General features: G+C 40.7%; 1 pseudogene; it reads right to left on the bottom strand.

Annotated features, from left to right (window-relative positions):
* Positions 1–20,612: 20,612 nt before the first annotated feature.
* On the bottom strand, positions 20,613–71,599 carry LOC138818846 (tubulin beta-2 chain-like; annotated as a pseudogene).
* Between the last annotated feature and the right edge of the window lie 490 nt (positions 71,600–72,089).

The following is a 72,089-nucleotide window of genomic DNA, read 5'->3' as shown; positions in this document are numbered from 1 at the left end:
TTGAGACAAACTTCTGAGAAAGAAAAACTAGCCTCATGTTCATTTCCACAAATGGATGTTTTGTTTCTCATATTCCCTTGTAAGACAATAATTATTGGTCTGGAAAGTCAGGAAATAGAAATAGATTAAAACTTTTAACAAGACATATTTATTTGTGAAGTTAGTAGGCTTTGGATTTTTAGTCTAAACTGTGTGTGACTAGTATTCAGTCTGGTCCACTCAGATGACAAACTTTTGGAGGTTTTGCTTTATTTTCTTGGCAAACCATTAAACATTTCTTCAGAGAACATAAAAATCAGACTTTCTTCTCTTCAAAGAGTCCATTATGCTTCAGATAATTCATCTGTAATCCTCAGCCAAAATCCAGTGCATTTGCTTTTGATTTATTGGAGCAGTCTAACTGCCAAAAATAAGGGAAACCATGCAGCCTGTCTTCTCTGAGTCTGGATTACTTCCCACAATATAATGTTTTCCCTGTCTTTCTACATTGTTACAAATGGTATTCAATCATGCTCTCTGATGGATGAGTGGGGTTTGTGTGTGTGTGTGTATACACACACATATACATATGTGTGTGTGTGTGTGTGTGTGTGTGTGTGTGTGTGTGTGTAACCTCATATATATATGCCACATTTTATTGATCCATTCATGATTTAAGGTTTTTCTAGTTATTGGAAAGTGAGAGACATGAACCTTATCACCCGGTTTGTGGGCAGAGACATGAGCTCTTGGAGCAACAGTCCTGACCCTTGTTACTCTTTTTTATGGTCTGAAGTGGCAACAGCTGATCAAATATTAATTTGTTCATTTTTGAAAATTCTGGGACCTGAATTCAGTGCCCGTGCACTGTCCCTAAGCTTTTTTGCTTAAGTCTAACACAAAAACACTTGAGCCACAGCAACACTTCTGCTTTTTCTGGATATGTGGTTACTGAGGAATCAAACCAGGGCTTCATGCATGCTAGACAAGCACTTTATCACTGAGCCAGCTTCCCTGTCCAAGATTTTATTTTTTAAAACTAACATGTAATAGAACAAACTACATGAACAACTATATTACAGCAGGCAAACTCCTTGATTAGAACCATGACATCCCTGGCCAGAAACCTGGGACACCAGGTCTTTGCCATATATCTCCTATGCAATGAGCTTTTATCCACTGATCAACATTTCATTGGCCTGAAAGGAAGCAGAGTGATGTGTTGTGAAACATGATCCAAGGAGACAGAGGGGGCCTCATTCCTCAATGTCAACACTGAGGATGAGTATTCACTAATCCTAGACCCTCGGGGAGGGGTTGTACTAGTGGACACCAAGTATAAATTGTGTGGGGTCATAATCCAATGGGAAGATAAGCTAGGCGATTAAGAGATATAACCTTATTGAGAATCACATGGACTCCAAAACTGTGAACTAAAAAAGATCTCTTTGGTTTGATGTTCTTGTTCTAACTTCCTTTTTCTGTACTCTGGCTTCTAAAGCCAGCTCTCATGTGTGAACTCTTCATATGCAATAAAATAAGCCATAAATAAGGCCAAATAATTGGTAATCTTATGGAAGTGAGCCAGGCATAGAATGGCTGTCTGGAGTTTCTTTTCCTATATGAGTTATGAAAATTGACTTATTCCTGAGATACAGAGAACATGATCTATGGCTGAGGGTATTGCTGCTGGATATCACCTTAGAGATCACATTTCAACACGTGGATATAACTATAAGAGAAAAAGTGACCAAGACTTTCATGTTCCCAAAATTATTGCCATAATGAGTGAGTCTGACACATGACATCCCATGACTGTATGGAGCAAGTGAACATTCTTTTGTTTTTAAAACATGTAGTATATACATATATACATGCTTATACACATTACACTGACGTTAACTTTGTCCAAAGTTTTCATTTTGGTTTCAGACGAAAGTGTTTGGATTTCACCATTCCAGAAACAGTCTCTCTCTGGGTGAGGATGTGAGAATGGGTCGAAATGATGACTTCCTTCTGTGTTTCTCTGGCAGTGCTGAAAACCAGACCAAGAGCTTCTGGTCTTCAGGTAAACAAATTGTTGATAGAGACTCCCTTCTCAAGAGATGCAATCGTCATGAATAGTGCTCACTGTACACTACAGTTTTACTTCCACAAGTGCCCAGAGCACACGAGCGAATGCTGGAGGGCACAGATGTGGGTGATTCTCCTTTAAGAGGGGCAGAAGGGATGAACACAGTGGCAGGAAACCTGTTCCTCAGCAGAAAGCCTTGCAAAATCTGAACATGACCCTATGTGAGGCTGGCTATTTGAGCACAGTCTTGGACAGGTCATGAGCATCTGAAGAGTGTGGAATGTTCTGCTAAGCCAAAGGTTGACTAGCAGCCTCTCCTTGGGGGAAAAGGATGGTCTAAAAGTAAACACTTATTAGAAATCTCACTAAACCTTGTTTTTTATATTAAGTCAGTTCTTCAAGGCAGAGAAGTGAGAATGGATAAAGGAGAAGGGTCCTAGGACCACTGAATTTTCCCATCTTAGAGCATCATTTTCTTTCTCAAAATACACTAGAGAAACCACAGCTTAATCCCCCAGTCAAGCAGGAACTATATTTTCAAAACAGTATATGCCAACATGTTCAGGTTCAGAGAACCCAGTGATAGTGGTTCCATTATATTCTCCACAGTAACTTTTCTCTTTTGTGAGATCGGGTCTAAGTAGGCCTTTGTGCTAAGCTACATGTGTATGCAGATCAGAGGCATATACCAGCATGCCTAGCTTCGTTACTACTTTTTATGTTTTCTGCCTTTTCAAGGTCAGTCAATAGCTCTAACATGGCTCTCTCCCATTTGTCTTCTATTCATGCCCTTACATGGTTCTCTTCGTCTGGTCTAACTGGAGCCATCTGTCTCTAGCCATCATACTGTTATGGTGGCCCATCTTGCTTCTTTCAAGCTAGCTCCATACACATCTGATTGTTACTAGGGAGTCTTTCCTGACTTGTGCTTTTCTCTTTTCAAAATGCCTGATTGTGCAGGACATTGAAAGGAATTCCTGAATTTTCTCAAGAGTGTAAATGACTAATTCAAGGCTGTTAACAGTTTCCCACTTAAACACACAAGTAGTAGGCCAGGATTGGTGGCTCACATCTGTAATCTTCGATACTTAAATCTGGAGGATGGTGGTTCCAAGTCCAACCTAAGCAGAAAAGTCTTGAGATCCCACCTTCAAAATAATCACAAAAGAAGGGCTGTATGTATAGCTTAAAGTGACTCTACAATCTGAGCAATAACTGTCATAGTATAGGTCACTTTGTGCTTCTTGTACCACAGGGTCTTTAGTCCCAGGTTTGTACTAATAGCAACTCTTTAATTCCAACTTTGCGTATGTGAGTGTATGTGTACAACTTTACACACTCATGCACTTTTTGTGTACATTGAGTATTAATTAAGGTGCAGGTGCTTATGTTGCAGAGACTTCAAACAAATTTGAATCTTTCCAAATACAATGAACCATCAAGAATTCTACCACTGTCATTATTCAGTACAAAGTTTCCATTTCCAAAATGCCATTTCGCTAGATGGTGTTTATCTATCCAAATTTACTTAGTCTTTCCTCTAGTTGACCCTCATCCTTCCATACCATTGTACATCCATACACTCCCCAGATTATTGCTTATAATGATCATACCATGTTCCTGAAATAAGGATTCTTTAGTGAAAGAATTAGCATTTAATTGTTAGCAAGTCACCTTCTTCAGTAATAACTCACAACGAGCTTAAAGTTCTACCCTTAATTTGGTCGGGCTAGGTGGACACAGCATAATAAAATGGACAAAACATCATTTCAATGTCAGGTAGAGCACTATGGGACCTGACCTCATACCAATTTGTGCTAAACATGGCCCTCACAGGTGAGGGCAGAATACCTTTTTGTCCTTGTGGGACTCCTGAATTTCAGGGAAGCAGGACGCTGAGACTGAGCCCAACCCTTACACTTCTCAGATTGCTGGCCAAGTTTCAGAAAAACTCAATAATCTGCTCAAGGAAGGTATGCCAAGGTACAGGTGAAGAAAAGACAGGAGCTAAAAATTTGGCATGGGATTTCTGAGAAGACACCTTTATACTTACTAAGAACTTAGGGCTTTTATAAATGGCTCAGGATTGGTTGTGGTCAGACAGTGTGGGTATGCAAGCCAATGAGGGGACTGGCAATTTCAATACAGTGTCATACAATAGTGACAAAAAGAGAATAACCCCAAATGGGGCTTCACTAATCATCTACCTGATATCAAAGTATTGTGTCTGACCAGTACTGAGTGTGAACCTGGACTGCTGGGCATAGGACATAGGATGTGAATTGAGTTATAAATGGAGGGATGGGTTGATGAAAATAATTGTCAAAAGCAACAGTACACTCACATCTACCGGGGATCAGTCATAAAGGGACAGTGCACTCAACCATATGAACCCATTAGCACTGCTCATTCTTGGTTGCTGGCCAATCACTTCCTGGCTTATCAAACAGCATGCCATGTGGCAATGGTTTGGTGGACACAGAGGGCTAGCATATAAATATCAGTGAATACCTGGCATGGTAGTGGAGAGAACCAAGTCTTGGCCACCCTGCACTGCTCATTCCCAAGGTTCTCAGCCTGTTAGCTCCTTGTGGCAAACTCACTTCTCCGATGGGAACAGGTGCTGCCTGCAGGCCTCCCTGTTTTGCGCTCCAGGTCTCAAAAGTCCCCCAAAGGCTGGTCTAAAAGTGTGGGATCCTAATGCAGGCAAAGCCCAAGTGTTGGAAGTTCCAATTCATAGCAGTGACAGGGTGCTGCAGAGCTCTGTAATGTGTTGTACCTCCAAGGGAAGGAGGCACTGACTGTTGGTACATGAATGCAACAGGGTTTCCTGATCCTCCCTGCCCAACAGCAGCTGTTCTGGCTTGAGCAGTACAAAGGAATGAGGCATGAGACACCTTGGGGACAAGCACCCACCAGTAGAAGGGTGGCTAGGGCAGGTACATCTACAAAGAAGAGTGCCAGTACTGGGGGCTGTGCTCTTTTATCAACTTCTCCACATTTCACTTTTCAAAAACATCTTAGACTTTAGAGTAAGTTTCAACCTATGGACAATTTACATTAGTGTTTCTCTGGACTGTCCCAGCTCTCCCTCAATGCACATGTCATAAAACATATGAATCAAAGCCAGAACATTTCGACTGAAGTCAGATTAGTCACTAAACACAAACCCTATGCCAACCTCACCATTGCCTACTTCTGCCCACCCTTCTCTCACTCAGGAGTCTATCTGGCCCTGCAGATTCCTGCTCTCTTTCCCTTTGAGGAACAAAAGTGCCCACCATACCTCCATGGTTAGACATCGTGAAGGGTTCCACTCAGCATTTGCTGTCTTTGTAGGCATAGATTGTCGAATGTCAACAGACTCTTCCTCTTTGCCAGCAGTCCACAGAGCAACATATGCTACAGTCATCTCAGCGAATCTCACTGGGACACGAGTTCACCAAGCTTACACTTGTTCATGGTACTCGTGTTAGAAGTCAGAGTCTTGTACTTAATAGGTAGGTGACCTATACTCCAATTTTGTGCTGGTCATTTTTAAGTTGTGATCTTGCTTCCTATCCAGGTAGATGCCAGGGCCTGGACTCACCTATTTTAAGCTTCCTATTTTAATGAAGTTGATATGCATCCCTAGCTTAAGAGGAGATGTCACCCACTTTTTGGCTTGGGTTGGCCCTGAATAATGATCATCCACATCTCAGCATCCTAAATAGTTAGGATTACACAGGCGACTCACAGCTCCAATGTGCCTTCCTTCTCAACACTACCCACTCAGCAATGACTGACAGTTTTCTCTCCTGTTACTCTTACCCTCTGGAATTTCAGAGAAGAGACACACATTTTCTTCTTCATTGTACTCTAATTGCTCCCAAGATTGCCTGAAATTGTACTGTCTATCTCCCCTCATTGTAGGCTCCATAAGGAAATGATACCCCCAGATCCTGGATGTTTATGCATGAGGAGGTAGGTCCCAGTGACACAGAGGTAAACTTAGTTATGAACCCCAAAGGGAAGTCCTGCTACTCCAGCTGTGGGCTGTCAGTTCCTTCTGCAACTCCCTCAGCTACTCCCTCAGCTACAGTCATCCTCCATGCACTCACCACACTGATGGGTATGAAGACAGCATCATGCCAATTGGCCAGGTCAAACTCCGGGCACCCAGTGATGGAGCTGGAGGAGTTGCACTTTTCCCCCTATCCAACCTGACATCCAGTCCCTCCCTTCAACAGGGTTCAATCTCTGTGGATGCTCCTCTCTACAAACTCTCTCAGTCTCTCTCTAGAAGTAAGGAACAGGTATATGTAATTGAGAAAAAGCAAACACAATCTCTCATCATGAATGGGCTAATTTAAATAGTGAAAAAACCCACAAATTTATACTGAACCCCTCTCCCCACTTCTTTTATTTATGTACAAATCTCGAGGCTCCTCATGGGAGGAATGGCCTCCTGGGAAGGATCACAGCACTACCTGAACCAAATAGATTTGATGAAATGTCCCCAGAGAACACACTGGATACTCTGAGTAGAACAACACACAAACCACAGATTTTAAAGAAATTGTCTAAAATAATTTTTTAACCAAGGTACTCACAGATGCCCCTCCCATAATCTTGGGAAAGATAACAGTAGAGCAGCCATCTGGATCCTGTCCGAAGTGGTTATAGGGTGTTTGGAACCAAGCGATTTCCTTGGCCCAATCCACATCACAAAGAGGCAATATGGATGCTCCTACTCCAATGGCTGGGCCCTTTACTGCTACAATATTAGGCTTCTTAAACTGAATGAAAGTATTCACTAAATTTCTAAATAAAAAAAATATAAATGGGGAACAAGTAATAACATTGCATGTGTGAGCAGATGACAAAAATCTATTCTAGATTGCAAGTTGCCAAACAGAAAACGTGCAAATCATAAAAGCTAAGATTTGTTAAAAAGCCTTCTCCCAGAAAAGGTAGACTGTGGATCTACTGGTTGCATGCCTGGATATCACGCAAAGGTGGCTGCTCCCACCGGTTGTAGATGACATAGCCAGAAGTGCTTTGGGTATTTACAGTGGCTCTTGGCCACTCTGACCATTATATGTAGCATTTCCAACTTTCTCTTTGAATACCCAAGGATCATACTGACTTTAGGGCGTTCTTGTGTTGAAGAAAGAAAATTCAGAGTGAACTTGGCACCAAGATTGTCTGGTAGTGACTAAATGGTATTGACTAAGGGTAATAACCTGCCCCTGCTAGGAGACTTTACACATTGAATCTGGAAACAACGGGTATTTTCTAAGGTCTTATAAACTGAACTAAATTAACTTAGGGATATGGAGCTAGGCTAATTTAAGACATGAGGTTGGAAAGAAACATCATCAAACATCCCAATGCCTGTATCCCATTATGTGTTGGTGGATGCTACTGGCACAGGACATTGGAGAGCAAAGCAGGCTTGGGGGAAGGTGGCCTTTGCAGGGGACAAGAAATTGCCACAAAGCACAGCCAATGCTTTGTTGGAGTTTGTTTTTACAAGCTTTGTAGTTCCAGGGAGGTTGATGCTATACTATATAGGGAATCTGCTTCTTCCTCCCCTGCCATATAGCTGATTCTGTTTTCAGAGGTGGTTTCTTGTTCTGATTTCACACAGTAGAGGAAAGCATGAACTTATACCTACATATATACAAAGTGATTCTTTTTATGTAGTTTGAGTCTGACCATTGAAGAACAACTACAAGTTTTCATATACAGAGTTCTAAGTCAGGGCTTTACTGAAAACAGCCATTGAGACACTTCCTACTAATTCCCCATCCTCTGAACACTATCAAGATGGAATATAGTCCTGCATCTCCCCTTGCCCCCATGTACCTCCCCACCACAAGTCCTGAGGGTTGAACTCAAGATCTGTTTAGTTGGCTGGCATTTGACTATTTGAATCACACTTCGAGTCCTATCTTCACTAAGCACTTGGAGGCTCAATTTTTACAGAGATTTCTTTTTTGGGGGAGAGGGTCTGGTCGTAGGACTTGAACTCTGGGCCTGGGCACTGTCCCTAGCTCTTCAGCACAAGGCTAGCGTTCTACCACTTAGGCCACAGCGCCATTTCTGGCTTTTTTTCTTTTTGCGTATGTGGTTCTAAGGCATCAAACCGAGGACCTCAGGCATGCCAGGCAAGTGCTCTACCACAGAGCCACCATCCCAGCCTTTAACAGACTTTTCAAATTGAGCTTGCCAAGATCGTCTGGATGGATTTTAGACATTTGAGTAGCTAGGATTACAGATGTGAACCACCTGTATCCCTCTAGATTATATTGTAAGGAGGGAGGTTGGGAGGTTTATAAAGAACACAGGAGTACAGGGCTTGCAGAAGAAGATTCCAGCAACTGGTGTGAGGTGTAGTCCATTAGGTGAGGCCGACCTCATCTCAACTTTGCCATTTTCCCCCAAGGTTAGTACTGTTTTTACAGTGCAAGAATTAATTATTTTAAATTAGCAAGCTACACTAATATCTGAGTATTCCAAATGAGATGGCACAGGCCTTGTTAGAAAGTTCACACTGCGGTTTAATGATAAATCTGTGGTGCATAAAGACATAAGAATCAAAAACTGTCCACTATTCCATGCTTTTCCCATGATATATTTGTACATATATAAAAAATTCTGGTCTCAAAGTCTATGATGAAAATCAATACCAGGATTGATACAGGGTTGATACATTGTTTTATAACTGCAATTTCTATTTTTGCCTGGTGTGATAATAATGTCAAATGAAGTTATGTCTCTGTTTTAGAGATCCATGCTAAATTTACCATCAGCCCTCCTCAGAGGAAGAGTGCTATGATGATGTGTGAATTCATTTGTAAATATGAGTTGAACAGAAACTCAATTTGTTAAAACACAGCGACCCATCAAAGCTCTGTAGAAATGACCTGTCAGGAGAGACCTCCCCAGGCCACAAAGCTGTAGTTTCATGAATTACAAAAATCCAGCTGCAGTATATCTAGCGGTAAGAGATCATGATGGACCTAAAGAGGAAAATGTGTACAACTTTGTTAAGTATATATAGGGTTTTGTTTGCTATCCATGGGTCTTGAACATAGGGCCTGGCGACTGTCTCTGAGCTTCTTTTTTATTGTGAAAATACCATACAGAGGGGTTACAATTACATGGGCAAGATAATGAGTACATTTCTTATCAAGCATTGTTGCCTCCTCCTTTGTTTCCCCATACTATCCCTTCCCTTCTCTACCCCACACACCCTCCTACCACCACCACCCCACCCACCCCAGTCCCTCACCCGACCAAAGTTGTAAAGTTTGTTTTTCAACATAACGTCTTGTACATCTCATTGTTGTAATGAGTCCAACTCTAACCCAATTTAAACGATTTGTTTTTTTTCCCTTCCCCTCCACAAATTATATAAACATCAAATGCAGTGAAAGCAGGGCTTATACCATGGTGGAGGTACATACAAAGCAATAAAGAAATCATCTTTTTTTTTTTTTTTTTTTTTTTTTTTTTGTCGGCCGTGGGGCTTGAACTCTGGGCCTGGGCGCTGTCCCTCAGCTCTTCAGCTCAAGGCGAGCGCTCTACCACTTGAGCTACAGCGCCACTTCCGGTTTACTGGTGGTTTATTGGAGATAGGAGTCTCACAGTCTCTCCTGCCCGGGCTGGCTTTGAACCGCGATCCTCAGATCTCAGCCTCCTGAGTAGCTAGGATTACAGGCGTGAGCCACCAGCGCCCGGCAAGAAATCATCTTTTAAGTATGTTGGAAACAATCACAAGAAAGAAAAAAAGACATTTGAATCCTTATCTTGGAGTTCATTTGAACTAACATCAACTTGTCTGACAGTTTCTGTTTGTCTTAGACATATACTAGTTATTGCAAATAAGGGAAACTATGGGACCTATATTTCTTTGGGCTTGCCTTACTTCACTTAATATAATTTTTTCCAAGTCTTTCAATTTCCTAACACATGGGACAATGTCATTCTTTCTGATGGAGAAATAGAATTCCAAGGCTAGTCTTCTACCGAGTTCCAACAACACTTCCAGTTTTTCTGAGTAGTTTATTGGAGATAAGAGTCTTATAGACTTTTTTTTTCTGGGCTGGCTTCAAACTGCAATCCTCAGATTTCAGCCCCCTGAGTAGCTATGATTACAGGCATGAACTAACAGGCTCCTGGTTTATATATCTATATCTATATCTATATCTATATCTATATCTATATCTATATCTATATCTATATCTATATCTATATCTATATATATCTTTAAGAACTTACAATTAAAGCCCACAAAGATTAAAAGGTGCACAATGCAGCATACTCAATTTTTATTTTTTCCCACTGGTTCATCGGTTAACTGAGTTAAAGATTTGCCGCAAAATTAGTTTATGAAGACAGAATTCCTTCTGCAAAGACCCTTGACATGGTTAGATAATAAGTCAGACCCTCATAGAAGGGAGTAGGAATTGTCTCGGAAAACCAGGCAACAAGATCTGAATTAGGAAGTAGTGTGCTGCCTTCCTCAGCTTACTCAGCTTTATTATCTGAAGAAGGAAGGATTGAGTGGGAAGAGGTCAAGTTCTAGGGGCAGTTTTGGGGTTTATTTTGCTCTCTCTCCAAATCCTCTAGTATCGGACTGCTGAGTAATAGCCTCTTCCTTTGAAAACTCCCCATGTTATCTCACTCTATCATGAGAGGAGATCTCACTTCTGTGGAGAGGAGCTTGCTTTTGCATCCTTCAGACACATAGTCTGCAGACATCAAAAGACCAATGCTACAAATGGAACCCAAGCTACTCAGTTTTATAAATGATGTAAGGGCCATTTTATGACAATGAATCTGCAAACTGACCATCATCAATCCAATAGTTGAAATAGCAGCCCTAGACAGTGGATGATGTAAGATGTTATTTGATCTGCATTCTCACTTCCCTTCCTTTCCATTTTGGATATTTGCCACAATGTGGATCTTAGCATCAAAAAGTTTAAGAAATTGAGACATGACCCCAGAGAAATAAGCAAAAAAAAAATATACAGAAAGATTGTTTTGTGTAATGTCCTCTTAGGCAAATAAAGTTTTTTTAAATAAAATGAGTAAGAAAGAAAAAGGTTAAGTGAAATTGCTTTAAATAAGTATTTTTTCTGATTCTCCCATATTCCATTAAGAAAAATTCTCGTGACAAAAATAGATTCACTCAAAGCAGCAATAACGCAGGTTTTGCAGAAGCACAATGTTTCTGTTTCCTATAATATCAGCTGAACCTTCTGTGGGAGCCAGGAGAAGAACATGGCAGTGGGACGCTGGTAGAAAAAGTAGGAGTGAGGATTTGATGAAAACATGCATCGAAACTCACCTAAAAGTGCAAGAGATGCGGTTTCTGCTTAACTATATGTATCTATCATTTTTCTTTTTCTAATCCCAGTTCTACAAGCCTCAGCCACTGTCAAGGTCAGATGTACAAAGTCACCACAGAAGACAATGGTGTGTGTGTGTGTGTGTGTGTGTGTGTGTGTGTGTGTGTGTGTGTGTGTGTGTGTGTGTGTGTGCGTGCGTGCGTGTGTGTGTGTGTAAAAAGTGAGGCTTAAAGTCATGCAACATATCCTAAACTATGGTTTAACAATAAGCAGTGTCCACACATTGATATGAGGTTTTGAAAGTCTAGAGCAGAATTATATCCACTGATTAAGGTTTATAATTTCAAGTCAAGTAATAAGGCAGTGCCTTCTAGTACTACATCACAAAACTCCAATTAAAGAACCCAGAATAATAATGGGATTATAGCATTTCAAACCACAGGCATGTTATTCTGGGGAATAATAGAGATGAGGAAGACTGAGGTCCCAGGCTAGTCTAGGCAAAGTGTTAACAAGAAGACCTTATCTCAAGAAATACTTCTGGCTAGGTGGTTCATGCCTGCAATCCCAGCTCTGAGGGAGGTGTATGGACTCAATGCCCCAAAATTACTTTAAATACTGAAAACAAGAAGGGGGCTGGTGGTTTGGTAGAGTGCATGCCTAGCATGTATAAGGCTTTGAGTCCAATCAAACAACAATACTATAAAAAAGCAAACAAATGTAAGATGTGCTCATTAGATGGATTCTAATACCTATGAAAGAAGCCATAAAAGTACGGCTTCTTTCCACTCTATAAGAAATATTTTGAATTTGGTGAAGTTATGAGAAGTGTGCAGCACAAGTTCTATGCAGCTGTACATTATCTATACAGCACTCTTAATCACCATGCCTGAGACTTGCTGGATTTCACTTAGACTTAAAATCAGTTATTGGCCTCTGGTAAGCAGACATTTATGTCAGACCCATAGAAAGAGCAGATAAGTTGATTGAGTCAATTGAGTTAAATGATAGAAATCTGGAAACAACCTGCTTAAACTGTATACAAAGGAAAACCACCAACACTAGAACTTAATATTTGGTTATTCCCAGTGCAAATTGAGATGTGTGCAGTTGTAGAGCTTTCCTGGCCTTTGCATGCTGGCTTTTCAGATACTAGTCAATGTGCATGCATAGAAAGCTTCATTGCTGTGTGCTCTGCCACAACACTAAGACCATTAGTGTTGTAGGATGATAGGGAAACTCCTCACAGAACACAACATAGCCATTGTTATCTTGCACGAATAAGAAAGCTGTCAAGCTGGGCACCAGTGGCCCATGACTGTGAACCTAGCTACTCAGGAGGCAGAGATCTAAGTATGGCAGTTAAAAACCAGGCTGGACAGGAAAGCCCTTGAGATACTTATCTCTAATAAACCACCAGAAAACTAGCAGTGGCACTATGGCTCAAGCGATAGAGAACTAGCCTTGAGCCGAAGAGCTAAGAGACAGTTCCTAGGCCTAGAGTTCAAGACCAATGACCAACAAAACAACAAAAAAAAGAAAGAAAGGAACAAAGAATAAAGAAAGAAAGAGAAAGAGAGAGGAAAGAAAGAAAAGAGAGAGAAAGAAAGAAAGAAAGAAAGAAGGAAAGAAAGAAAGAAAGAAAGGAAGGAAGGAAGGAAGGAAGGAAGGAAGGAAGGAAGGAAGGAAGGAAGGAAGGAAGGAAGGAAGGAAGGAAGGAAGGAAGGAAGGAAGGGAAAATTGAAAAACAGAAAGACACCTGTCAAGATGAGAGCTATGGCAAAGCTTCAGCCTCTGCAGATAAAGACATCCTGACCTGGGAGATGGCTCAAGGACAGAGGAATTGCTCTTAGTAAGAGAAAAATTTTCCACTGAGCACATACCACTACAATGCAGCAGATGCCCAGCACTTGCCTACTGCCCCAAGTCCGTGTGGCCAGAGTCATTAGCAGCCTAGCTGCCAAGTCCCCTCTGCTTCCCACCTCCTGGGAACATTGTGGACCAGCTCAGAAGGAGGTTTCAGAAGAGCATAAAGAGCCATGCAGCAAAGCAGTGGTGCAAAAGCACAAAGCACATGTCTCTCACCTCTGGGTTTACAGTTATTCTCAGATGATTTGTGGATAACAAGACTTGGGGGAAGCTTCCTGAAATTACTCTGTATCCATAGGCACTCTTTGTCTGCCTCACACTGAAAGGCAACAACTTGTCTAAAGGCTGGTCTCCTCTGTTGCCAATAAATTCCTTTTCCCAGTCATCACTCCTGTAACAAACATATGTATGTTGGCTGATAGCACATCCTTGAATAGAGATGTACCTGCCAAGGTTTTGAAATCACAGTGGTCTGTGAAGTCCTATCACCAGTTGTCTTCCACTATCATCTCAGAATTAGACCCAAAGCGGGTTGCAATTCCAGGACTTATCAACAAAACACTGTCCATATGAGAACCTTGTCAAAGTCTACTTAAAGATACCTTTTAGTTTAATTCTATGTCTGACAGAATAACCACCCCCTACTTTTTTGGTCTAGGATATGTACAGCTCTAAACTGGGAGACTTTTAGAGAATGAGATTAGAGAGAATGGGTCTTCTGGACAGGATCTGCTATAGGTATGACAAGGTGGAAGGAAAAAGGAAACAGCGTAAGGAAATATGATTAACAAGGCCGAAGTGGTCAAAAGAAATCTCTCCAATGCAAGAAGGTCCTTCTGACAAACCTGTTCTTGTTGGGCCATGGCCTGGTATGGTGGTGCCACTTTAGACTCTGGTCCCATTAGAGCAACATACATGTCAGGGCTTCTTCATTCCAGGGCCTAGGATGACTACGAGAAGTTCATTCCCTGTTCCTACCTCTGCTTTCTAAAAGGGTACATACATCAAGGGGCTCTCTTCTTTCCCGCTACAAACATTCTACCAGTGTTCCCTCATGACACAACTCTTCAGTGCTAATCTGGGTTTTTTTCCATGAGTCCTAATATTTTGTCTTCTGAGCCTAACATTTGTTTTTTGTTTTTGTTTTTTGTTGATATTTTATTTTTTTACATTTTATTTTTATTTTATGTTTTTTCTTGCTGCAAAAATTAATTTTATTTAAGGTGCAAATACTATACAGAGTTGTTACAATTACATAGGCAAGATAGTGAGTACATTACTTATCAAGCATTGTAGCCTCCTCCTTTGTTTACCCTTCCCATCCATTCCCATCCTCCGTGCCCCCCACCCAATCCCCCTCCCACAAGTTGTAAAGTTCGTTTTTGACATGACAAATTGTACTTCTCATTGTTACAATAGGTCAACCTGTATCCTTATTTGAATAACTTCTTTTTCCCCTGCCCCTCCACAAATTATACCGACATCAAATATAGTGAAAGCAGGGGTTATACTGTGGGGGAGGGACATACAAAGCAACAAAGAAATAATCTTATAATTGGGTAAGAAACAAATGCATGAAAGAAAAAAAAACATATAAAATACATATCTTAGGGTTCATTTTCCAAACATCTCCTTATCTGACCTTTTCTGCTTGACGCATATATATACTAGATATTGCAAATAAGGGAAATCATGGGACCTATGTTTCTTTGGGATTGGCTTACTTCACTTAATATAATTTTTTTGAGTCTTTCCATTTCCTAACAGATGAGGCAATGTCATTCTTTCTGATGGAGGCATAGAATTCCATTGAGTATATATACCACATTTTCTTGATACATTCATCTACTGAGGGGCATCTGGGTTGGTTCTAGATCTTAGCTATGGTAAATAATGCTGAAATAAACATAGTTATGCTGGTAGCTATAGTGTGGTCTTGTTTGTAAACATTTGGGTAAATGCCCAAAAGTGGGATTGCTGGGTCATAGGGGAGTTCTATGTGGTGTCTTTTGAGGAACCTCCATACTACTTTCCAAAGTGGTTGAACAACTTTACACTCCCACAAACAATGAAGTAAGGTTCCCTTCTGTCCACATCCCCTCTAGCAACTATTGTTATTAGAGTTCTTGATTTTTGCCATTCTAACTGGTGTGAGTTGGTATCTCAATGTTGTTTTGATGTGCATTTCTTTTTATGGCTAGGGAGGTTGAGCATTTCTTCCTGTGTCTATTGGCCATCCTTCTTTCTTCTTCAAAGAAGTTTTTCTTTAAGTCTTTAGTCCACTTATTTATTGGGAAGTTGTTTCTTTAAGGATTTGTTGTTGGGGGATTTAATTTTTTGAGTTCGAAGTATATTTTAGATTTGAGACCCTTGTCCGTTGTATGACTAGTGAAGATCTTCTCCCAATCCGTGGGCTTTCTATTGATCTTGCCAGCTATGTCATTTGCCCTGCAGAAGCTCTGCAACCTTATGCAATCCCATTTGTCCAACCTTTCTTTGATTTGTTGTGCTTCCGGGTCTCTATTCAGAAAATTTCGACCTGAGCCAAGGAGACCTAGGGTTTCTCCTATTCCATCCTGTAATGTTTTCAGTGTCTGCTTTGACTCCGAGGTCTTTGATCCATTTGGAATTGATTCTGTTACATGGTGATATATAAGTGTCTAGCTTTAGTTTTCTACAAGTAGTTAACCAGTTTTTCCAGCACCATTTACTGAAGAGGCTGTCTTTGTTCCATTCTATTTTTTTATCTCCCTTATCGAAGATTAGATGGCTATAGGTCTGTAGGTTCATTTCTGGGATTTCAATTCAATTCCTTTGGTCCTGAGGTCTGTTCTTGTGCTAGTAACAAGCTGTTTTGATTACTATGGCTTTATAGTAGAGTTTGAAATTTGGTATTGATATTCCTCCAGCAGTGTTCTTTCCGTTGAGGAGCGTTTTTCCTATTCGGGGTCTTTTATTGTTTCATATGAATTTTTGGATTGCCTCTTCTATTTCCTTGAAGAATTAGGTTGGAATGTTGATAAGTATCACATTGAATTTGTAGATAGCCTTGGGAAGTATTGCCATTTTCACGATGTTAATCTTTCCAATCCAGGAGCATGGGAGTTTTTCCCATTTTCTAAGTTCCGTTTTTATTTCATTTTTCGTTTTTGAAGTTTTCATCATAGAGGTCCTTCACTTCTTTGGTTAAGTTAATTCCTAGGTATTTTATTTTTTGTGGGGCTACTACAAATGGAGTTGCTTTCTTAATTTCAGCCACACTTTTCTAACATTTGTTACCTTTTCCTCCTTTTGGTGCTGGGGACTGAACAGAGAGTCTTGTGCATGCCAGGGATGTACTCTACCTTTGAGTTGCATCTTCACCCAGAGCTTTGTGTATCATACTAGTCAAGGACTCTATTAAGTATTTGATACAATTACCAAGGTACATGAGAATAAGGGAGATGCTGCACTTAGCATTTGGACAAAATAATCACCCTGTCTATAGGAGTCACCTCAATGTTGGCTTGTGTGGCAATGAGTGCAGACCTCTGGCTGGGAGGAAACAAAAGCCATGCCTGAGAAATATATGGTGATCTACTGATATAATTATCAAGAAGAGTTTTCTGAGGGGTGAGGCAAGAGTTATTAATTGTGAAACAAGAACTACTTCGTCAAGAGTGTAAACTAATAATCCAAAGCCACCAGAAAAGGCTCATAAATGAGTATTTAAGAGAAAACAAAAAAATATTCTTAGTCATTTGTTGTTGGGGGAATTAAATTTTTTGACTTCCAAGTATATTTTAGATATGAGACCCTTGTCCGTTTTATGGCTAGTAAAGATCTTCTCCCAATCTGTGGGCTTTCTATTGATCTTGCTAGCTATGCCGTTTGCCATGCAGAAGCTCTGCAACTTTATGCAATCCCATTTGTCCAATCTTTCTTTGATTGGTTGTGTTTCCTGGTCTCTACTCAGAAAATTCCGGGCAGCGCCAAGGAGACCTAGGGTTTCTCGTATTCCATCCTGTAATGTTTTCAGAGTGTGTGCTTTGACTTCGAGGTCTTTGATCCATTTGGAGTTGATTCTGGTGCAGGGTGATATATAAGGATATAGCTTTAGTTTTCTACATGTAGTTAACCAATTTTGCCAGCACCATTTACTGAAGAGGCTGTCTTTCTTCCATTCTATTGTATCAAATCCTCAAAGAAACAACTGCCCAATAAATAAGTGGGCTAAAGACTTAAAGACAAACTTCTCTGAAATAGAAAGAAGGATGGCCAATAGACACATGAAGAAATGCTCAACATCCCTAGCCATAAAAGAAATGCAAATCAAAACAACATTGAGATACCACCTCACAACAGTTAGAATGGCAAAAATCAAGAACTCTAACAACAGATGCTGGAGGGGATGTCGACAGAAGGGAACCTTACTTCATTGTTGGTGGGAATGTAAACTTGTTCAACCACTTTGGAAAGAAGTATGGAGGTTCCTCAAAAGACTTCACATAGACCTCCCCTATGACCCAGCAATCCCACTTTTGGGAATTTACCCAAATGTTTACAAACAAGACCACACTAAAGCTTCCAGCACAACTATCTTTATTGCAGCATTATTTACCATAGCTAAGATACTGAACCAACCCAGATGCCCTTCAGTAGATGAATGGATCAAGAAAATGTGGTATATATACACAATGGAATTCTATGCCTCCATCAAAAAGAATGACATTGCCCCCTTTGTTAGGAAATGGAATAACTTGGAAAAAAATATATTAAGTGAACTAAGCCAGGCACAAAGAAACACAGGTCCCATGGTTTCCCTTATTTGTAATATCTAGTATATGTATGAGTCAAGTGGAAAAAGTAAGATAATGTGATGTTAGGAAAATGAATCCTTAGATAGGTATCTTAATGTTTTTTTTTCTTTCATGCATGTGTTTCTAATGCATTTATAAGATTATTTCTTTGTTGCTTTGTATGTCCCTCCTCCACAGTATAACCCCTGCTTTCAATATATTTGATGTCAGTATAACTTGTGGAGGAGATGGGGAAAAACAAGTCCTTTAAGTATTCAGGTGGACCTGTTGCAACAATGAAAAGTACAAATTGTCATGTCAAATACGAGCTTTACAATGTCGGTGCGGGGGAGATGGGGAAGGATTGTGTGGGAGGGGAGGGGGGAGGCTGGTAAGGGAGGTGAAGGGTAAACAAAGGAGGAGGCTGCAATGCTTGGTAAGAAATATATTCATTATCTTGCCCATGTAATTGTAACCCCTCTGTACAGTATGTTCACAAATAAAATAAAATTTAAAAAATATTCTTAGTCACGGACTGGGAAAGTGGCTCAGTGGCAGAGTGCTTTCCTTGCACGCATGAGGTCCTGGGTTCGATTCCTCAACCCCACATAAGCAGAAAAAGCCGGAAGTGGTGCTGTGGCTCAAGTGGTAGAGCGCTAGCCTTGAGTTGAAGAGCTGAGGGACAGCACCCAGGCCCAGAGTTCAGGTCCCACGTCCAGCAAAAAAAAAAAAAAAAGAAAAAAAATATTCTTAGTCAAATACTGGTAGATATGCTAGGTGGGACCTCCATCACAGCTTGGCCTCAATCCTTAACCCACTGAGGAGTGAGAGTGCTTTGGCCAGACCTGCCTTCAGTTCTGACCCAGCAGCCTTATTGGGTTTGGGGATCATCCAACCTGATCAGTTCCAGTACTAGAGACCCAGGAATGTCAATTTGCTGGCCAACACCTACTCCCTAGGACTTCCACATTAGAAGCTCATTGCACTTTGATATGCCTTGGGGCAAGGACAGAAAACATCTTGCTTCTAGTCACAGATCACCCCCTGGGGAAGTTTACTTTCTAATGAGTGAGATCAGCTTGGCTTAAAGATCTGTACCCCACTCATCTCCACCCTACCAACCTCAGGCCTGGTAGAGGAAAGCTTAGGGAAATTACTATTTCCCAACTTTACTAGCAGCAAGGAACTTGCAACTCACCCAGTAGTATCTTTTCCTTAGAGCTTTCTAATAGTTGCTAAATTCCCATAGGTCCTGTTTCTGAATAAAAAGGGGCTTACAGGTTATTGGTGGCCATGCAGGAATGCCTGGCACAGACAACCTACCTGAAGCCTCACTGCAAGAAGAGTGAAAGATTCTGGCAAAAAGAACCCTTGACTGATGTGGCCTCCTGTGAAAACAGAAGTGTTCGACCTCTTCCTGGCCATTGTAGGTTCTAAGCAATTGAGATTTCCATCTTACTCATGTAAAGTAACCATACCCAATAGGCTAGCTCCATGCATCCCTTTTGTCCTTACAACTCCCCCTGGGCCTCAGATAGCTTTGAATGCTGGAAAAGTGAGTATGAGAATGGGTCATTGGGCCATGTCTCCCCTTCTCTCCTTCACTTGGAAGGACAGAATCAAGCAGTTCTTGATACACTATGGGGCTGGTCAGCTTTTCACTCCCTCAAAGAGCTAGACTCACTTCTGTCCTTAATGTTGCCAGATGCCTTGAGAAACTACCCTGGCAACCAAGATCTTGCACTCATCCTGTGAGTTCTGCTTCACTGTAAGCACAGGGATCGGGGTTCCTGCTACAGTTTCTGGAGAATGTGACTGCAATCCCTCTGATGGGGCATGAGACAAGAACCTATCATTGTGTGAAGGAGAAGTAGATGTGTAATGGCCAGTATTCATAACTGCCTTTTGTGGTTCCATTCCCAAAGAGGAATGTGTAATGACTGGCAGGTATAGCCAGTCCTGTGTCAGAATGAAGGAGGAAGAGGCCCTGCTACCTCAGTGCCCAGACAAGCCTTGAACGTCAATCCTGTCAGTACTCCAAACATCAAATTGGTACTAGGAAAATTGTAATATCTAGTTTCAGTTTTCTTTCTCTTCAAACTGCTTTTTTGCTACTGGCATGCTATTGAGAGATTGCTAACTTTAAAACTGGGCCAGGGAAAATAAAAAATATTGGCATTTGTCATACTCCTCTTCAAAATAGAAGAAATACCATGAATTTGAAACTCCTCTTGAGCACCAGTCCTATATTGCTAAGATTAAATCCTGCTGGCCACCTTTATATTTCAAATACATTGAAAGAATAAAAGGGATTCTTAAGAAGAATAAGGACTAAGAGTATAAAATGTATACTTCTTTATTTATATAAATAAGGCTTTCATATAATTATATTTAAAAGAAATCTGTATTTTTACATTTACCACCAGTGAGTTTCTGACAGGAAAGGCTGTGCATAATGATACACAGCAAGGATCCCACTCCAGGACAACAGGAGCTCAGGAAAGCACCATTAATTTGAGAAGTAGGCAGGCTCTGACACTCCTGTTGCACTGCTAGCAATGGGAAGTCTTAAACTAGTTCCTCCACCAAGTCTTCTTCAAATTCCCCCTGTTCATCAGCAGTGTCATCTTGGCACTGCTGGTACTCGGACACCAGGTCATTGATATTGCTCTCAGCTTCAGTGAACTCCATCTCATCTATGCCCTCACCTATGTACCAGTGCAAGAATGCATTGCACTGGAACATGCCACTGAACTGCTCTGAGATGCACTTGAAGGGATCCTAGATGGCTATGTTTTTGCCGATGAAGGTGGCCGACATCGTGAGTCCATGTGGGGGTGGGGTGGGGGGGAAGGGAAGGGGGGATGTCACACACAGCCGTCTTCACATTGTTGGGGATCCAGTCTCCAACGTAGCTGCTGTTCTTGTTCTGCACGTTGAGCATCTGTTCATCCACCTCTTCATGGACATTCAGCCTCGAAAGATGGCAGCCGCTGTCAGGTAGCAGCCATGGCGGAGATCACAGGTGACCATCAAGTTCTTAGGGTCAAATATCTGCTGGGTGAAGCTCGCGCACCGAGAGAGCATGGTACTGCTGGCTGGCACGGCTGGCCAGGGGCACAAAGCCAGGCATGAAGAAGTGCAGGCGGGAAAGAGCACCATATTCAAGGCCAGCTTGTGCAGGTCTGCATTCAGCTGGCCAGGGTAGCACAGGCAGATGGTAACCCCGCTGTTGGTGCCTGACACCAGGTGGTTCAGGTCGCCATAGTTGGGCGTGGGCAGCTTCAAGTTACAGAAGCAGATGTTGTACAGGGCCTTGTTGTCGATGCAGAAAGTTTTATCTGCATTTTCCACCAGCTGGTGGACAGAGAAGATCGCGTTGTAGGGTTCCAGCACTGTGTTTGACACCTTCGGGGAGGGCATGACACTGAAGGTGTTCATGGTGTGGTTTGGGTACCCCTCTTGAATATTGTTGAGAATCAGGGTGCCCATGCTTGACCCGGTGCCACCTCCCAAAGTGTGGGCCAGCTAGAAACCCTGTAGACAGTCATACCTTTCTGACTTCCGCCTCACCACATCCAGTACCGGCTCCACCAGCTCAGCTTCCTCTGTGTAGTAGCCCTTGGTCCAGTTATTGGTTGCCCCACTCTGGCCTATCAGACACAAGCCATGATGGGACACACACTCCAAGAATATTTACTGTGCCATTTGCATTTTGAAGACAACAGGACTCTTCTGAGCCAACCTTTGCTTTTAATTTAGATAACTTTGGTGAAATAAAGGAAATGTTTTCATTGTATCTGGGACCCTACAAATCACCCAGGTTCTAAAGAAATAAAGACAATGTGGAGGAAGATACATTTTAACCCAAATCAACTACTTGTAGAAATGAAGAACAGAGCCTGCCTCAATACTGGAAATGTAATTAGTTTCACAGGAGGGACAGGAGCACATTGTGATCATAGGAAAGCTAAGCTGCAAGCACTTGTCTGCACCTTGCTCACACATAGCTATGCTTTGATTTCTGGTGTCCTGAAGTAGTTCTCTGTTATTGCCGGGCCTTTGAAATGACCAGCAGTGCTGAAACCTTGTTGGAGGCTTTCCCTGATTGCTGATCTTTCCCTTCAGAGGCTTCTTTGTCATGGGGGGCTTGCAGAGTTGCACTGATCTGAGCTGTCTGAGTGGCCAGGGGCATGACTCCAGTGGACTGGAATAGGTGGGTTAGGTGAGGACAATATCTAGGTGTATAAAGGCTCAGCCCAGCACTGGAGTGCCTGGATGTTAGGACCCATAGACCATGATGACATACCAAATATGAAGTTGTCTGGCCTGAAGCTCTGGCCAAATGGTCCTGATCTCACTGAGTCTAAGGTTCCAGGCTCTAGGTCCACCATGATGGCCCGAGGAACATATTTTTTGCCTGTGGAGACAAGAGTTGACGTAGGCCTATAATTGACAAGAAACTTAGGGGCAGAGCTTATGATTCTGAGTGACTCTCAGCATTCATTACAGAAATTACAGCATTTGAGACATGGAAACAGAAAAGATTGGTTCAGCCATTGAGGGATTTTTTGAAGAGGAGATTAGCAGTGGTTCTCTCACTTCAGCCCTCCCTTCTTTTCAGGCCTCCTGGTCACTTCCGCCTTTTGCACACCATCCCATCCCTGCCAATCCTCCAGGGCTAGTCAGTCTTTACTGATGCAGTCAATATAAGCTAGCTTATGTGGATTCAGAACAGACAGAAGAAAGTAGAAATGCATTTGGAAGGTGGATGGAAAATGCCTCTCAACTGTGACTACCCTTTTTGCCCCTTGGCCAATGAGACAGTCATGAGACAATCAAATTGCTTCAGCTTTCTTGTCATCAAGAGGTGATTCAAACTTATCCATTCTCTTTCTTGACACTGTCTCTCAAATTACAGAGGAACAATATGGTAATCTTGCTTCACAAAAAAAAAATGGAAAAGACAACATTGAAGGAAAAGCTCATTGCTTCATGATGAGTGTTGGGCTGTTAAGAGCCAGTTGTCATTGTTGGAGTTTTTTAAAGTTACTCACCCATAAATCCTTACAGGTGTCTTCCTTGCCAAGGTAATTCAAGTCATTGATTGATATTAGCCTTTAAAACTTCCATGGAGATGTTGAATATTTTTGTGATTACCATCTTGTGAGATGAAATCCATTTCTGACTTAGTAAGGAATGGACATGAGAATTCTGATAATTCTCTTAGAACTTCAATTCTGAAGGAAGCTAAATAAATCTTGATAGGATAAGAACAAATATATGTGAACTAATCCTTCCTCTTCATCCCTTTTCCTTCCCTAGTACTGTTAATTGGGCCACTGGCTCCTCTTCTCCAGTTCCAAATGCCTCAGGCCTTAACCCATTCCTTCTCCACCTCCTCACATTTTTCTCGTCTCCATTCCTGCCAGTTTTCATCTTCAGGTTCACCTTTAATTCACCTGCTATTGTCTCTGCACATTCCAACACTGTAGATTCCACCAAATGTGGCTTGTCAAGGGAAATAATTATACACTATTTTCTTCTCATATACTTGTACTGTACTCTATAGTAAATCCACTGGCTACATAGCATGTACCTGTTATTAAGTATGATGTCATGTAGAGACACTTGAATGTGTGTGGCAGATTATTTGTAGGTTCTATACAAATACTATTTTATATAAAGAACTTGAGTGTGTGAAGATGTTGTTATTGGTGGGGGTCCTCGAGCCCATTCCATGAGGATACTGAGGGGTGATTGAATTTTAACTAATGGTGCTGTTTTCATACTTCTTTAAATGAACTTATGAACTTATTAAAAGACTATTTTTTCAGCCCTTTGTTTACGGATCAAATCTATAATCCTAGCTAATCAGGAGGCTGAGATCTGAGGATCATGGTTCAGTGTTGTCTCAGAAGGGAAGGAATGTACTTGGAACTCTTATTTCCAATTAACCACACACACGCACACACACACACACACACACACACACACACACACACACGCACCACAACACAACACAAAGCTAGAAGAGAAGCTATATCAATTGAGCCACTAGTAGACTTCCATGTGAACAGTGACCTGATGGAGCCTCACAGGTGTCTGCTGCACCAGACATCCATTAAAATGGCTAAAGGATGCAGATATCTCATACAAGCTGTGTGACATCTCTGATTGGGTCTGGGATGGATATGGCCACAGACTGTCCTATGACCTTGAGAGTCATATAGCTCTCTCCTACAGACAATTAAACCCTGTACAAAGCAAACCAGTAAGTACCTTCCCTTAGGACCCCTCCTGTCTAGCAAGACATTTGATATTCTCTTCTTCAATAAATCATTGCTGTTTTATTCTTCCCTCTGCATCCATGAACTCATTCTTTGAGATCATAGAGACAAAAGATGTGATTCAGTTATTAGGTTTTCAGTATCAACATGATGGCCTGCTTCAAAACAGAACTTTTTTTTTAATTGATTGTATTTTATTTTATTTGAGAACATACTGTACAGAGGGGCTAAAATTACATGGGCAGGATAATGCATACATTTCTTACCAAGCATTGCAGCCTCCTCCTTTGTTTACCCTTCACTTCCCTTCCCCGCCTCCCCCCTCCCTCCACCCAATTTTACCCCCCTCCCCCCACCCAATTATATCCCCCTCCCCCCCCCACACCGACATTGTAAAGCTGGTTTTGACATGACATTTTGTGCTTCTCATTGTTGCAACAGGTCCACCTGAATCCTTAAACGACTTGTTTGTCCCCATCTCCTCCACATGTTATACTGACATCAAATATAGTGAAAGCGGGGGTTACACTGTGGGGGAGGGACATACAAAGCAACAAAGAAATAATCTTATAAATGATTTAGAAACACATGCATGAAAGAAACGAAACATTAAAATACATATTTAAGGGTTCATTTTCCTAACATCACATTATCTGACCTTTTCCGCTTGACTCATACCTATACTAGATATTGCAAATAAGGGAAACCATGGGACCTATGCTTCTTTGGGCCTGGCTTACTTCACTTAATATAATTTTTTCCAAACCTTTCCATTTCCTAACAAATGGGGAAATGTCATTCTTTCTGATGGAGGCATAGAATTCCATTGTGTATATATACCACATTTTCTTGATCCATTCATCTACTGAGGGGCATCTGGGTTGGTTCCATGTCTTAGCTATGGTAAATAATGCTGCAATAAACATAGTTGTGCTGGTAGCTTTAGTGTGGTCTTGTTTGTAAACATTTGGGTAAATGCCCAAAAGTGGGATTGCTGGATCATAGGGGAGATCTATGTGAAGTCTTTTGAGGAACATCCATACTGCTTTCCAAAGTGGTTGAACAAGTTTACATTCCCACCAACAATGAAGTAAGGTTCCTTTCTGTCCACATCCCCTCCAGCATCTGTTGTTGTTAGAGTTCTTGATTTTTGCTGTTCTAACTGGAGTGAGATGATATCTCAATGTTGTTTTGATTTGCATTTCTTTTATGGCTAGGGATGTTGAACATTTCTTCATGTGTCTATTGGCCATCCTTCTTTCTTCTTCAGAGAAGCTTCTCTTTAAGTCTTTCGCCCACTTATTTATTGGGCAGTTGTTTCTTTGAGGATTTGTTGTTGGGTGGTTTAATTTTTTGAGTTCCAAGTATATTTTAGATATGAGACCCTTGTCCGTTGTATGGCTAGTAAAGATCTTCTCCCAATCCGTGGGCTTTCTATTGATCTTGCCAGCTATGTCATTTGCCCTGCAGAAGCTCTGCAACCTTATGCAATCCCATTTGTCCAACCTTTCTTTGATTTGTTGTGCTTCCGGGTCTCTATTCAGAAAATTTCGACCTGAGCCAAGGAGACCTAGGGTTTCTCCTATTCCATACTGTAATGTTTTCAGAATGTCTGCTTTGACTTCAAGGTCTTTGATCCATTTGGAGTTGATTCTGGTGCAGTGTGATATATAAGGATCTAGCTTTAGTTTTCTACATGTAGTTAACCAATTTTGCCAGCACCATTTACTGAAGAGGGTGTCTTTCTTCCATTCCATTGTTTTAGCTTCCTTATCGAAGATTAGATGGCTATAGGTCTGTAGGTTCATTTCTGGGTTTTCAATTCCATTCCATTGGTCCTGAGGTCTGTACTTATGCCAATACCAAGCTGTTTTGATTACTATGGCTTTATAGTAGAGTTTGAAATTTGGTATTGATATTCCTCCAGCAGTGTTCTTTCCATTGAGGAGCGTTTTTGCTATTCGGGGTATTTTATTGTTCCATATGAATTTTTGGATTGCCTCCTCTATTTCCTTGAAGAATGAGGGTGGAATTTTGATAGGTATCGCGTTGAATTTGTAGATAGCCTTGGGAAGTATTGCCATTTTCACGATGTTGATCTTGCCAATCCAGGAGCATGGGAGGTTTTGCCATTTTTTAAGTTCTGTGTTGATTTCCTTTTTCAAGATTTTAAAGTTTTCATCATAGAGGTCCTTCACTTCTTTGGTTAAGTTAATTCCTAGGTATTTTATTTTTTGTGGGGCTATTACAAATGGAGTTGCTTTCCTAATTTCAGCCACACTTTTCTCATTGTTGGCATATAGAAAAGCCATTGATTTTTGGGGGTTAATTTTATAACCTGCTACTTTGCCAAAGTTTTGAATCAGCTTGAGTAATTTGGGAGTGGAGTCTATGGGATTCTTTAAATACAAGATCATGTCATCTGCAAAGAGGGAGAGTTTTATTTCTTCTTTCCCTATTTGGATCCCCTTTATGTCTGCATCTTGTCTTATTGCTGTAGCTAGGCATTCTAATACTAGATTGAAGAGAAGTGGAGAGAGTGGACATCCTTGTCTTGTTCCTGAGTTAAGAGGAAATGGCTTTAGTTTTTCACCATTGAGTATAATGCTGGCTGTAGGTTTGTCATATACAGCCTTTATTGTATTGAGGAATGTTCCATGGATTCCTAACTTTTCCAGAACCTTCATCATAAAGGGGTGTTGGATCTTGTCAAATGCTTTTTCTGCATCTATTGAGATAACCATGTGGTTCTCATACTTGCTCCTATTGATGTGATGAATAATATTAATGGATTTGCGTATATTGAACCAGCTTTGCATCCCTGAAATGAATCCTGTTTGATCATGGTGTATGATTTTTTGGATGAATTGTTGAAGTCGATTGGCCAAAATTTTGTTGAGAAGTTTTGCATCAATATTCATCAAAGAAATGGGTCTATAGTTCTCTTTCTTTGATGAGTCCCTGCCTGGTTTTGGGATGAGGGTTATGATGGCTTCATAGAATGTGTTCGGTAGTGAGCTTTCTCTTTCAATTTCATTGAAGAGTTGGAGGAGTATTGGTGTGAGCTCTGCTTTGAAGGCCTTGTAAAATTCCGCTGTAAAACCATCTGGTCCTGGACTTTTCTTAGCTGGGAGGTCTCTTATTGCTGTTTCTATTCCAATGCTTGATATGGGCCTGTTAAGCTGGTTTAACTCATCTTGGTTTAGTTTTGGCATGTCAATATTTGCTAGGAAAAGGTCCATTTCTGTCAAGTTCTCAAACTTATTAGCATAAAGTTTTGAGAAGTATTCCCTTATAATGTTCTGAATCTTGGTTGTTTCCGTGGTGATGTTTCCATTCTCATCTCTGAGTTTATTAATTTGGGTGTGTTCTCTCCTTTTTCTGATAAGGTTTGCTAAGGGTCTGTCAATTTTGTTAAGTTTTTCGAAGAACCAACTCTTTGTTTTGTTGATTCTTTCTATAGTTTTTTTGGATTCTAATTCATTTAATTCTGATTTAATTTTGATTATTTCTTTCCGTCTACTGGATTGGGGTTTATCTTGCTGCTCTTTTTCAAGTAGGTTTAGATGCTAGTTTCCGATGTCTCCAATTTGTTGATGTAGGAGCTCAGAGCTATAAACTTACCTCTGAGTACTGCCTTTGCTGTGTCCCAGAGGAGCAGGTAATTTGTGTGTTCATTTTTGTTGAATAGCATGAACATTTGAATTTCCTTTCTAATCTCTTCCATGACCCACTCATGATTCAGCAGTGTGTTGTTCAGCCTCCATGTGATACCGGACTTTCTTTGGTGGCTTTTGGTGTTGAGTTCTAATTTTATTCCCTTGTGGTCAGAGAGAATGCAAGGTATAATTTCAATGTTTCTGAATTTAGACAAGTTTGCTTTGTGGCCTAAAATGTGATCTATTTTAGAAAACGTTCCATGTGCTGCTGAGAAGAACGTGTATTCTGATGCTGCTGGGTGAAATGTTCGGTAAATGTCTGTTAAGTCTAGTTGATCTATGCAGCTGTTTAGATCTGCGGTTTCTCTGTTGAGTTTTTGCCGAGTTGATCTATCTAGTGGGGAGAGTGGTGTGTTAAAATCCCCAACAATTAATGTCTTTGGATCTATATGGGATTTGAGGGAAAGTAGTGTTTCTTGGATAAATTTGGGTGCTCCATTGTTTGGCGAATAGATATTTAGAATTGTAATATCCTCCTGAAGGAGAGATCCTTTAATTAGTATGTAGCGACCTTCTTTATCTCTTCTCACGAATTTTAATTTGAAGTCTATTTTATCTGATATTTGGATTGCAACTCCCGCCTGTTTATGAGGGCCGTTTGCTTGGTAGATTTTGTTCCAGCCTTTAACCTTGAAAATATGTTTGTTTTTATGGGCAAGATGTGACTCCTGCAGGCAGCAGATAGAAGGGTCTTGTTTTTTAATCCAATTAGACAGACTATGTCGCTTAATTGGAGAGTTCAGTCCGTTAACGTTAAGAGATAGGACTGAGAGGTATTTGGGAGTTCCTGACATGTTATCCACCTTCTTGGGGGCTGTCAAAGCTGGGTTCTTCCTAAGGTTCTTGGATTCTCAGTTTAGGTGCAGTTTTTTGGCCTTTGTTGCGTTCTTGTTGGTTTTCTATGTGTAGGACATCTTTAAGAATCTTTTGTAGGGCTGGTTTGGTGGAGATGTATTGTTTCAATTTTTCTTTGCTATGGAAGGTTTTTATTTGGCCTTCAGTTATGAAGGAGAGTTTAGCTGGGTACAGTATTCTTGGTTGATAGTTGTTTGTTTTTAGGGCATGGCATATGTCATTCCAGGCTCTTCTTGCTTTGATTGTCTCTGCTGAGAAATCTGAGGTTATTCTAATTGGTTTCCCTTTATAGGTGATTAACCTTTTCTCCTTGACAGCTGTAAGGATCTTTTCCTTGGTCTGGGTTGATCCTGTTTGGATGATAATGTGACGGTGGGATGTCCTATTCTGGTCTCGTCTATTTGGGGTTCTAAAAGCTTCTTGTATCTGAATAGGCCTATCTTTTTGTATGTTTGGGAAGTTCTCTGCTAGGATCCTGTTAAACAAATTTCCTACACCATTAACTTCTGTTTCTAGGTGCTCCTCTACACCCATTATCCTTAGATTGGGCCTTCTGATGGTGTCTCCCAGGTGTTGGATAGATCTATCATATTTCTTGGACTTGTCTTGGATGGTTGTATGTTCTTTCTCTATAATATCTAGGCTGTCTTCCATCCCTGAGATTCGATCTTCTGCATGGTCTAACCTGCTGTCAAGACTCTCTACTTTGTTTTTTATCTCTTTTCCTTCTAATTGGTCAGCTTTGATGGCTTCAAGTTCTTTGTTGAAGCTCTGTTTTAGGTCTTGTATGAATTTCTTTACTTCCTTAATTTGGTGTTCAGTGTTTGTTCTCAAATCACTTAGTTGATTGGTTATGGTTTCTTTGGACTCCCATTCCTTCTGTTGGGTTCCATTCAGCATTCCCTTTGTGGTCTCCCTGACTTCCTTCAGCTCTTTGTTAATGGATTCCATGAATGCCTTTAGTGATCTTTGTGTATTCTCTACCTGGTCTCTTAATTCGTGAATTACTCTTTGATTAGTTTCCTCCCTTCTGTGGGATTCCTGCAGTTCTCTTTGAGTGTTCTCTGCCTGCTCACGCCATTCCTCCCTTTCTCTTTGAGTATTCTCAAGTTGTTCACGCAAATCCTGTATCAGTTTTTGAGAAGCTTCCTCACGCTTATGATATTCCTGTATAAACTTCTGGGATGCCTCCTCTCTCTCCCTATCACGCTCATACAGAGTCCTTTGTACATTGTCAAACTTCTCATTTATCATGTTTGCTATTAGTGTTTGTAGAGCTGTTTGGGAACTCTCATCTGGATTATTCTTTATCTGTTCTAATCCCTGATTATCAAGGTTGGGAATTGAGATACCCGAATTTGCCATTTTTCTTGTGTTTTTCCGGCTTACTTGGCCCATTTGAGATGAAGATTGCACCACAGTTTTGTGCTAGAACACTATCTTAAGGCAACCATCAACCAAAGTTTGCATTTGTACCGTCAATGGTCTACAGATACAATCTAGTTCAACAGATAGATCTATTCAACATCAAACGACTATATGTTAAAGGACTTGGAACCGCAGAAAAGATTTAGGAAAACCACAAATTATTATGATTAGGGAGAGATGTTGGTAAAAAATGGGAATAGATTGGTGTGGGGAGGCACAGGGAGAGTTAAAAATGTCCTAATCACAGTGCAGGAAATGGGTTGTGTAGGATGCAAGTAGAGAGAGAGAGAAAAAGAAGAGACGGAAAGGGGAATAAAGAGAGACCAGAAAAAGAATACAAACGTAAAAATTAATGTTATTATAGAGGTTTAAAGACCGTCTATTTAGAGAGGAATGTGAATATGTTCAGAGAAGGGGAGGGACATAGAGGAGATGTGAAAATCTTTAAGGATGGGAAAGGGAGAAGAAAAGATCAGAAGTTCAGTAGAGCTAGATAAAAAACAAAAAGATAATTAAGAAAGAAAGAAAAAGAGAAAGAAGACAAGAAAAGAAAGGAAAACTCTCATTCACGTATTCCTAAAATAAAAATTATAAGATGAGAAAAAAAAGTTACTGGAAAACAATTATTTTTTCAGAAGAGGCAAAAATTAAAGATTAATAAAAGTTTTAGAAGGGAAAAAATTACATATATATATATATATATATATATATATATAAGGTAACAAAAAACAAAAAACAAGCAAAAAAAAGAAAAGAAGAAGAAGAAGAAGAAGAACAAAAGAAAAGAAAGGAAAAAAAAGGCTTTTGATTTTTTTTTTGGGGGGGGGAGGAGTGGGATGAATCCTGTATCTCCCTTTTGTCTGCAACCAGTCTCTTGTTGGAGTCTCTGGTCAGCTTGAGGTCCTGTGGCTTGATTGGTTTCTTAAGTCGGTTGTTTGGAAGAGGCAGAAAAATGCTCTGCTTTACCCAAGATTTTGAGATCCCCCTCCCAAGTTAGTTTTCTGGGAGGGTGGTCTGCTTTGAGAGTCACAAAAGAGGGGGATGTGGTGATGAGGCTAGGTTCTGGGTAGAGTTGAGGCCTTTCAACAAACAGTAGCTTTTCCCTGGGGCTATTTTGTGATAAAGCTCACAGCGCCCAGCCTGGAGCCATTCTCAGGGTTTCTGTTTTTCAATTGATTGTGGTGGCTGCTAGAGGGAGGGACAGCCTCTGGCTCTGGTTACCCAGTGAGGCAAGGCACTCCGATGGCTGGCGCCTGAGCTGGGTGACTTTTCCCTGGATGGAGCTGAGTCTGGCAGGTCACTTCGCCGTTAAGTTCTTGTGACCTGCTAAATGACTCATTTTATTCCAAGGCCTGAGCTGGAGCTAGCAGCTCCTCTGAGCTTTGTCGATATCCAAGATGGAGATCACCGGTGCTGGGGGGGAGGGGTGGCCTTCCCTCCTCTGCTCCCTGAGGAGTGAGGACCAAGGGCTTGTACTCACGCCGAGTCTTGGATCCTGGGTCGTCTCTGGTCTGCAAACAGCAGGATGAAGATGTTCGCTCCTTGTCGGTTCTTGTTTGTGTTGAGTAGAATCCGCTCATCCGCTGCGTCTGGCTCCTTCGTCCCCGACTCTCTGTGTCTCAGCTATGACTCCGCGGCGGTGGTCGCCGCCGCGACTCCGCCGCCGGAGCGGCAGCTGATGCGTTTCCTTGGCTTCCCCTCTCTTGTCTAACTCTCTGTCCTGTGATGGCACACTTGGTGTGATTCTCTGGCTTAGGACTGTTCACTGGAATTCTAAAACTACTTTCTATGCGAGAGCTTGTTCAGATTCCAGCTTCTCCTCCGCCATCTTCAAAACAGAACTTTTATCTGCTTCCTGGGCACCAAAGCTGGTGGATCCTGAATGCTTTTATCTTGAGCCCTTTTTGTGTTGCCACCAAACCTGTGCTAGAGTATCATCAGTGCCCAACTGACACACCGGGAATGCGTTTGTTCCAATCACACATGGTATACCTAGGTGTTGAGTCTGCCAACATGATGGGTACTCACAGATGTGTGACTTAGTGATGTCAGCCACTCAGCACAAGGTTTCCCTGGACCAGAGTCTCATCCCCATGCATTGGGTGGATGATAGGTGAAACCTTTGTTTCTCATACACAGATTATATCCTGGTTGTTCCTAGCAAATGAATTCCATAGACCCCAGGGGAAACAAGCTGAATCCTTCTTTTAGTCATTTCTTCCCTAACACTGACACATCTGCTCCTTGAAGACACCATGGCCACATACCTCTCAGTAGAGGCTTTCCAAGACCCTACTCCATCATGTCACCCACCCACTTCAGATCTTTTAGCAGCCACTTTCCTCTAATAAACACTTCCCTCACGTCCAGCCTCCCCTATGAAAGTCTTCACTGTTGGGTTTTTATCCTAATGTAGAGGTCACATGCTTAACTATCAAGGTCATGGTTATTTGATATCTTTGGGGTCTACACACAGGACTGCTCAGGGCAATATTGATCCAATGTCTATGGCTCTGTTCACAAGACTGCTCAGTGCCATGGTGATGGGATGTATAGTGTCTGCATATGGGACTGCTCAGTACTATAGTGAATGATGCAGAATATCCATAGAAGGGCACCATTTTCCCATTGAGATTTTCAGCTTTCATTACTTGTGTATAGCTGGTATTCCACACAGCACTCTAAAATCTATGGGAATTTAGGAGAGAGCCTCTTTATCATGAGTTAGCAGAGAATGGAATAAAATAGAATACTCAGCTGTAGTGGTGGTGGCTTTAGCTGGTATTTCTTGATACTCAGCAGACTAAGATCTGAGGATCTAAGTTCAAGGCCAGTCCAGGCAAGAAAATTCATTGAGATTCTTATCCCTAATTAACCACCAAAAATCCCAAAGTACAACTATGACTGAAGTGGTAGAGCACTAATCTTCAGCAAAAAAAAATCCAAATCAATGTTTATGCATTAATTTAAGCCTTAGGACCAACACACACACACACACACACACACACACACACACACACACACACACACACACACACACACACACACACACACAACCATTTGTCCAGCACTGGTGGCTCACACACCTGTAATCCTAGCTATTTAGGACGCTGAGGTCTGAACTTCAGAGTTTCAATCCAGCCTAGGCAGAAAAGTTTGAGACTTATCTCCAATTAACCACCAGAAAACCAGAAGTGGTCCTGTGGCTCAAAGTGCAAAAGCACTAGCCTTGAGGGACAGTGTCTAGGTCCTGAGTTCAAGCCTTTCGACTGACAAGAAAAATAAAATGTAACACCTGGATCAGGTCCTTTGTCTCCTTTGTTTGAGGAAAGAGTCTACAGACAAAAAGGAAGAGGTAAGACAGCATAACTTTATTGAAGAAAAAGACCATCAGAACCCTTGCTAGACAGGAGAGGCCCATGGGAGGGAAGGCACTAGTTGGTGTGGGTTATGTAGGTATTAATGAGGTGTCTTTAGGAATGAACTATATGTCTCTCATGACCATTGGACAGTCTGCAGGTCATATCACTCCCCAGGCCTAGTCAGAAGCTCCACAAAGCCAACCCAAGATCTTTATGCATTCTTTAGTCCTTCTGAGTAAGTTATAATTTTGGTACCTACCTCTGGGGTATAGTCACCTCATCACAGTGTTCATTGTTCCAGGGGCGATGGGCCATGATATGATGTCAAGGAGCCTGCACACAGGACTGCTCAAGGCCAAAGTAAAAGAGAACTTCTGTGGGAGAGAGACTTTGCCTCCATTGCACAGACATGCTCTTTTTATGCTCTGATAACTCTGGGCGGTTTTTCCATGTTTTCTCATTTTTTTCTCCAATGCTTTAGATGGAAACCAGGACATCATGCATGTAAGGCAAGCACTTTCCCATTGCACTTATATTTCTTTCCTTGGATTTGTTTTTAAATGAGCAGTAGATTTCATCTTTGTGTATAGGAAAATAGTTATCAAATATCTCCATTTTAAAGCTTTCAGCTGATGAAGTAGCACAGTATTTTTTATAATCTAAAATAGAAATATTCTGCCTTGGATATGTCCAGAGGCCTCAGACATAAAAAGGCTTGGGATAACTGCTGTGCAATTGGAAAGGCCAGGCTGAAGCCTTTTCCTTTTGCCCCAGCTTGCTGTTGCACCAGTGCTCCTTTCACCAGAAATGCTCATTTTCTCCATTTCTGCTCCTTGACACTTAGCTAGAGGAGTCAGCTCCAGCCCTCTGAGAACTCTCTATGGGGGTGCGGAGTGGGGATTCCAGTATGGGAGAGGGCTTCTCTTCCCCCTCCATCTTTTGTGCTGGTCTTGGGCTTGATCTCAGGGACTGGCTCAGTCAGTTTTTCTGTTTGTGTATTTTTTCTTGCTTGTTTGATTTTTAGTCAAGGGTAGAACTTAGGCAACAGTTTCACTTCCAGATATTTGGGCTCCTAATTAGTGATGAGTCTCATGAACTTCCCTACACAGGCTGGCTTTGAACCTCATTCCTCAGATGTTTGCCTCATGAATAACGTGGATTATAAGCATGAGTCACAATCACCTGGCAGAGAGAGGGGTCTTCTTTCAGACATACCAACTACACAGTGACAAAGATCAAGAGGGGTAGCCTCTTTGTTTCAGCTGACCCCATCTTTTTCCATCACATCCAGCGTCAGCCCTGTACCAGCTATGGAGAAGAGCTTGGTGCTTCTTCAGGCCTGATCTGAATTAATTAATTGATCATACTAATAATAAATAAAATATTTCATGAGTATGTTTGTCTTCTCACCAACAGGAACGGATCTAGAAATCAAGAATCATTTATACCTTAGCTTTCCAACTCCAGAATGTAGAAAATTACTCACGTTGCCTATGCCTTTCTTTACTAAGTGAATTAGATCAGAACAGCCTTCACATGTGCTTCTCACCCAGTGGAGATGATAACAAGGTAGCAAGATGTTGGGCAGTCTTGTATAGAAATTGGGCAAGGACCATAAAAACAAACACATTTTGACTTTGAAAGGCTGGAACAAAATCTACAAAGCAACGGTCCCCATAAACAGGCAGGAGTAGCAATACTAATATCAGATAAAATAGACTTCAAATTAAAATTAGTTAGAAGAGATAAAGAAGGTCGCTACATACTAATGAAGGGATCTCTCCTTCAGGAGGATAGTACAATTGTAAATAGTTATACGCCAAACAACGGAACACCCAAATTTATCTGAGAAACACTCCTTTCTCTCAAATCTCATATAGATCTAAAAACATTAATTGTTGGGGACTTTATCACACCACTATCGCCACTAGATAGATCAACTCAGCAAAAACTCAACATAGAAACCACAGACCTAAACAGCTGCATAGATCAACTAGATTTAACAGACATCTACTGAATATTTCACCTAGCAGCATCAGAATACACGTTTTTCTCAGCAGCACATGGAACATTTTCCAAAATAAACCACATTTTAGGTCACAAAGCAAATTTGTCCAAATTCAGAAACATTGAAGTTATACCTTGCATTCTCTGAGACCACAAAGGAATAAAATTAGAACTCAACACCAAAAGCCACCAAAGAAAGTCCTGTAACATATGGAGGCTGAACAACACACTGTTGAACCACCAGTGGGTCATGGAAGAGATTAGAAACAAAATTCAATTGTTCATGATATTCAAAAAAAATGAGCACACAAACTACCAGCTTCTCTGGGACACAGCAAAGACAGTACTCAGAGGCAAGTTTATAGATCTGAGTTCCTACATCAACAAATTGGAGAGAGCTGAAACCAACAATTTAATGAGACAGCTGAGCCTCCTTGAAAAAGAGCAGCAAGAAAAACCCAATCCAGTAGATGGAAAGAGATAAAGAAAATTAAATCAGAAATAAATGAATTAGAATCCAAAAAAATCATAGAAAGAATCAACAAAAGAAAGAGTTGGTTCTTCAAAAACATTAACAAAATTGAGAGACCCTTAGCAAATCTTATCAGAAAAAGAAGAGAACACACCTAAATAAATAAACTCAGAGATGAGAATGGTAACATCACCACCGAAACAACCAAGATTCAGAATATTATAAGGGAATATTTCTCAAAACTTTATGCTTATAAGTTTGAGAACTTGCCAAAAATGGACCTTTTCCTAGCAAATATCGACATGCAGAGACTAAACCAAGATGAGTTAAACCATCTTAACAGGCCCATATCAAGAATTGAAATAGTAATAGCAATCAGAGACCTCCTTTCTGCTGTTTTACAGCGGAATTCTACAAGGCCTTCAAAGCAGAAATCACACGAGTACTCATTCAACACTTCAATGAAATTAAAGAGAAAGTTTACTACCGAATTCATTCTATGAAGCTATAATAACCATCTTCCCAAATCCAGGCAGGAACTCATCAAAGAAAGAACTATAGACCCATATCTTTGATGAACACTGATGCCAAACTTCTCAACAAAATTTTGGCAAATCAGCTTCAACAATTCATCCAAAAACATCATACAGCACAATCAAACAGGATTCATTTCAGGGATGCAGTGCTGGATCAATATACGCAAATCAATAAACATAATTCATCACATCAACAAGGGTAAGGACAAGAACCACATGATTATCTCAATAGATGCAGAAAAAACATTTGACAAGATCCACCACCCCTTTTGAAGGTTCTGGAAAAATTAGGAATCCATGGAACATTCCTCAATACAATAAAGGCTGTATATGACAAACCTACAGCCAGTATTATACTCAATTGTGAAAAACTAAAGCCATTTACTCTAAACTCAGGAAAGAAACAAGGATGCTCACTCTCTCCTCTACTCTTCAATCTAGTATTAGAATGTTAGTTACAGCAATAAGACAAGACCCAAACATAAAGTGGATCCAAATAGGGAAAATGAAGTAAAACTCTCCCTCTTTGAAGATGAGGTGATCTTGTATTTTAAGAATTCCATGGACTCTGCTCCCAAATTACTCATGGTGATTAAAAACTTTGGCAAAGTAGCAAGGTATAAAATTAATCCCCCAATATCAATGGCTTTTCTATATGCCAACAAGGGGAAAAGTGAGGCTAAAATCAGGAAAACAACTCCATTCAGAATAGCCCTACAAAAAATAAAATAACTAGGAATTAACTTAACCAAACAAGTGAAGGACCTCTATGATGAAAACTTTAAAAACCTGAAAATGGAAATCGAAACAGAACTTAGAAAGTGACAAAAAACTCCCATGCTCCTGGATTGGAAAGATCAACATGGTGAAAATGGCAATACTTCCCAAGGCTATCTACAAATTCAATGCGATATCTATCAACATTCCAACCTCATTCTTCAAGGAAATAGAAGAGGCAATCTAAAAATTCATATGGAACAATAAAAGACCCAGAATAGCAAAAACGATCCTTAACAGAAAGAACACTGCTGGAGGAATATCAATACCAAATTTCAAACTCTACTATAAAGCCATAGTAATCAAAACAGCTTGGTATTGGCACAAGAACAGACCTCAGGACCAATGGAATAGAATTGAAAACCCAGAAATGAACCTACAGACCTATAGCCATCTAATCTTTGATAAGGGAGCTAAAAAAAATAGAATGAAAGAAAGACAGCCTCTTCAGTAAATGGTGCTGGCAAAAATGGTTAACTAGTTGTAGAAAATTAAGCTAGATTGTTATCTATCTCCCTGCACCAGAATCAACTCCAAATGGATCAAATATCTCAGAGTCAAAGCAGACACTCTGAAAACTTTACAGGATGGAGTAGGAGAAACCGTAGGTCTCCTTGGCACAGGCCAAAATTTTCTTAATTGATACCCAGAAACACAAGAAATCAAAGAAAAGTTGGACAAATAGGATTGAAGGAAAGTGCATAGCTTCTGTATGGCAAAGGACATAGTTCGCAAGATTAATAGAAAGCCCACGGATTGGGAGAAGATCTTCACTATCCTTACAACAGACAAGGGTCTTATATCTGAAATATACCTGGAACTCAATAAATTAAATCCCCCAACAACAAATCTTCAAAGAAACAACTCCCCAATAAATAAGTGGGCTAAAGACGTAAAGGGAAAATTCTCTGAATAGGAAAGAAGAATGGCCAATAGACACATGCTAAACCTCTCTAGCCATAAAAGTAATGCAAACCAAAAAAATATTGATATACCACCTCACACCAGTTAGAATGTCTATAATCAAGAAGTCTAATTACAACAGATGCTGGAGGGGATGTGGACAGAAGGGAACCTTACTACATTGTTGGTGGGAGTGTAAACTTGTTCAACAACTTTGGAAAGCAGTCTGGAGGTTGCTCAAAATACTCCACATAGAGCTGCAATCCCACTTTTGGGCATTTACCCAAATGTTCACAATCAACAACACCCTAAAGCTCCCAGCACAACTATGTTTACCGCAGCATTATTTACCATTGCTAAGATACGGAACCAACCCAGATGCCCCTTGGTAGATGAATGGATCAAGAAAATGTGGTATATATACACAATAGAATTCTATGCCTCCATCAGAAAGAATGGAATTGCCCCATTTGTTAGGAATTGGAAAGACATGGAAAAAAAATATATTAAGTGAAGTAAGCCAGGCCCAAAGAATCATAGGTCCCATGGTTTCCCTTATTTGCAATAACTAGTATATGTCTGAGTCAACCAGAAAAGTTCAGATAAGTTGATGTTAGGGGAATGAACCCCAAGGTACGTATTCAGATGTTTTTTTGGTTTTTTTTCCTTTCATGCAATTGTTTCTATCATATTTACAAGATTATTTCTATGTTGCTTTGTATGTCCCTCCACCACAGTATAACCCATACTTTCACTGTTTTTGATGTTGGGATAATTTGTGGAGGAGAAGTGAAAAAACAAATCGTTTAACTAGGGATACAGGTGGACCCATTGCACCAATGAGATGTACAAGTTGTTATGTCGAAAAACGAACTTAACAACTTGGGGGAGGATCGGTTGGGGGGAGGGGAGGAGTATGGGAAGGGATGGGAAGGGGAAAGGAGGAGTCAACAATGCTTGATAAGGAATGTACTCGTTATCTTGCCCATGTAATTGTAACTCCTCTGTATGGAATTCTCATAGTAAAAAAAGTAAAAAATAAAATAAAAAGATGTTGGAAAGGGTGGCTCGTCTGAAATCTGAGCTATTCAGGAGGACAAGATCTGAGGTTTGAGGTTTGAAGCCAGCCATAGCCAAAAACTGACACTTTTGTCTCCAGTTAATCAACAAAAAACCTCAAGTGTATCTCATGTGACAGAGCCCTAGCCTTGAGCACAAAAGTGAAGAGAGAGTATAAGGCCAAAAATTCAAGCCCTAGGGCCATCACACACATATACACGCACACACACACACACTCACACACTCACAGAGTGGGAGAAGCTACGTGGACTAAATGAACAATTGGGACTCTGCCAGTGGTTTTTTGTTTTGTTTGTTTGCTTTTGTTGGTCATGGGGCTTGAAGTCTGACGCTAGGCACTGTCCCTCAGGTCTTCAGCTCAAGGCAAATGCTCTACCACTTGAGCCATAGCGCCACTTCTGGTTTTCTGGTGGTTTATTGGAGAAAAGATTCTCACGGACCGGGCACCAGTGGCTCATGCCTGTAAACCCATGGTTTCCCTTATTTGCAATATCTAGTATATGTATGAGTCAAGCTGAAAAGGTCAGATAATGTGATGTTAGAAAAATGAACCCTTAGATATGTATTTTAATGTTTTTTCTTTCATGCATGTGTTTCTAATGCATTTATAAGATTATTTCTTTGTTGCTTTCTATGTCCCTCCCCCACAATATAACCCCTGCTATCACTATATTTGATGTCAGTATAACTTGTGGAGGAGATGGGGGAAAAAAGTCGTTTAAGGATTCAGGTGGACCTGTTGCAACAATGAGAAGTGCAAGTTGTCATGTCAAAAACGAGCTTTACAACGTCGTGGGGGGGGGAAGGATTGAGTGGGGGGAGAGGGGGGAGGCTGGGAAGGGATGTGAAAGGTAAACAAAGGAGGAGGCTGCAATGCTTGGTAAGAAATGTATGCATTATCCTGCCCATGTAATTGTAACCCCTCTGTACAGTATGTTCACAAATAAAATAAAAAAAAAGAGTCTCACGGACCGGGCACCGGTGGCTCATGCTTGTAATCCTAGCTACTCAGGATGCTGAGATCTGTGGAACGCGGTTCAAAGCCAGCCCAGGCAGGAAAGTCCGTGAGACTCTTATCTCCAATAAACCACTAGAAAACCAGAAGTGGTGCTGTGGCTTAAGCAGTAGAGTGCTCACCTTGAGCTGAAGAGCTGAGGGATAGCGCCCAGGCCCAGAGTTCAAGTCCCATGACGGAACAACAACAACAAAAAAGAGTCTCATGGACTTTTCTGCCTAGGCTGGTTTTGAACCATGATCCTCAGATTCAGCCTCTTGAGTAGTTAAGATTGCAGCCATGAACGACTGGCACCCAGCTATGCCAGTGTTTTTAATGATCTCCTTCCCTCATGAGTTCTGCTTGAGAATGTGGCTTCTGCCTTTGGACAGTGGCCACCGGTAGCGCTAGCTCTGGTCAAATCCAGGCAGGAATTTCTGAAGCTTCTCTGACCCTGTGTACCCAGGCACCCTCACCACCAGCCCTCGCTGCCAACAGGAATTAGTAATGAACAATCACATGACCAGATGAAGTGCAGAAAATTCCATGCTTAGTGATCTTTTACTCTAAATAGCATTTTTAAAAGAAACGTTTGGTAACACAATGAAGAGACAAAGGTCAAGGGGGGAACCAATACAACAACAATATAAACAAAACAATATGTTGGAAATGATCTGTACAACTTGGGGCTGGGTGATGGGGGTAGAGAAAGCAGGAGAAAATTGAGGGATGGGGTAACAAGTTTGTCAAGAAATGTATTTATTACCTTATGTAACACTAAACTGTACATCATCTTGACAATAAAAATAAATAAATAAAAATGTATAAATAAAAGGAAAATTTCAGCATAGCAGACTGGGAGTGAAAAGTCACGTTTATGAAAGCACAGTCAAACAAGAATAGTTTCTTAGGTTAGTGAAGGAAAAGATGATGTCATATTCATTTTTATATTACTCAGCCTCAGAAGACAATGAGCACATATTTAAACATACATTTTATGCGAGGCACTATTGTCTCATGGATACAATTCTAGCTATTCAGGAAGCTGACATCTGAGGACCAACGTTCAAAGTCAGCATAGGCTGACAAGTTTTCAAGACTGTTATCTCCAAATAATTAGCAAAAATAATGATACTAGAGGCATAACTATATGGCATAGCACCAGCCACAAGCCAAAACAAAATAAAACAAAGAACCCCAGTAAGAATGAGAGATCCATTTTTCAAGACCTAATAGTGGGACACACGCACACACACACACACACACACACACACACACACAGGTAAGCAGGATGCTAGCACTGTATGCCAGAGATTAACTTGTAGGTATGCTAGAAACTACTTCTCAGGAGATCTCTCCCAACCCTGAGCAAAGGACAGGCTCTCTGAGAAGATCCTCTCTTCCCCTGGCAAGTCCCACATATGCACAGCCCTCTGTCCTCCAATTAAATCACTTTGTTTTGTGTTTGCTGTTATGTGGTCTTGAACTCAGGACCTTTTACTGTGATGTAGCTTATTCACCTTTTCAGTGCTTACTTGGAAATAAGAGTCTCATAAACTTTCTTCCTAACACTGGCTTTCAATCTCTTATCTTTAGATCTCAGACTTAGTACCTAGGGTTACAGGCGGGAGAAATGAGTGCATGACCTCTAAACTATTTTTAAGCCTTAAATTTCTTTTTTGTGCATTCATGGTCCCCCCTCTTCTTTTCAATGGCAGTATCTGTGGTTTTCTGACTCATTTCCTTTGGCATTCAGTGATATCAGTAACCAGATCTCTGATGGTGGGACAAATCTCATTGTTTGATAGACATACAAGGAAAAAGTTGGGGCTTGAAATTTTTCCCCAGGTAACAGGAGATTAAAAACTTGGTGAGGATAGGAGTAGAGAGGTGGTCGTTAGGATTCTAAGGTGTATTAGTTAATATTGTTTAAATAGAAATTAGGATATACTTACATAATTTTTCCAATTTTTAATGCTACTCATTAAAATCATATTCATTATGGTTCGGACCTGGAATGTCTCCAAAAAGGATAGTCATCCATTGTAGCGATTAATGTTCAGAGATGCAGTTTCAGTGAAGTAATTGCATTTGAGTGCTCTGTCCTCATCAGTAAGTAAATCCATTGTTAAGTTCCTAATTTGATAGACTTTTGGAAGCGATGGAATCTTTGAAGGTTAAAAGACCTAGTTGAAAGACCTGGGGTTTTAAAAGTGATATCCTTTCCTGGCCTGTTCCTCTCATTTATCCTCGTGCTCTGTTTGCTTCCTATTTGGTCCATGAGCTGAGTAGCTTTTTCTTAACACATGCTTCCACCACAATGTGGCAGACTCTCTGGAATCTTCCCAGATTCATCAAAGGACAAAGCTGCCCTTGAGTGTGTTTACCACAATGATAAAAATAGGTAAATCTGTTATTTTTGGAGGTTAATTGCTTTTAATTAGAACAGTGATTCTCAGAGTATGGCTCAAACCTACATCATCAGCACTGAGGAATTGTCAGAACTGTCCGGTTTTTTGTCTTTTAATATTTTTTGGTAGTTCTGAGGTTTGAATGAAGGGTTTTACACATTGTAGGTAGTCACTCTAGCAATTTGAGCCATGCCTTTTAAACTTTAGTTATTTTTCCTATAAGGTTCTATGTTTACAACCCCAAGGCAAGCCTCAAACCATTATCGTGTCATCTAGCTTTCTGAGTTATTGGATTTACAGGTGGGTTTGATCCTGAGATAGGATCTTGATAATATTTTTTATGAGTTGGCCTTGCTTCCTAAGTAGCTGAGATTATTGGCTAATGCAAACCCAAATTGTTGGCTGTCCTTTTCCTTTGCCCCAGATAAGCTAATTAGAGAAGAAGGGTAAGAGTGAGCCTATCCAAATGATTTTGGGGAAATGTAGATTAAATGTAGATTGGATTTGCAGGAACTGTGTTGAGGACTGCTTTAGTAGAAATTTAAAAAAATATTCTAAGGATGATAAAGGCTGATTTTTGAAGAGATATGAGTGATGGAAAAACATGTTTATCACTCTTTAATTTGTTATCTGTCCCTTCACAAACATGTGACATCCAAAGCTGGCAAAACTATGTCCATATTGTCAAACATAGCTAACATCCTGTCCACACACAGCCAGCAGGCAGCAGATATCCATTATTAAGTTAACATGCATAATTGAATAACAGTAGAATAATAAACTATTATTTCAGTCTTTATTAGAAAGACAGTCAGCAATGTAGGCCCATATAGTTCAAGCATTTGTGTGTCTTAAATCATTTAAATAAGGATACAGTTGGACTCATTGCAACAATGAGATGTACAACTCGTTATGTCGAAAACGAACTTTACAACTGTGATGGGGGAGGAGGATTAGGTGGCGGGGTGTGGAGAGGATGGGAAGGAATGGGAAGGGGAAACAAAGGGGGAGACTACAATGCTTGATAAGAACTGTACTCATTATCTTGCCCATCTAATTGTACCCCCTCTGTATAGTATTTTCACAATAAAAAAGTCTACAAAATATCTGGGTTCAAGTTGTAATTAATTAACTTTAATTTTTGTGCCTTTCCTGGGCTTGAATTCAGGGCCTAGACAATGTCCTCATGCATTTTTGCTCAAGATTTGTGCCCTACTGCTTCAGACATGGCTCCACCTCTGGTTTGTTGATGGTTCATTCGAGTTAAGAGTATTACAGACTTTCCTACCCAGACTGGCTATACATATGATTCTCAGATCTTAGTCTCCTGAGTAGCTGGGATTTATGAATATATCATCAGTATCCTGAAAGCTTTTATTATAGAGATCTTAACATGTTCATTTGTATGCAGAATTAGAACAAATCATTATTCTCCTTAAAAGCTTTGATTGCATATTCTAATTATAGCATGTGCATTAATTTTGTTGCTGTCATTAAAAATCCCTACAACTTCGGGGATTTAATTGACTTAAATTTTGTATATCAAAGTGACATATAAGCTTGGTACTGGTGGTTCGCACCTGTAATCTTTGCTACTCAGAAGAGTGAAATCTGAGAATCATAGATAAAACTAGCCCTATCAGGACAGCCTATGAGACTTTTATCTGCAATTAAGAGCCGAAAAATGGCAGAAGTGGGGCTGTGGCTCAAGTTGTAGGGCATTAGGCTTTTATCAAAGCAGTTTAGGGACTCAGAATTCAAGCCTCAGGACTAGCAGACATAAAAGGAGACAAGGGAGCTGCACAGAGGCAAAAGGCCTGAGAAACACTAAAGGTTTGTGTTTTTAAGTTTTAATACAAAGTTGTATAAAGTTGTAGAGATTTGATTACTCACAACGGTGGTACTTAAATGAATTAGCAGGCAACAAGTGAGTCTTTGTGGGTCTCCTTAGATGACTCAGTTTATTAGAGGGTCAATGGAAAAGTTCACCTGACAAAATTAAAAGGGCAAAGATGAATTTTGGCTATTACAATACGAGTTATTCAACTCAGCTGAAACAAAAATTGGGAGAGAGTTTGCTGTGTGTGCCAATTCTGTGGTTTAGACAGGGCCTGGGTGCTGTCCCTGAGGTTTTTATTGCACAAGGCTAGTACTCTGCTCCTTGAACCACTGTTCCACTTCAACTTCTCTGTGTTTAATTGGAGATAAGAATATCACAGACTCCTCTGCCTGACCAGTCCATGTTGCACATGTAGTGACAATACGAAATGGAACCTCATTATCAAAAAATAACCATGGTTAAGTTCATACTTATGATAAAATATTTGAACTATAATTTTTAGATATTAACAAATATATTTTTGTATGCTAGGCATTGGTGGCTCATGCCTGTAATTCTAGCTACTAAGGAGGCTGATATCTGAGGATCAAAGCCAATCCAGGCAGGAAAGTCAATGAGACTTTTTTTTTTTAATTTTTCTTTCATTTCTTTTGTGAACATACTGTACAGAGGGGTTACAATTACAGTGGCGGGATAATGCGTACATTTCTAATCAAGCATTGCAGCCTCCTCCTTTGTTTACCCTTCACATCCCTTCCCAGCCTCCTCCCCCCCCCCCCCGCCACCCGACCCAATCCTCCCCCTCTCCCGCCCCCCCCCCCGCACCAACGTTGTAAAGCTCCTTTGCTACATGACAATTTGTACTTCTCATTGTTGCAACAGGTCCACCTGAATCCTTAAACGACTTGATTTTCCCCAATTCCTCCACAAGTTATACCGACATCAAATATAGTGGAAGCAGGGATTATACTGTGGGGGAAGGAAATACAAATCAACAAGGAAATAATCTTATAAATGCATTAGAAACAAATGCATGGAAGAAAAAAAACATTAAAATACATATCTAAGGGTTCATTTATCTAACATCACATTATCTGACCTTTTCCGCTTGACTCATACCTATACTAGATATTGCAAATAAGGGAAACCATGGGACCTATGTTTCTTTGGGCCTGGCTTACTTCACTTAATATAATTTTTTCCAAGCCTTTCCATTTCCTAACAAATGGGGAAATGTCATTCTTTCTGATGGAGGCATAGAATTCCATTGTGTATATATACCACATTTTCTTGATCCATTCATCTACTGAGGGACATCTGGGTTGGTGCCATATCTTAGCTGTGGTAAATAATGCTGAAATAAACATAGTTGTGCTGGTAGTGTTAGTGTGGTCTTGTTTGTAAACATTTGGGTAAATACCCAAAAGTGGGATTGCTGGGTCATAGGGGAGCTCTATGTGGAGTCTTTTGAGGAACCTCCATACTGCTTTCCAAAGTAGTTGAACAAGTTTACATTCCCACCAACAATGAAGTAAGGTTCCCTTCTGTCCACATCCCCTCCAGCATCTGTTGTTGTTAGAGTTCTTGATTTTTGCCAATCTAACTGGAGTGAGGTGGTATCTCAATGTTGTTTGGATTTGCATTTCTTTTATGGCTAGGGAGGTTGAACATTTCTTCATGTGTCTATTGGCCATACTCCTTTCTTCTTCAGAGAAATTTCTCTTCAAGTCTTTAGCCCACTTATTTATTGAGCAGTTGTTTCTTTGAGGATTTGTTGTTGGGGGATTTAATTTTTTGAGTTCCAAGTATATTTTAGATATGAGACCCTTACCTGTTGTATGGCTAGTGAAGATCTTCTCCCAATCCGTGGGCTTTGTAGTGATCTTGCTAGCTATGACCTTTGCCATGCAGAAGCTCAGCAAGTCATGCAAACCCATTTGTCCAACCTTTCTTTGATTTGTTGTGTTTCCGGGTCTCTATTAAGAGAATTTCAGCCTGAGCCAAGGAGACCTAGGGTTTCTCCTATTCCATCCTTTAATGTCTTCAGAGTGTCTGCTTTGACTTCGAGGTCTTTGATCCATTTGGAATTTATTCCGGTGGAGGGTGATAGATAAGGATCTAGCTTTAGTTTTCTACAAGTAGTTAACCAATTTTGCCAGCACCATTTACTGAAGAGGCTGTCTTTCTTCCATTCTATTGTTTTAGCTCCCTTATCGAAGATTAGATAGCTATAGGTCTCTGGGATCATTTCTGGGTTTTCAATTCTATTCCATTAGTCCTGAGGTCTGTTCTTATGCCAATACCAAGCTGTTTTGATTACTATGGCTTTATAGTAGTTTGAAATTTGGTATTGATATTCCTCCAGCAGTGTTCTTTCCGTTGAGGAGCGTTTTTGGTATTCGGGGTCTTTTATTGTTTCACATGAATTTTTGGATTGCCTCTTCTATTTCCTTGAAGAATGAGTTTGGAATTTTGATAGGTATCACGTTGAATTTATAGATAGCCTTGGGAAGTATTGCCATTTTCACGATCTTAATCTTCCCAATCCAGGAGCATGGGAGGTTTTGCTATTTTTGAAGTTCTGTTTTGATTTCCTTTTTCAAGATTTTAAAGTTTTCATCATAGAGGTCCTTCACCTCTTTGGTTAAGTTAATTCCTAGGTATTTTATTTTTTGTGGGGCTATTACAAATGGAGTTACTTTCCTAATTTCAGCCACAGTTTTCTCATTGTTGGCATACAGAAAAGCCCTTGATTTTGGGGGGTTAATTTTATACCCTTCTACCTTGCGAAAGTTTTGAATCAGCTTGAGTAATTTGGGAGTGGAGTCTATGGGATTCTTTAAATACAAGATCATGTCATCTGCAAAGAGGGAGAGTTTTATTTCTTCTTTCACTATTTGGATCCCTTTTATGTTTGCATTTTGTGTCATTGCTGTAGCTAGGCATTCCAATACTAGATCGAAGAGAAGTGGAGAGAGTGGACATCCTTGTCTTGTTCCTGAGTTAAGAGGAAATGGCTTTAGTTTTTCACCATTAAATATAATGCTGGCTGTAAGTTTGTCATATTCAGCCTTTGTTGTATTGAGGAATGTTCCATGGATTCCTAATTTTTCCAGAACGTTCATCATAAAGTGGTGATGGATCTTGTCGAATGCTTTTTCTACATCTATTGAGATAACCATGTGGTTCTTATACTTGCTCCTATTTATGTGATAAATAATATTAATTGATTTGCGTATATTGAACCAGCTTTGCATCCCTGAAATGAATCCTGTTTGATCGCGGTGTATGATTTTTGGATGAATTGTTGAGGTCGATTGTCCAAAATTTTGTTGAAAAATTTTGCATCAATGTTCATCAAAGTAATGGGTCTATAGTTCTCTTTCTTTGATGAGTCCCTGCCTGGTTTTGGGATGAGGGTTATGATGGCTTCATAGAATGTGTTCGGTAGTGAACTTTCCTATTTCAAATTCATTGAAGAGTTGGAAGAGTATTGGTGTGAGGTGTGTTTTGAAGGCCTTGTAAAATTCCACTGTAAAACCATCTGGTCCTGGACTTTTCTTAGCAGGAAGACTCTTATTGCTGTTTCTATTTCCATGCTTGATATGGACCTGTTAAGATGGTTTAACTCATCTTGGTTTAGTTTTGGCATGTCAGTATTTGCTAGGAAAAGGTCCATTTCTGTCAAGTTCTCAAACTTATTAGCATAAAGTTTTGAGAAGTATTCCCTTATAATGTTCTGAATCTTGGTTGTTTCTATGGTGATGTTTCCATTCTCATCTCTGAGTTTATTAATTTGGGTGTATTCTCTTCTTTTTCTGATAAGATTTGCTAAGGGTCTGTCAATTTTGCTAATTGTTTCGAAGAACCAACTCTTTGTTTTGTTGATTCTTTCTATACTTTTTGGATTCTAATTAATTTAATTCTGATATAATTTTAATTATTTCTTTCCCACTACTGCATTGGGGTTTATCTTGCTGCTCTTTTTCAAGGAGGTTTAGATGTGTCATTAAATTATTGGTTTCAGATCTCTCAAATTTGTTTATGTAGGAGGTCAGAGCTATACACTTGCCTCTGAGTACTGCCTTTGGTTTATCCCAGAGGAGCTGTTAATTTGTGTGTTCATTTTTGTTGAATAGCATAAACATTTGAATTTCCTTTCTAATGTCTTCCATATTCCACTCGTGATTCAGCAGTGTGTTTTTCAGCCTTATGTGTTACCAGAATTTCTTTGGTGGCTTTTGGTGTTGAGTTCTAATTTTATTCCCTTGTGGTCAGAGAGAATGCATGGTATAACTTCAATGTTTCTGAGTTTGCCTTGTGGCCTAAAATGTGGTCTATTTTAGAAAATGTTCCATGGGCTGCTGAGAAAAACGTGTATTCTGATGGTGCTGGGTGAAATGTGCGGTTGATGTCTATTAAATCTAATTGACCTATGCAACTGTTTAGATCTGCGGTTTCTCTGTTGAGTGTTTGCCGAGTTGATCTAACTAGTGGGGAGAGTGGTGTGTTAAAATCCCCAACCATTAATGTCTTTTGATCTATGTGGGTTTTGTGGGAGAATAGTGTTTCTTTGATACATTTGGGTGCTCCATTGTTTGGTAAATAGATATTTAGAATTGTAATATCCTCCTGAAGGAGGGATCCCTTAATTAGTATGTAGCGACCTTCTTTATCTTTTCTCATGAATTTTAATTTGAAGTCTATTTTATCTGATATTAGGATTGCAACTCCCGCCTATTTATGGGGTCTGTTTTCATGGTAGATTTTGTTCCAGTCTTTAACATTGAAAATGTGTTCGTTTTTACGGGCAAGATGTGACTCCTGCAGGCAGCAGATAGAAGGATCTTGTTTTTTAATCCAAGTAGACAGTCTATGTCGCTTACTTGGAGATTTAAGTCCGTTAACATTATTAGATAGAACTGAGGAGTATTTGGTATTTCCTGCCATGTTATCCACCTTCTTGGGTGCTGCGAAAACTAGTTTCTTCCTAAGGTTCTTGGATTCTCAGTTTGGGTGCAGTTTCTTGGCCTTTGTTGTGGTCTTGTTGGTTTTCTATGTGTAGGACCTCTTTAAGAATCTTTTGTAGGGCTGGTTTGATGGAGATGTATTGTTTCAATTTTTCTTTGTTATGGAAGGTTTTTATTTGGCCATCAGTTATGAAGGAGAGTTAAGCTGGGTACAGTATTCTTGGTTGATAGTTGTTTGTTTTTATGGCATGGCATACGTCATTCCAGGCTCTTCTTGCTGTGCTTGTCTCTGCTGAGAAATCTGAGGTGATTCTAATTGGTTGCCCTTTATAGGTGATTATTCTTTTCTCCTTGACAGCTTTAAGGACCTTTTCCTTGGTCTGAGTTGATCCTGTTTGGATTATAATGTGATAGTGGGATGTTCTATATTCTTCTTGTCTATTTGGGGTTCTAAAAGTTTCTTGTATCTGAATAGGTCTATCTTTTTGAATGTTTGGGAAGTTCTCTGCTAGAATCCTGTTAAACAAATTTCCTAGAACATTAACTTCTGTTTCTAGGTGCTCCTCTATGCCCATTATCCTTAGATTAGGTCTTCTGATGGTTTCTTCCAAGTGTTGGACAGATCTATCATATTTCTTGGACTTGTCTTGGATGGTAGTATGTTCTTTCTCTATAATATCTAGGCTGTCTTCAAACCCTGAGATTCGATCTTCTTCATGGTCTAACCTGCTGTCCAGACTTTCTACTTTGTTTTTTATCTCTTTTCCTTCTAATTGGTCGCTTTGATGGCTTCAAATTCTTTGTTGAAGCTTTGTTTTAGATCTTGTATGAACTTCTTTACTTCCTTAATTTGATGTTCAGTGTTTATTCTCAAATCACTTAGTTGATTAGTTATGGTTTCCTTGGACTCCCATTCCTTCTGTTAGGTTCCATTCATCATTGCCTTTTTGGTCTTCCTGACTTCCTTCAGCTCTTTGTTAATGTATTCCATGAATTCCTTTAGTGATCTTTGTGTATTCTCATCCTGCTCTCTCAATTCCTGTATTACTCTTTGCTAGCTTCCTCCCTTTTGTGGGATTCCTGTAGTTCTCTTTGAGTATTCTCAGCCTGCTCATGCCATTCCTGCCTTTCTCTTTGTGTATTCTCATGCTGCTCACTCAAATCCTGTATCAATTTTTGAGTAGCTTCCTCGCGCTTATGATATTCCTGTATAAACTTTTGGATTGCCTCCTCTCTCTCCCTATCACGCTCATACAGAGTCCTTTTTATGTTTTCAATCTTTTCATTTATCATTTTTGCCAGCAGTGTTTGTAGAGCTATTTGGGAACTCTCCTCTGGATTATTCATTATTTGTTCCTACCCCTGGTTATCAAGAGTGGGAATTGAGATACCCGGGTTTGCCATTTTTCTTGTGTTTTTCCAGCTTACTCTGCCCGTTTGAGATGAAAAGAGCTCCAGTGTTGTGCTAGTACACTATCTTAAGGCAAGCATCAACCAAAGTCTGAATTTGCACACACAATAGTCTACAGATACAATCTAGTTCAACAGATACATCTATTCCACATCAAACAACTATATGTTAATGGGCTACGTACCGCGAAGAAGAATTTTCACAACCAGAAATTATTAGGGTTAGGGAGAGATGTGGTTAAAAAAAGTAATAGATTGATGTGGGAAGGCACAGTGAGAGTTAACTAAGTCCTAATCTCAAAGCAGGAAATAGGTTGTGTAGGATGAAAGTAGAGAGATAAAAAAGAAGAAATGGAAAGGGAAAAGAAAGAGAATAGAAAAAATATAAAAGTAAAAATTAATAATATTATGCAGAACAAAAACAATCTATTTAGAGAAGAACGTGAATATATTGAGAGAAGGGGATGGATATAAAGGAGATGTGAAAAACTTAAAAATAAAAATGCTTAAGGGGCTGGGATGGTGGCTCAGTGGTAGAGTGCTTGCCTTGCATGCATGAGGCTCTGGTTTCGATTCCTCAGCACCACATATAAAAAAAAAGCCGGAAATGGTGCTGTGACTCAAGTGGTAGAGCACTTGCTTTGAGCTGAAGAGTTAAGGGACAGCGCCCAAGCCCAGAGTTCAGGCCCACAACCAACCAAAAAAATAAAAATAAAAATAAAAATGCTTAAAATATTATATAGGTATAAAGAGGTAGTACTGCTATTAAGGAATTTAAGCCTCAGAGGTTTTGAATTGAGTAATAAATTTGTGGATTAAGTGTGTACACAATGGGGGATATTGTCTAATAGTCAACTAAGAGTTTATCTGAGGATGTGCAGGACAACAATTAAGTCACATAAAGAAGAACAAAAGAGAGGAAATGGTGAAAAGGACAAGAAAGGAAGAAAAAAAGATCAGCAGTCCAGTAGAGCTAAACAAAAAACAAAAAGATAATTAAAAAAGAAAAAAAGAGAAAGAAAACAAAAAAAGAAAGAAAAACGCACACTCATGTATCCCTAAAATAAAAATTTAAGAGGAATAAAAAGTTACTGGAAAACAATTTTTTTTAAAAAACGCAAAAATTAAAGATTAAAAAAAGTTTTAGAAAAGAAAAAATAAAATTTATATAAGGTACCAAAAGAAGAAGAAGTAGAAGAAGAAGAAGGAGAAGGAGGAGGAGAAGAAGAAGAAGAAGAAGAAGAAGAAGAAGAAGAAGAAGAAGAAGAAGAAGAAGAAGAAGAAGAAGAAGAAGAAGAAGAAGAAGAAGAAGAAGAAGAAGAAGAAGAAGAAGAAGAAGAGGAGGAGGAGGAGGAGGAGGAGGAAGAAAGTTCTTTGATTTTTGGGGGAGGGGTGGGAAAAATCCAGTATCTCCCTTGTGTATGTAACCAGCCTCTTGTTGGAGTCTCTGGTCTGCTTGTGGTCCTGTGTCTTGGTTGGTTTCTTAAGTCAGTTTTTTCTAACAGGCAGAAACATGCTCTGCTTTACCCAGGATTTTGCGATCCTCCTCCAAGGCTAGTTCAATGGGAGGCAGATCTACTTTGAGAATCACAAAAGAGGGAGTTGCAGTGATGAAGCTAGGTTCTGGGTAGAGTTGAGGCCTTTCAACAAACAGTAGCTTTTCACGCTGGCTAGTTTGTGAGAAATTCACAGCACCCACTCTGGAGCCATTCTCAGGGTTTCTGTTTACTGAATTTCAATTGATTGTCGAGGCTGCTGAAGGGAGGGGCAGCTTCTGGCTCTGATTACCCAGTGAAGAAAGCCACTGCTAGGGCTGGCGCCTGAGCTGGGTGACTTTTCCCTGGGTGGAGCTGAGTCTGGCAGGTCATGCCGTCGTTAAGTTCTTTTGACCTGCTAAATGACTTGTTTTATTCCAAGGCTTGAGTTGGGGCTAGCAGCTCCAACGAGCTTTGTCGGTATCCAAGATGGAGATCTCCGGTACTGGGGGGGTGGGAGGGGTGGCCTTCCTTCCTGTGCTCCCTGGGAAGGAGTGAGGATGTCAGGCTTCTACTCCCGCCGAGTCTTGGTTCCTGGGTCATCTCTGGTTCTCTGAACTGCAGGATGAAGATGTCCGCTCCTTGTCGGTTCTTGCTGGTGTTGAGTAGAATCCACTTGCCCGCTGCATCTGGCTCCTTCATCCCAGACTCTCTGTGGTTCAGGTATGGCCCCTGCAGTCGCTGCCACCACCGCTGCCGCCGCGGCCGCCGCCGCCGCAGCTGCTAGCAAGAGCTCAGATCTGTCTCCTAGCCTGGATTTTCTCTCTCTGGCCTGACTCTCTTTTCTGTGATGGCACACTTGGTGTGATTCTCTGGCTTAGGACTGTTCACTGGAACTCTAAAACTGCTTTCTATGCAAGAGCTTGTTTAGACTCCAGCTTCTGCTCCTCCATCTTCCCGGAATTCCATCTCCATGAGACTCTTATCTCGAATAAACCACAAGATAAACCAGAACTGGCACTGTGATTCAAGTACAGTGTTAGCCTTGAGCTGAAGAGCTAACTGACAGCGCCCAGGCCCAGAGTACAAGCCCCATAACCAAAAATGTGTATACTCACACACACACACACACACACACACACACACATACGTAGGGATTGTGTTATTCTTTTACCCATTCATCATTGGTGGACCTACAGCTTTCTTAATGATTGCAATAAATATGGACAAGATCACATAGTAGATCTACTATTGCCAACTTAGATATTTTTAAATGTGCATTTACATGCAATTTAGTACATTAATGATGTTGTCCAGTGATCTACTTTGAAACTTTTTCCATCTTCTCTAATTGAAACATTGGAGAAATGCACCTTCTACAGATCTGCTTTGCTAATTACATCACCATCAATTATTTAATGCATATGGCATTCCATCAAGGTAACTGTCTTTTGAACTAGTGCAGCTGCAAGCACTTAATCATTCATATGTTTACTCATATTTTTTTTTATTTTCAAGATGATGTACAGAGGGGTTACATTTACCTAAGTAAAGTAGAATGTGCATTTCTTCTCAAACATGTTACCACTTCCCTCATTTTTCTCATAATTTCCCTCCCCTCTTACACCTTCCCCCCAAGTTGTACAATCATTTCCGACATATTATTCTGTGTATATTGCTGCTCTGTCATCTTTTCTCACCTTTCTGTTGTTCCCCTTCCTTTTCCTTATTCAGATAAATGTATATAAAATACCAGAGTACCAAAATCAAATACAGTGACAACAGGGGATATATCATAGTGGGAAGAAAATACAAAAAATTTACTTGTTTTTATTTTTTATTTTTGGCAGGGGGCGGGTGGTCATGAGGCCTGAACTCTGGGCTGGGGCCTGTCCCTCAGCTCTTCAGCTCAAGGCTAATGTTCTACTACTTGAATCATAGCATCACATCTGGCTTTTTCTGTTTAGATGTTGCTGAAGAATTGAACCCAGGGCCACATGATTGCAATAAATAGAGGCAAGTACTCTACTACTGAGCCACCATCCCATCCTGTTGTTGCACTTTTAATGTACTATGTGATTTTTTCGTTTTTTTGGTACATTCTCTTTTTTTTAATGAGTTTCAAATAATTGTGGAAAATTCTTTCATATACAAATAGATCCTGTGGAGATTTTAGCTAGAAAAATTTTCTATGTGTTTCATTATTTTTTATTTTTGTCGGTCATGGGGCAAAAAAAAAGAAACTTTGCCACTTTAGCGGGGAGGGGGGGAGGGAGGAGGAAATGGGAAGGTATGGGAAGGGGAAACAAAGGAGGAGCAACAATGCTTGATAAGAAATGTACTCATTTCCTTGCCCATGTAATTGTAATCCCTCTGTGTGGTATTTTCACAATAAAAAACAATAATAAAAAATTGCTATGTGTTCTGGTATATAGGTATAATACTGTCTTCTTTGGAGGCCAAAGTAGGAAGATTTCTTGTTCAAGTCCAGCCCTAGTAGATTAGCAGAACTATATAACCCCCAAGTATAAACAAAAGGGGTTGTGGACATAACTCAAATACTATAGCACCTACGTAGCATGCACAGGCTTTGATTCAATCTTCAGGGGAAACAAAAGTGAAAAGGAAGAGAAAAAATCCTGAATTATCAAAGTTGATACTGTGCAGATATTTCTAGATAACCATTTAGCCATCAAAACTATACAGGAATTTTTAGAAAGAGATAAGAATTTCAACAAATTGCAATTGCAGCAAACATGGCTTATTTATCTTATTTATATTATGGTGGGAATAACAGGCAATTAGAATGAATATGAGAGCTTCAGAAGAAATTGGCAATTTATCGAGGAAGAATGTCAAGCATTGCTTTGAGACACTAAAAATGGAAGCAGCAGGTCAGATTTCAGACATATTTGCAGCTGAACTGGGATGTAGACCAGCCCTGCCCTTACTACAGTCCCCTGAAAAAATTTTTGCCAACCTCTGCTATCCTTCTGGGCTGTAAAGCCATTCTCCTAACCTGCTCAGAGACAGGGGCTTCACCCCAACCAACGTCTTACAAAACAGTTCACCTTTTGCCAGCCCCAATCAAAAGTCCTGACAAATAAGCAATGGAATTCCCATCTCTCCTTCGTGTTTTTGAGCTAAAATTCTGCAGCCATATTTTAAGAATGTATTTTCAAGATTGTTTGAATTCGTGTTTCCTGGATGGGAAACTGGAATAGCCCCAAATGCATCTATTTTTATTTGTTTCCCACTCTGCTGATGTTGTACTCACTTGACACCATGGAAATCATTGTGGGTAACCCTTGAAGTTGAGCTAATTTTTCAAGGCCCCTGGGCAGTGGGATAGATCACCCTCTCAGATTAGCTATTACAACCAGTGATTAAAGTGTAACCTGGTCTTTCAGAAATAACAGAAATTCTGCCACGTTTTTCAGTTCTGTTAAATGTGGTGGACAGAGCTAACCCTGAATGCTGGCTGCATGTTGGGTTGCCATAGAAGCAAACAGCATCCTTGGCCACTTGTTCCACAGAGAAGCTCCTCCCTGTGCCAGCTTAATAAAGCAGAAAGTACCTTTCTTTGTTGCTGGCATAGCTATCTCTGCCCTCCCCAAGATAGCTGAACAATAGAAGGGGTATCTCACTAATATGTGGCATGGAAAATACAGGCAACACAGTGATGGACTTAGCTGTGTCCATTGCTGGCCTTAATGACCCTAGGGGATAGGTGAGATTTTACATTAGACAAGATCATCAGTAATGCCAGTGGGAGATTCTTGTCTAAGCATTGGGAATAGCTCTCAGTGTTTCTTTTGCCTACATTAAAGGCTGCTTAATGCACTAGAGCTTGTCTTGGAAAAGACACTGAAAGGAAAAACATAGGGGATCGAAAGGGCCACAGAGACACAGAGTTGTCCTAGCCCCTTGTTAGGGATCTTAGAAGAGGAGGTGCACACATGTGGAAGCCCTCAATTTAAGCCTCACTTGATTTGTGAAATAAAATCATTCACTGAGTTGATGTGCCTCCTGAATTCTGCCTACCTGCATGTTTCCCTTTACAATTCACCCAAATGCCAAGGATGATACAGTACACTGTACTCAACACTCTTTAAATAAACTGAGGCTCAGGGATATGAGCCTGAGTTCCTTGGTAAGCAGCAATGCTGGCACTTGGATCTATGACTCCAGCTGTGAACCTACACTTCATTTGTCTTTTCTGACCTTGAAATAAAATTCTCTTTTCCTGCCTGCCAGCTAACTAGCTCCATGCTCAGTGCCCACTTCCCTATACTCCAGTTCTATCTAGAGAATAAAATACTCAAAGTCAACTATCTTCCACACTGATGTGTCTCTGCTTACCAGGAATCAATGCCTGGGGTGCTGGTATGGCAGCAGAGGACAGCCTCCTTCTGCCTTCCTTATTTCATGCAAGTTTCTTTGTATATACTATCTCTCTTGTAACGCAAGGCTCTGGTGGAGCAGTGTTGCTAATGGGGCAAGATAGAAATCCTAGAAGGTGGAGTTCTCTTTTAATTTTAAATTCCTTAATTCTCAGTTGTCTTACTTTCTGAGGTATAACATATAAGCAAGGGGACAAAGAAATATGCTTTTAGCAAATATCAGAAGAGTTCTCTGTGTCTATTAGAATTGTTGTTTTTGTTGATCATAGAGTTTGAACTTAGGGTCCAGGCACTGTCCCTGGGCTTTTTTGCTCAAGACTAGAGCCCTACCACATTGAGCCAAATTTCCACTTCCAGTTTTCTGGTGGTTAATTGGAGATAAGAGTCTCACAGACTTTCCTGCCAGGGCTGGATTTGAACCACAATTCTCAGATTTCAGCCTCCTGAGTAACAAGTATTACAGTCGTGGGCCACCAGCACCTGGCAGAAATTTTTTCTTTTTTCTTTTTTTAAATACTGTGAGATTTGCAGAGAAAGCAAGAAATTAGAATCTATTGTTGGGAGAGCAAATTAATTAAATGTTTTGTGGACAGCTTGACAAAGTACATTAAGTAATGAAATATGCCTCATCTTTGACCCAGCTAAATACATCTGAATATTCCTCAAAATAAGTCACAGAGAGAGGAAGATATTCTGGGCAAGCATGCCTCAGCACCATATGTCCGTCCTAGGCAAGGTCTGGAAAAATAACCTAGGTGATAAAATTATTACTGCATGTATTCAACTAACTGGAAAGCAATTCTTAAAATACTACATGCCTATTGAAAGGAAAAGGTATTCTTGACACAGGAAGCAAAACAAAAACAAAGTGTTAAAAATAATAGAGTTATCTTGGGGTTCATTTCGCCTAGCATCATCTTTTCTGACCATCTCTGCTTGTCTCATATGTCTATAGTTCTAGCTATTCTGGAACCTAAAGCCAGAAGCTCACTTGAACTCTAGTTCAGGGCTCACCTAAGCAACATATTGAGATACTGTCTAAAAACAAATAGCTGTCTTCATCTAACCAGACCATGCTCAAGAAATTATGTAGTCCCAAATGTTTGTATAAAGTACACTTAGGAAGAAGAGGTTCAGGTGTACCTTCACATACAAGGGTGACAGATAGGTAATGACAAATATTTAAGGCTTGAAGACAGAATTTTTATTGTGTTCACTATAAATGTTGTATTTGAACAGATCAGACAGACAGATAGAATTGTGTCCATTCATTGAGCCTAAATCAGAATAAAACATACTTAATTGAATCCATTACATGTTACCACAAATTATAAGGCAGCTATCCAACCTGGGTCCTTGCATCCAGCATAAGGAGAATTCAGGTAAGAAGAAAACATATGTAAAGATGATCGAAGGGTTTAGTAGAAGAGAAAAATAACAAAGAGCACATATTATAGACACACCACAGAGAAAAGGGCAATTCGGCCCAGGTCAGCCATCTTGGCCATTTTCCTCATTACAGAGATTGGTCTTGGGTTAAATAGGGAGAATTGTAGACCTTGAAGATGGCTTTCTGATTGGTGGCTATCCTTTCTGTTTCTTGTAATGTTATGACTTCAAAGATTTATTGCCCCATCCTTATGTACTCAACATTTTGAGCATACTCTTTATTCTTCTGTAGCCCTCTTCGCCCATATCCATGTCAGCTAGCTTTGGTTTAGCAGCTGATCATGCCATCTGCCAGTTCTATAGACCACATGTTCTGATTGACTACTTTGCACTAACTCACACTAGAATTACTCTGATTTAAAAAAATATGCCATGTTATACATGCATCTGAACAACATGTGGTAGCACATAGTACATTATGTATCAGGTAAAAATAGGGAATAAACATTTTCAGAACAAATACTGTAGTATATTCCCTAAAGTATTAAGTACTACAATTGTTTTATTGAAATGTATAATCATACGTAACTGGTATTTTTGTCAATAAACCTGCTTTTATTTAGGAGGTAGTATGTACAGAAATAGCTCTTAGACATAATATTAAGTTATCGTAAAAACAACTCCACTTCCATTTCTATTCAAGATGGGTAATTTAGGTATCAATTCCCTCACTTTCTAGAGCAATGAGTTCTCTTCTTCATAGGCAGAACACAGATTCTGATAGCCTTCTTGCTTTAGAGCTGGCCCTGACATCACCCTGACACACTGGCATGGCTTTTTCTTCCCACCAGGTTTCTATCAGATAGGGAAGCTTTATGGTTGCACACTGAAGACTGACCACCCCAATCTCCAGTCCATGTCTCCCAACTTGAGATAGGATATTCCTTACAGTACCTGAAGTCCATTAGTCCATTAGTCCATTATCTATCTATCTATCTATCTATCTATCTATCTATCTATCTATCTATCTATCTATCTATCTATCTATCTATCTATCTATCTATCTATCTATCTATCTATCTATCTATCTATCTATCTATCTATCTGTCTATCTGTCTATCTGTCTATCTGTCTATCTGTCTATCTGTCTATCTGTCTATCTATCTATCTATCTATCTATCTATCTATCTATCTATCTATCTATCTATCTATCTATCTATCTATCTATCTATCTATCTATCTATCTATCTATCTATCTATCTATCTATCTATCTATCTATCTGTCTGTCTGTCTGTCTGTCTATCTATGCTCTATTTTGTGTGCCAGTACTGGAGTTTGAACAGAAAGCCTCATGCTCTTCCTTAGCTGTTTTTGTTCAAGGTTGTCAGCCTCCCATTTTAGCCACACTTCTGCTTCCAATTTTTTGCTGGTTAATTAAATATAAGAGGCTATGGACTTTCCTGCCCAGGGTGGCTTTGAAACACAATCCTCAGATCTCATCCTTCCAAGTAGCTAGGATTACAAATGTGAGCCACCCCTGGGTGACTTCTTATCTTCATACACCTCCTATGGTTTGTGTCATCACCCAAAGGGCTTCTAGCCATAGAAAGCTTACCCATTCTGTCCATGGTTTCAAGATGGAGGCAGCCAAAACTGACAGTCTCAAAGCCTGTGATTTCATCCCACTAGACCCTACCGAAGCCTTCACCACATGAGGCATCTCCCTGCCATGTTCTAGCTCCAATCTTTTTATATCCTTTCTCCCTTTTCTCACCTTCTACCCAGACATGCATAATCTCATCATTACCTTGGAACTAGTCATCTATCCATCCCATTCCTGGCATTTAAAGAACCCCTGGATTCCAATAGCTCAAGCCTGTATTCCTAGCAACTCAGGAGTCTGAGATCTGAGGATTGTGGGTCAAAGTCAGCTTAGTAAGAGTGAAGCCCACGAGAACCTTACCTTCACTTAACTACTAGAAGTTGAGCTGTGGTTCAAGTGACAGAACACGCTAGCATTAAGTAATAAAGTTCAGGGACCATGTACAGGCCCAGGTCTGTTGTGCATGTACACAAATACGCATGAAAACACATAATGTAATCTGGTTTTATTGTTTGGTGTTTGAATAAGGCTACTTGTTTACAACCTTAGGAACGAGCACATTTCAGTTGCTTTTTCTACAGTGAACTTGGATGTAAGTCCTGTGTTGTCCTCAAACCCCTGAGTTTCAACAACTGAATATTACAAGTACTGGGATGTTATGCCTGAATGAAATCAACTGATGGTTGAGTCTGCCTTTGCCAGCTGACACTGTCCACAGGGTACTTCTAGTCTTTAGACACTTCCTATGGAAGTGACTGTCCCTTGTAATGTAAAGACTTTTCAGCGGGGGGGGGGAGGGTGTTGGGCTGGTAGGGATGGTAAGGGGAAAAAAAGGAGGCAACAATGCTTAATAAGAAATGTACTCATTACCTTGTTCATGTAATTGTAACCCCTCTGTACAATGTTTTCACAATAAAACTTACTAATAATAAATCAAACAAACAAAAAAGACTTTTCTGCCCCCTGGCTCCTGAAACCTCCTCTGAAGTTTTCTTCCTCCTGTTGTCAGGATTCAGCTCATGTGTGCTCCTCTCCAAAAGGCTGAGCAAGCTTTCTTGGAAGATGCATTCTGTCTCCAGGGAGAATGAGACATAATACCTCTTTGGGCAGTAACTCAGGTTTCTGCCCAATCCCATCTGCCAGGATTTTGACTGGGCACTCAGAGCTGCAGCTAATATGGAATGAATGAAAAAGACAACAGTGAAAAAGAAGACCTCCCAAAAGAGCTTAGAGAAAGAGTCATAGATTGGAAATTGCTTGGAATATGGTCTTCCCTCCATGAGGCCTCTCCATTTACTAGCTAGCATTCCTGGGCTGGAGTGCCTCTTTGTGGCTCCACCCTTGGTCATGTATACAATTCCTATATTGCCAATGTAACATCAAAAGCTGATGTTCCCAGGGACATTGGAGGGGACAGCAAGAGGTAGCTACCTATTACTTACACACAAACTACTTAGGCTGTCTAAAGAAATGAAGTCTGGTCATTTGTAGCATTGTGTTGGCAAATTCACCATCTATGGATGGGAGTGCACCTTAATCCTAGTGGAGCTAGAAGAGTCATACAAACGGATTACCCTGAAGCTTTGAGCAGAGCTAGCTGTTGCTGCTGGCTTCTCGACTATTTTGTCTTTGAAGTACCAAGAAATTGATGAAAACATCAGCACATCAAAGCAATTCTCAGTGTTCTTTTGTCACAAGAGTTCCAAAATAAGTTTCCAGCAATAGTTTTGCAAAAGCTTTGGCTGCTCTGTCCCCAGGAGAGACGTCACCTGCCCAAAGTGCCTATGGGACCTGGACATCATCTTAGAAACCAGCTCATCTGGGCTTGTTTGAGGGCTCTCGAGGTAGAGGCGGGGGTGGGAAGTTGATATCCCCAGACCTTATGTCTTTTATCGAGGCATTATCTCTTATTATAATGGTCTCTTTTCTTTTCAGTGAATATCAAGTGTTGTCCTGAATACTGGGTACAAAGCTGTGAACAGAATGAGGTACTTTCATCATGGGGCTTATTTATTGCTGCACAGCCTAATGCATCATAAATAAGTGGAGATTATGCAGAATATTATGAGAAAAAGGCATGGTAAGGAAAGCCAAACTGTATGATTTCACAATTGAGGGATGTGTAGCTTATACACAAAGCCCAAAAAACAAACAGCTTTAATGTTGTTTCTCTTTTTTTTTTTTTTTTGGTGGTAGTAGGGCTTGAACTTTGGGATTGGGCATTGTCCTTGTGCTCTTCAGCTGAGGTCGAGAACTCTATTTGGTTTTCTGGTGATTATTTGGAGATAAGAATCACAGGGAGGGCTGGGAAGGTGGCTCAGTGGTAGAGAGCTCTCCTTGCATGCTTGAGGCACTGGGTTCGATTCTTCAGCACCACATAAGCAGAAAAAAAAAGCCAGAAGTGGCGCTGTGGCTCAAGTGGTAGAGTGCTAGCCTTGAGCTGAAGAGCTGAGGGACAGCACCCAGGCCCAGAGTTCAGGCCCCACCACCCGACCCCCACGCCAAAATAAAAAAGAATTGCAGGGAGTTTCCTGCCCATGTTGGTTTTGAATCGTGATCCTCAGATCAGCCTCCTCAGTAGCTAGGTTTACAGGTGTGAACCACTGGTGCCTGGCTAATGTTGCTTCTTACTTGCTCACCTTTGGTGCCAACGACCTCCATGAGTCAAATCTCGAAGTGTCAAATTGAGAACTATCTTGTACTTTGAGAAGTTATAGGGAAATAAAAAATTCAGAGATATATGCCACAGGTTAGGGAGTCAAAGTTGGATTTGAATGTTTTGTCTCCCTTTGGGTGAATGCTTCCTCTTCAAAGATTTAACACTTTTCTCAAAAACAAAACCAAAAAATATGGGATGGATATACTTAAGCCATATCTTGTCTTGAAAGCCTTCTTGTTTTGAAATTATTTTAAACTCAAAGAAGAGTTGCAAAGAGTAGTGAGAGTTCCCACATACTTCTTCACTGCTTTTTTATTATGAACATACTATTAACATCTTATATAACCACTCTCATTTACTGATTCTAAGACATTCACATTTGCACAATATTTTCAAGCTCCAGATGTTATTTGAATTGTATCATATCCCTCTCTAACGTCTTTGTGTATGTGTTCTTGTATTAAAGTACTGATGGCCACAAAAAGGGGTCAGAAATCATTTTTTCCTTACCTGAAAAGGAAGAGGCATGGGACATAGTTCTAACAGTGTGTAAGTGTGGAGACTGCACATTTTGGAAATGGTTACAAGCCTTATTAAAAGAACTATCTAGTTAATAAAAGTTGTCACCCTGGTCAATTGTCCTGGGCCACTGCCTCAAATGTTGCCTTAAAAACCAGCTGGACACCCGCCTATCAAGCCTATGCCACATATCCTTAACCAGTCTTAGTAGAAATTTGCAGCCCAGAAAAATGTGTGATAACCCTTTTGAGTCGGTGTGGGACCCTGCTGCTGCTTCTACCCACCCTTCTGGATAAAGTTCAAGGACGGCCTTATAGTCATCTGGAAGGAAATCTATGTTGTCATCCTGACCATGTTGACCATAGTGACAGTGGACTGGACTCCTGCCTGACTCCATCACCTCTGACTGCTTCCCAGTGGAAAGCTGCTTTGGATCTGCTGAAACTGAGTCTGTGGTATATTATTTCAGTGATATCCAGTAACTCTCTCTATTCCCACAGTAGATATTGAGGGCAAGGATGATATCACTGGCTTGCCTCAGGCACTTCAAGGATTAGGAAACTAGAAATCCACTCTACAATCAAATCCTTGCTTGGTTTGGGTGTGGTAAAAGGCCGCTTCCAACAATAGCTATAAAGGAGAGATCTTTATCAATGGAGGTAGTAGGAGGAATGAAACTCACCCCTGCTATTAGAATTAAAAATTTAACAAAATTCTCCACCCAAGGGATGCCTTGAGGCAGTTCTGATAACCTGGTTCCTCAAGCCAAAGAAGCAAAATGGGCCCAAAAGCCACAAAGAAACTCAGGGAAAGAAAGTGTAGTAAAGAAAGCCTTAGAAAGGAATTGAAAAAAAATCTCATCTGGATTAAAAAAAAAAGATATAAAAATAAGGATTGTCTTAAAATGTTTGTCACAGTGAAAAGGGGAAGAAGACAAACCCCAGAAAGTTTAAGTATGTAACAAATGGTAGGAGTATGTCTTAAAAATGAAGCTTATGAGTAAGTTGGTATGAAATTAAACTAGCTTTCATATACATAGAGTCATGATGGGTGAATTGATGTGGAACTATTCTTTATGTTTATCTGTATGGTAGGGAGGAAGGATATACCCACTTCAATCTAGATGCTGGTTTAGCTAATTAGAGCAGCCAGGTAGACTCGTTGTGAGAGGGGATTCTCTTAAATTTACCATGACTGAATGACTCCTTCCCTTTGCCCTTTTGCGCTCCCATTGCATTGTCTATTCCAAAGGGTTTATGCCCTGTGAAATGATGTTTGTCAGACCATCCTTCTTGTATCCTCGCTTAAAAACTGCAATGTTGACATAGATGACTGCTCCAGTCTTTACAGGCACTGCAGACTGTTCAACAGGAACTCCATTCCCAATTTCAGGCACTCCTGCAGGCAGCCCCTGTAGTTGGACCTAATTACTGATCATGAGACACTGTGTGGGTCATATGACATAAAAAAAACTAACTATCCTCAGTGGAAAGGACCTTATACTGCTATCCTAACAGCTCCAACCACTGTCAAGGTGAATGGGATCTGGTCCTGGATCCACGCTTCACCACTTAAGGTGGCCCTGCTACCAGAAGAGACAAATGGATGGACCCTGAAAAGCCTCTCAAGCTAAGACTTATCTCATCATAATTTTTCATTTATGCTTCTGTGCTCTAAATGATGTTAACTACCACTGGCAGTTTAAAATCAGAGACAAGGGGACAGTTTTCTTACTTCTGCTATTGTAATGTCCCTGATTGTAGCAATTTAATTTTACCAACCAACTCAACTTGTGGAATATGACAAACTGCTTCAGGTATCTTGATGTCACACCCCTTCTCCTACTATGTTCTGGTGCAATGGAAGCCTATGGTCATACATTAATCCAACCTTGGCCTCTTGGATTTTGATAACAGCAGTTCCCCAATTAAATCTTTATACCAAAAGTGAAAATTTTCAGAGATTGTTATGCCACCTCTTAACCAAGAGGACAGATTTTATTCCTATAATGTTAGGGGTGAGTCTGGTTACCTCTGTTGGAGGAGCAGCTTTTGCTGGAGGTGCTGTAAGACATAGTTTAAAACTTGCTCAAGAATTTGAGGAGAGGGTAGATGAGGATACTCATGCCTCTTCAGTGTCTCTGGCATGCATACAAAGACAACTGAACTCTCTAGCGGGGGTGGCCTTGCAGAATCATACGGCACTAGACCTTCTCACAGCTTCCAAAGAGGGAACCTATGTTTTTCTAAGGGAAGAGTGCTGATACTGTGTAAATGAATCACGGCTGGAGAAGAAAACATAAAGGTTGTAGGTAAACTGTGTGAAGGACTCCACCAGCATCCATCTGCTAAACTAGATCTAGTATGGGTTCAAAGCCTTTTGGCCTGGTGGCTAGTATCCCTAGCCACCAGCAATTATACTATTTCTTCTACTTGTTATTACTGGTTCCTGTGTGGTTAAGTCTTTGATATCACTTATAGAAAAAATAATTGGGACTGTCAAGCTGATGGCCCTTCAGGCCCAGTACAGCCTCCTGAGTCAGGAAAAAGAGTCAAGAATTTGACTCAGTTACAAAAAGAAAGGGGAATGTAAGGATCTCTTAGGATTAAAGACCCCAAGACCAAGCAATGACACTGAGTCAGAATATTAACCTCTTATGGGGAACTGAGGAATGCAATAATCTCTTGCTTGAAACTGAGGAATGAAATAACAGGAAATTGCCATTGTAAAAGTCCCTTGTTTGGAAAAAAAAGTTGATGTTATCATACTAATAGAACTTTGCAGCTTGTACCTGCTTGTGTTTTTTGCCTTCATTAGCCTAGGCTGTGTTCATGTTTAGGGTCATAGTGTTAGCTCCCAAGTCTACACTGTGTCCCTGGCAGGACAACTTCTGTAACACCTAACAAACTTCTTTAATCTCTAAGCCCGATTTGATGGACTCATTCTCAGACCCTGTAAGAATTGAAATAACAGTGATTAAGTTGTCTTAGACACTAATGAGGGGAATTTGTTTTAAGGATATCTCAGTTAATCTCAAAGTAAGAATAGAGTAGGATCAGACCTAAAATCTAGAAGTAGCCATGAACATCCATTGGCAACCTGGGAATGATTGTCTCCTGAACCCACATTCCTGTTTCAGCATTCTCACTGTTAAGAAAATGGAGGAAAACAGAAAAGGAATAGGCCAGACTCAATGATCAACAGGTGGGGACTGTTTATTGCCAGCAAGGTGCATAGACCTTTCAGGTTTGGAGGTTGTTTGAGGGACAATATTTTGGATGGACTTATATAGGGCTTGTTTTCACAAAGAAGCAGAAAATAAAAAGTGGCTTATGCTCTCTTAGGCCACAAGGAGACTTCCTTGACCAGGCCCACAAGTTGAATGTTCTACACTGGATGAAGGGCTATTGTCCCCTGGGGACCAAGTGTTATATCCTTGGCCAGGCACTGATTGGAACCTGCCTGCTGACAGGCATGTGGCCACGCTTGTTTTCTTGTACCTGGTGTCTTGCTTGAGCTGGAGGAATTAGGCAGGAATCAATCTTTCACTCACTGTAACAAATTTTTCAAGCCAAATTGCACAGATTCCAGCCTGTTACCTTTCCTGCAGCAGAATGTGGGGACATCAGGTTATACAGTGCTGTGGCGTTTTAGTGAGAGCAATGAAAAGAGTCCCCAGTATGTGACTTCTGTTAGAGTCATCGGAACTCTTGAACAGAAAAGTGTTGGTAGCTAGTTGTGATTCAGCTAGCTGCAGAAGGTCTCTGGCATCTCTAAAGGAGAACTGGGTCTCTCTGTTGACTGCCACTGGCAGGTAAGAATGTTACTGTAACAGAATAGAGTTCTAATGCCTGTTCCCAGAGCTAGGGCTGGCTCTGATTAGTAGAACCAAAGGACGAGGCTTGGGAGTGGTAGAGGCTGGTGGTCAAATGAATCTAGCTGCTCAGCAGAAAATGGAATATGAATTTTATTAAGAAATACTGGAGCATCTCTTACTCATGAGATACCCTCAAATCAGGCTTTCACTGAGCTGGATGCAGAGCAAAACAAGCACAAAGCCACTGGTAACAACCAAAAACCAGCCCTGCTTCTATTCCCTGCAAACATTCTCCAGGAAATATTGCCACACCATGCAGAACAATTCCTACCAGATCTGCTGAGTTTCTGCTAGGCCCAAAAGTCGGGTTCCCTTTCCATTTTACTTTTCATTTTCAGTCTTTTTCTCTTGCTTGTTTTTCTATGAGATCTTCTTTTATTTGTATTTACACACACACACACACACACACACACACACACACACACACACACACACACACACGCATTTGTGAAAATACCTTACAGAGAAGTTACAATTACATGAGTACATGAGCAAGGTAATGAGTACATTTCTTATTAGGGATGGTAAGAGGAAACAAAGTGGGAGGCAACAATGCTTGATAAGAAATGTACCCATTACCTTTTATTTGTATTCTGTGACAAGTGATCTGAATTTTCCCTGTTACTGCTTCCAGCACATGCTGCCCTAGGTCCAATTGAACACTCTACCACAATGCCTGGACCTCTGCTGTAACAGCTTCACCTAGTCCTATAATTGAATCCCAGGAGGCTGGGAATATGGCTCAGTGATAGAATGCTTCCCTAGCATGCATGAATTCATGGGTTCGATTCCTCAGCAACACATAAGCAGAAAACACCAGAAGTGGTGCTGTGGCTCAAGTGGTACAGTGCTAGCCTTGAGTAAAAGAAGTTCAGGGGCAGTGCAAAGGCCCTGAGTTCAAGCCCCAGGACTGGCACAAAAAAGGAAAAAGAATTGAACCCCAGGGCTTCCGATGTCACATTTAGAAGGCATGTTTTCTTCCTACATTGTCTGTCATGTGTATCTACAGCTTTCTCTAACAAAGGTTTTTCATTGAAACTACAGTTGCTTACATCTTAGCCTTAGGATCTGATATAGGGATTGATCTCTGGGCAACAGGGCTGGTTGAAATGCAAGACATTTCCTTAGCACAATTCAAGGGCCTACTCTACTTGTTTTAATGTTCTGGGAAAGTTTTCTTTTTTTTTTTTTTTTTTGGGTCCAGTCGTGGGGCCTGAACTCTGGGCCTGGGCACTGTCCCTCAGCTCTTCAGCTCAAGGCTAGCACTCTACCACTTAAGCCACAGCGCCCCTTCCGGGGTTTTCTTTTTGTTTATGTGGTGCTGAGGAATCAAACCCAGGCCCTCGAGCATGCAAGGCAAGCGCTCTACCACTGAGCCACCTTCCCAGCCCCTGGGAAAGTTTTGTAAAGCAGTTTTGAAAGTTTGAAACAAGAAAGCACCAAGCTCATGGCTGGTCTCATTAACTATTGGGTGAAAACTCCAGAAAAGTGGTGGGAGGTGGGGATGTCTTCCTGCTTGGCCCATAGTAGCATGGCATGCAGCTCTTCTGCAATCAAGCATATTTCTACTGATCATATGTGGACATGGCCAGCTCATCCTGGTACTCTCCAGGTAGTATTTCTTAGGCAACAGGAACTCCATGTAATGAAGTTCAGGGAGTTTACACAGTGCAGAGAAGAGGCGCTTGAGGGTGCAGGCTCACAGCAGGTTAGCAAGGAACTTGAGCTCCTAGAGATAGAGGCAGGAACACAGGCCCAGGATCATCATGACCACATAGCTATGGGTAATAGCACACTCCACTGGGGTCCACACCCGCACTATCTGGGCAACCTGTTGCCGGAGCTTGAGGAAAGTAGAGGGATATAAATGAAGCAGATTGTGTCTACTGAGGTGCAACACATCCAGCTGGGCAGCATGGATACAGTCTGCCAAGAAGTTCATGTCCACATGGTTCAGAGCACAATTGGCCAGGTCCAGCATTCTCAATCATGTCCTGAACGGGCTGTAGAACATGGAATAATCAGCACTAATCAGGGGAGTTCCATGTGAGCAACAATGGATGTGAGCAATCCATCTGCTTGTCTGTCACAGAGAACAAAGACTACACCTTGCAGGGCAAGTCTTGTTCTTACCTGACTGCATGCAGTCTATGAAAATAGTTTGTGACACATGATGCTACATGAAATGCAAATGTCTGTGTCCATAAATATGGTTCACTGGGATGCAGGCTGGCTCCCTTGCTTTCAGACAGTCTACAGCTGCTGGGCTTGCTGTGTGGTTCAGAATTAACCTGAACCAACGAAACCTTTGTCTTCATCTCACCTAAATGGCAGATTTTATCAACAACCATTTTCATATGAAAGGAGTTATGTACATGATCCTGGAGAGAACATCCACTCTGAGAGCTTGCTACAGAGGAAATGAGGCATTAGTAAGAAAAAAGAGCCATTACTCTAACAATAGAAGAATCCATTACTATAGAGCCAGGAAGGGAAAGCCAGACATCCCCAACTGAGGCACCATATCCACAATCCAATAATTCTGATTTAGATAGTGTTGGCAGCAAGCATCAGCAAAGGGGCAGCTGGGCCCTGTCTCTGACTGAGTCCCTCACTGTCTGTGCATGCCCCTCTTGATATCATAACTGCAAATGGGTGAAACTATTAGCTAAGACCTTATGATAATCCTGCTTATGGAGGAGGCCAGGCATTCCCCCAATTCCCATGAATGATCTTGGGTTAATATCTGCTCAGAAAGGCCAGGGTGACACTGCAGTCCCACAGTCAGCTGACAACAACCTCATGTCACCCAGCTGAGCCAGATTTCTGTACCTGACCTGAGATAATGCCAGTCACACAGTGTTGGGAACTTTTTTGCACCACAATAGACAGCTACAGGAGTCACTATAGTTAGCTTTGCCTTATAAAGCAACATTCTAGACCCATTAGTTAGCATGTTCTTTTCACAGAGACCTCTCCCTCTCCCTTCCCCCTCCCCCTTTCCCTCTCTGTCCTGCTCTTCTTGCTTTCCCCCACTCTTCCTCCTATCTATGCTAGGGATTACAGCCAGGGTTTTTCATGTGCTGGTCAAACACTGTAGCATCAAGGCACATTTTAGCCCTCATTTTTCTTTCTTTCTTTTTTCTTTCTTTTTTTTTCTTTCTTTCTTTTTTCTTTCTTTTTTTCTATCTTTCTTTCTTTCTTTCTTTCTTTCTTTCTTTCTTTCTTTCTTTCTTTCTTTCTTTCTTTCTTTCTTTCTTTCTTCTCTCTCCTCTCTCTCTCTCTCTCTCTCTCTCTCTCTCTCTCTCTCTCTCTCTCTCTCTCTCTCTTTGTCTATCTCTTTCTCTCTTTCTTTTCTTATTTTGAAGACCAAGACACCATTCAAACTCAGTATCTGATGCTTTTGCTCACTGGCTGGTACTCTAATATTTGAGCTACACCTCCAGACCTTGTTTTTTGAGGCAGTCTCCCCATGTTATCCATGCTGGACTTGAACTCACTTTCCTTCTTCCTCAGGCTTCTGAGTGTTGGGATTGCAAGCCTGGTTTTGATGCCTACCTTACACATTGTCTCTTTCTAACTAGAAGCAGTCCCCTGAGGTCCCTCACTATTCTGGATCACTCCTGGTCCTCCAACTTCTTTATTTCTCTTTTGTGCTCTCTTATGTGCAGCTCCAGAGAGCATTGAGCTTGGGGCTTTGTGAATAAGCTGTTCTTCTACCTATCACTCAGTGCCCCTACAGCCTGTGAAGCCAATGACCAGAGTGCTTGACCCATCCCTCCTCCTTTCAGTATCTGAGATTCACCCTAGGAGAATCTGGATCTTCCCTGTCAGCATGGAGAGGGCCACACTCAGCTCTATCAGGTAAGTCATGTGACTGAGCTCTCAGGAGATGGAGCCAAGGAGGCAGTCTTCATGCTTAGAAGTTGGGACAGAAGTGAAGGGTGTGTCAAAGGCCTTAATGGGGAGGATGAGTGAAGTCAGACGAGGGAATCCCACCTGGGCTAACAACTGCTGCACATGCCAGCATGTAGCCGCACATTGTGGGCAACTTCCAGCTTGCACAGCTAACCTGTCCTGGCTAGGCCTAACACCTGCAGAAGCTACCCAGGGCTCAAGCTGTCTTCCCTGAATGAGGGGCAGTGCATTTGCAGAGCAGCCATACCTGCTGATTCCAGGGCCTGTACCACTATCTCAAAGTTGCCTTCAATGGGCTGGGAAGGTGGCTCGGTGGTAGAGCGCTTGCCTTGCATGCCTGAGGCCCTGAGTTCGATTCCTCAGCACCACATAAGCAAAAGGAAAAAAGCCGAAAGTGGCGCTGTGGCTCAAGTGGTAGAGCGCTAGCCTTGAGCTGAAGAGCTGAGGGACAGTGCCCAGGCCCAGAAGGGCCCCACGACCGGACGCCCCCCCCCAAAAAAAAGTTGCCTTCAATGACAAAGAAATAAATGAGGACTTCAATAGGTCACCTAACTGCACAGGGCTCTGCCTGTAGTTGGTAGCATATTCTAGCCAGGAGCTCAGTGTGGCTCCATATTCCCAGAGCCCTTCCACAAAGGCATTGCTGTACCTGCACATCCCGGATACCCATAAGGTCAGATCTCTGCAGCTGATAATCCTTTTAAAGAATTATTTAAGAAAGATTTTTCCTTTGTTTTATTTAGAAAAGAATATTTTAAAGGTTCATTCCCTGGAAAACACTTCCCCAGTTTTAAATGCCAAGACAAATAGTTGGGTTCCACATGAGAGTGCCATTAAGATACTAGAACTCTATGTACTTTTCAGGGATACAATGAATTTTGGGATGACTCAATGTTTTAGGTATCCATGATTCTAACACTAGATACATTTCTACTTTCTCAATACACTGAGAAGAGATTTTGATTCCAAGAGACTTTGAAAAATAGTATGAAGTCTTTCATAACTCCGCATCAACTCTTCATTTTATGAACTTATTTTCCTAATATATAGTTAATTATTTTCTCCAAAGTCACAAAATCATTTTTTGAAGATTTTCTAATAGGGATAAAGCTTTGAGACTGAAAGGTCAATATAATCCTTTTTGTCT

The sequence above is a fragment of the Dipodomys merriami genome, unplaced genomic scaffold (assembly GCF_024711535.1).
Source record: "Dipodomys merriami isolate MVZ:Mamm:240054 unplaced genomic scaffold, mDipMer1.0.p SCAF_781, whole genome shotgun sequence".
Classification (NCBI taxonomy): domain Eukaryota; kingdom Metazoa; phylum Chordata; class Mammalia; order Rodentia; family Heteromyidae; genus Dipodomys; species Dipodomys merriami.
This window is presented reverse-complemented; position numbering and strand designations above follow the sequence as displayed.